Source organism: Erinaceus europaeus, chromosome 15 (genome assembly GCF_950295315.1).
Source record: "Erinaceus europaeus chromosome 15, mEriEur2.1, whole genome shotgun sequence".
Classification (NCBI taxonomy): Eukaryota; Metazoa; Chordata; class Mammalia; order Eulipotyphla; family Erinaceidae; genus Erinaceus; species Erinaceus europaeus.
The window spans coordinates 25,347,439-25,402,101 of record NC_080176.1 but is presented as its reverse complement, the minus strand read 5'-3'; the positions used below and the strand labels follow the sequence as shown (position 1 = coordinate 25,402,101).

Below are 54,663 nucleotides of genomic sequence, written 5' to 3'. Positions count from 1 at the left end.
TCATTTTCTCTCTCTCTCAAATAAGCAGATCTTTTTAAAACCACAATGACCTTGAGTCCATACTCCCAGAGGGTTAAAGAATAGGAAAGCTATCAGGGGAGGGGATGGGATACAGAGTTCTGGTGGTGGGACTTGTGCGAAGTTGTACCCCTCTTATCCTATGGTTTAGTCAATGTTTCCTTTTTATAAATAAAAAATTAAAAAATATGTAGATTTTACAAGTACAGATTACTGTCTATTGTTCCCTATAGATATAAAGCACACAGTTTAGTTTATGATGATGATCATCTTTGGTGATCAACAAAAGATTTGATAAATAGAAAAGGTATGTTTAGAATTTCATACATGTTTTATCATGCATATGTGCAAATGTACTATTTCCTTTCTGTCTGAAATCTTGCACACTGATTCAAGGAACTTGTAATGTTTTTATTCATACATTTATCATTTGAAACTTTTCTTCATTCATTCTTTAATTTCCATTCTTCTAATTTAAGCAATGCACTCAATTTTTTTTTGTTTGCCTCCAGGGTTATCCCTGGGGATCAGTGCCTGCATTACAAATCCACTGCTCCTGGAGGCCATTTTTTACTGCCCTTATTGTTGTATTTCTGTTATTGTTGTCGGATAGGACAAAGAGAAATTGAGAGAGAGGGGAAGACAGAGGGGGAGAGAAAGACAGACACCGACAGACCCACTTCACTGCTTGTGAAGTGACCCCCCTGTAGCTGAGGTGCCAGGGGCTGGAACAGGAATCCTTATGCTGGTCCTTGTGCTTTGTGCCATGTGTGCTTAACCCACTGTAGCTACTGCCTGGCCACTTTATTGTTTTTGTTTTATTAGTGATTTAATATTGATTTTCAAAAGTATAAGATAAAGGTCAGACTGATAGGGTTTAAAGTTAACAGTATTTATATACTTTCTCCATATTTGGGAGCTACTTTCTGCCCTGATCCAACTTTCTAGTCCTATTCCCAACTCTGGCACTAGCTTTCCAGACAATACTTTTAGACCACTTGCATATTAGCTGTGGGGCTCAGGAAAAAATTAGTAAAGTCACGGCCCCTTATAATGTACCTAAACCAAAGAAACTATTAAACAAACAAAGAGACCCCTCACAGAATGGGAGAAGATCTTCACATGCCATACATCAGACAAGAAACTAATCACCAAAATATATAAAGAGCTCAGCAAACTTAGCACCAAAAAAGCAAATGACCCCATCCAAAAATGGGCAGAGGATATGAACAAAACATTCACTACAGAGGAGATCCAAAAGGCTAACAAACATATGGAAAACTGCTCTAGGTCACTGATTGTCAGAGAAATGCAAATTAAGACAACACTAAGATACCACCTCACTCCTGTAAGAATGGCATACATCAAAAAGGACAGCAGCAACAAATGCTGGAGAGGTTGTGGGGACAGAGGAACCCTTTTACATTGCTGGTGGGAATGTAAATTGGTCCAGCCTCTGTGGAGAGCAGTCTGGAAAACTCTCAGAAGGCTAGACATGGACCTTCCATATGATCCAGTAATTCCTCTCCTGGGGTTATACCCCAAGGACTCCATAACACCCAACCAAAAAGAGGTGTGTACTCCTATGCTCATAGCAGCACAATTCATAATAGCTAAAACCTGGAAGCAACCCAGGTGCCCAACAACAGATGAGTGGCTGAGAAAGCTGTGGTGTATATATACACAATGGAATACTATGCAGCTATCAAGAACAATGAACCCACCTTCTCTGATCCATCTTGGACAGAGCTAGAAGGAATTATGTTAAGTGAGATAAGTCAGAAAGATAAAGATGAGTATGGGATGATCCCACTCATCAACAGAAGTTGAGTAAGAAGATCTGAAAGGGAAACTAAAAGCAGGACCTGACCAAATTGTAAGTAGGGCACCAAAGTAAAAACCCTGTGGTGAGGGGTAGACATGCGGCTTCCTGGGACAGTGGGGGGTGGGTGTGGGTGGGAGGGATGGGTCACAGTCTTTTGGTGGTGGGAATGGTGTTTATGTATACTCCTAGTGAAATGTAGTCATCTAAATCACTAGTTAATTAATACGAGAGGGGGAAAATCAATTGTATGTCTCAAAGTTTTTCAAAACACAAACTGAATATTTTTAATATATAGGCTGTGTAATTGATATGCAGACTCTCTCAAAAGCCTAGACCAAGTAGATCAGAAGCAACCAATAGCACAGCTATATACAAGATACTGGGTACTGTACAGCAAACCCTAACAAAAGGACTTTTTTTTTATTTATTGAAGAAAGGATTAATTAACAAAACCATAAGGTAGGAGGGGTACAACTCCACACAATTCCCACCACCCAATCTCCATAACCCACCCCCTCCCCTGATAGCTTTCCCATTCTCTATCCCTCTGGGAGCATGGACCAAGGGTCATTGAGCGTCACAGAAGGTAGAAGGTTTGGCTTCTGTAATTGCTTCCCCGCTGAACATGGGCGTTGACTGGTTGGTCCATACTCCCAGTCTGCCTCTCTCTTTCCCTAGTAGGGTGTGTCTCTGGGGAAGCTGAGCTCCAAGACACATTGGTGGGGTCTTCAATCCAGGGAAGCCTGGCCAGCATCCTGGTGGCATCTGGAACCTGGTGATTGAAAAGAGAGTTAACATACAAAAGGACTTTTATAGAGAATGGGAAAGCTTTCAGGGGAGGGCATGGGATATGGAGATTGGGTGGTGGGAATTGTGTGGAACTGTACCCTCCTACCCTATGGTTTTGTTAATTAATCCTTTCTTAAATAAAAAAGAAAAAAAAAAGAAAATAGTGAAACATTTTCCAGAAGGGAGAAGAAAAGTTGGATCTGAGAGTGAGATAGGAGCAAATAAGGGGACACACAGATAAGCCATGCATTTCTTTTAGTTCTGAATCTGAATTATTTTCATTGATCATATTAATGTAATCTGTAAAACTGGAATATGGCCAACAGAGTAGCAAATACTAGAGTATTTTCTTGCATCACTCCTTTACTTCTTTCTAAAATGTTAACATGGAGGAAAACCTCTAGAAGGTTCTGTGGGTGTAGAAAATCTGACTGAGCAGTTTTCTCAAAAGGGTTGGGTGGAATGGGATAAGAGTTCTGAGTTCCAAGATAAGACAGGAGCCAGGGATTCTAGGAACTGTTCCTTTCCATGGTTAATTGGTCCTTGGAGAAGAGATTTCCACATGATCTTCCGAGCAACTATGCCCCAAATACCCCATTCCTCTAACGCCTACAAACAGACCTCAAAGATGTCCCTTGGGAATGCCTTCTATGCACATGGGAAGTCTTATTGGCTAGTTGATTATTAGTTTCCAGGAGAGATTCAGGATGTGCCCTCTGGGTTGCATTCCCTGATGCCATATATGTAGTGTCTTCATTTGGCGTGTTGAACACATATCCTCTGGGTGGGGACTGTGATATCACTCAAAGTTGATGCTCCTCTTCCCTCATGATTGGCCCATACCAGGACAAGTCTGTCCTCAGTGTGAGTCCTGTGACTGCTGTGGAGGAAACTTTCTTTCAATATGGAAGGAGCTGATTCTAAAAGTACTTGCTGTTAGAGTCCAGTTCTTCTTTTACTAAGTAGAGGAGCAGGGAAAAAAATCTAAGAGAGTGCTTTGCATGATTCAATATATTAGAACATCCTAAAAGACTTTGACTTTGGTCTCATTGATGATCAAACTGATATCAAATGAAGCTTCTCACTTCTGTAGCCTCCATGATTGAGAACCTCCATCTTTTAGTCCAAGATGTCATTGTGATTTTGGGGTGGTAATTCAGAATTTGTTGAGAATAGACCGAGAATACACATACATGGTTTATAACTCAACACAATGACTTATAATGTTTATTATATAATCTTCCCTACTGTTTCCTGATGGAGTTCAAACTCTGAATACTGGTTGCAGGAGAACCAGTGTACACACACACACACACACATTGCTGCTTCTGCCAGTGCTGTCATAGGGCAGGTAAGTGTAAACAGTGACTGTGCAAGACAACATCCTCTCTGCCATCCCATCAGTGAGTGGAGGTCCAGGGTTAGAGCTGAAGTTTGGTGAGCACTACAGGAAAGGTTCCTTGGAGGATCAGTTTCACTGTGTGTGAGCCAGTGTGGACCAGCCTGCCCTCCTCTCCACTCTATGGTTGTTCTTGACTACACATCTCTGCAAGGGAGATTGCAGGTAAGGGAATGTGAGGCATGAGAGTTATAAATGAGAAAGGGAATGCGAGGCATGAGAGTTATAAATGAGAAACCTTTGTTTCAAATGAGAGTGTTAATAAACATTCAGCATATATCCTGGCCACTCAAGTGAGACAGTGATGCTTGACCTATCTAGGAGGAGTATTTAGTGAGAAGACAGAAAAAAAGTCACTGCTGGCTTGCAAAAAGTAGACCAAGGAAGAAAGAGAGGCTTGTATCAGATGGAGCAAATACTTCCACTAGAGATCTACAGAGAAGATGAACAACTGAAGATGAGAAGGGCAGAATGAGGATTTTTAGTTACACTGAAATGAGTAGATACTCAAATGGGCTGAGTGATCAGGGTGAGTCTGGAGAAAGGTGACTTCTTAGTTCACACGTTAAGTTTGAAATACAGTGTGAAGTGCTGCTAGAATGATGAAATCTTTGCTTCACAGGAAAGAATGAATAAATGTGACCTCCTGCTCACTGCTCTGAGTCTATTTGAGAAAATGAACTGTGTCTCAGTGTTTTGCTTCAAAATGTAAGTTGATAAGCCAGAATGGGTGAGATCCTGGAAGATTTCAGGAGGAAAACATAAAGAGGCATAGGGTGAATATTCTGGTCATCAATTTAAATTAATATTATTGTTATTTTAATTGAGCTTCAGGATGTAATATAAAAACTCATCTCTGAAGATCGTTCATGTGAAGAATGGGTAAAGGCATGGCTGATTAGTATAAGTGATGAAATGTTACAATCATCCTGAGCCATAATTTGAAGACTTCCATATCTACCCTGAACATGTCTGTTTGTTGTTATTCTTAGGTGAATATATGTGGAGACATTATTTTGTCTCTATTATGTACACACATACTTCCTTCAACAACTCCTTAATATTTTTTAAAGATTTATTTATTTTTATGAGGGAGAGACAGTGAAACCAGAATACTGTTCAGCTCTGCCATATAGAGATGTGGGGTTGAGCCTGAGGTCACAGCTCTGGTGTTACAGACATGTAATTCCATGTCCCTCCCCTACTTAATCTTTAAATAAGGACATTAAATCTTCCAGATAACATGATACAAACTTCTTTTGAACAATGAAAAGCATGTTACCCTCTTTCCACAAAGAGAATATAAAACATATCACCTTTTTTTTTCATAAGAAGAACCAAAATATCTATTTTTCATTTTGGGTAAAATTTATTCTACTTCAAGATGACTCATAGTCCTCCAATATACAACAGTAAAAATACTGAAAGATGAGATTAAATAACTTCATGTACCTTATGTCTGAAAGGAGGATGCTTGAGAAGGGGTGCTGTGTCCATGGTGCAGGAGCGGTATGACTGGCAGAGCTGGCTGATGACTACAGAATGGTTAGCAGTGGACAGGGCCCTCTTGTTGTGGATGTAGTGATAGGCTTTCCCCCCTTGTTTGTATGTGAACATTATATATATAAAATATATATGCAGAGAAAATTTTTAAAATTAAAAAAAATATTTATTGGATAAGGACAGCCAAAAATCAAGATGGAAGGGGGTGATAGAGAGGGAGAGAGACAGAGAGACACCTGCAGCACTGCTTCACTGCTTGCAAAGCTTTCCATCTGCAGGTGGGAACCGGGGGCTCGAACCCGCATCCTTGCACATTGTAATACATGCGCTCAAGCAGGTGCATCACCACCCGGCCCCTAAGAAAATATTTTTGTTTGAATTTACAGGCTATGAAAAGAGGATGCTGGATCAGTTGTAAGAAGAATGAGCACAACATAAAACCAGAAGAGGAATTCCTAGTCTTACCTGGGGACAGAGTCAGTGTGATTTTGTTGCATGTAGCACGGTTACACTATGTTCTATCCCATGATAGGCAAAAGAAGGACATTGCTGTGCTAAGTTTGAGAGTCAGCACAACTAGAATATTACTCTGTGTTCATGACATCAAGGGAAAGATTCTAGTCCATTAAAACATGTCAGTTTTCTAGGAAGAACTAAACTCCCAGAATGAACACCTGCTGGGTTTCTGGTTAGAGTGGACACAGGAGAGATTCTCAGAAAGATTGACAAGAGATAAAGAAAGCTGGCATGGTGTGCTTCACACCTCTGGCTGCTGATGTACTGACTCATCTCACTGATATGACACACAGTTGGGTCTGAAATTGCTTTACCTTGCTCAAAGGTAACAGACTTGACGGACTGCAAGACTGCAGTGGGGTACAGCTTGTGATTGTGGTTCTAGCTTCCTCTTGTTCTACCACACCTTCTATTGATCAGCCTTTCCTGACTGCTTCCCCCAGACTTCAATTTCTAGCATCAGACAGGAAGGTGAGAAGCTTACGCAGACTGCTTCACCAGCATTTACAATTGCATAGGCAAATTCTATGCTATTTGTTAGTGTATATGTCTATAAAAGTACTTCATGTTCATCTTCTCTGACACAAAAAGTAAAAATTATGCATGTGTGTATGTATATTTACATAGATTTATACATTTACTGTATATATAAGTAGATAATTCAGTGTATGTAGAATACACTTAGAATGTTGTACATGTGCATATATATATTTATACAAATATATCCATTTGTGTAAAAATTGCATGTGTATACATATTTTCTCATAAAATAGGAAACTCTTGCTTTGAGATGGACAACTAAGATATTAAGAAGTGATTATTACTGCAAAGATACATTTTTAAATATTTATTTATTTATTCCCTTTTGTTGCCCTTGTTTTTTATTGTTTTAGTTATTACTGTTGTTGATATTGATGTCATCATTGTTGGATAGGACAGAGAGAAATGTAGAGAGGAGGGGAAGAAAGAGAGGGGGAGAGATAGAGAGACACCTGCAGACCTGCTTCACCGCCTGTGAATCGACTTTCCTGCAGGTGGGGAGCTGGTGGCTCGAACCGGGACCCTACGCCAGTCCTTGCACTTCGCACCGCGTGTGCTTAACCCATTGCACTACCGCCTGACTCCCAAGGAAAGATACATTTTAAGCTTGCTCTTGGAATATATATTTCAATCATGCTAAATAATCAGACACATACACGTTTTCCAGTGTCTAAGCCTAACCGTAACCTTAACACTAAAACTAAAACACTAACACTGTGTCAAGCCTTACCCTAAAGTTAACACGTTGTCTACCCCAACCCTATCCCTAAGACCAACTCAGCATTATGTCTAAACCTATTTCTGACATGAACCCTAACACTATGTCTGCTCCTAACTCTAATCATAAAGAAATAGATATGTTTAAAGAGATATTTCAGAGGTCTAAGTGTTTTATTGCCAGGTATGTTGAACTCTAGATCTGAATGTGTTCTCATTTTTACTTATTTTCTCCTCCAGGAACATAGAAAGGGAAGATGTGGCAGAGGAATGAGACCTCTCTGGCTGATTTCATCCTTGAAGGGCTCTTTGATGACTCCCTCGCCCATGTCTTTCTCTTCTCCTTGACCATGGTGGTCTTCCTGGTTGGGGTGAGTGGCAACTCCCTCACCATCCTCCTCATCTGTGCTGACCCCAGACTTCCACACCCCCATGTACTTCCTGCTCAGCCAGCTCTCCCTCATGGATCTGATGTATGTCACCACCATTATTCCCAAGATGGCTGCCAACTACCTCTCTGGCAGGAAGTCCATCTCCTTTGTGGGCTGTGCAATCCAGCACTTCCTTTATTTGCTTCTGGGTAGTGCTGAGTGTGCTCTCCTTGCACTGATGTCCTATGACCGCTATGTGGCCATCTGCAACCCACTGTGCTATACTGTCCTCATGAACAGAAATGTGACACTGATGATGGTTGCCATGTCATGGTTGGGGGGATTCACAAACTCCTTCGCTCACACCATGGTCTTGATGCACTATCCTTTCTGTAGATCTCGAAAAAGCAGTCATTTCTACTGTGAGTTTCCAGCTGTTGTGAAGTTGGTGTGTGGGGATGTCAATGTCTATGAGAAAACAGTTTATGTCAGCAGCATCTTGCTAATACTTCTCCCCATCCTGCTGGTCTCTGCATCCTATGCCTTCATCCTCCACAGTGTCATTCAGATGCAATCTGCTGGGAGTAAGAGAAATGCCTTTGCCACTTGTAGCTCTCACCTCACTGTGGTTTCTCTCTTTTTTGGTGCCTGCATCTTCTCATATATGAGGCCCAGGTCCCAGCGCACCCCACTGCAGGACAAAGTTGGCTCTCTGTTCTATAGCATCATAACTCCCACATTGAATCCTCTGATCTACACTCTCCGGAATAAGGATGTAGCCAGGGCTGTGAGAATAGTGCTGGGAAGAGACAGCATCACTCAATGACTGTAACTGTGGTTGCTTTGATACTAGTATAATGGGATAAGCATCCTATTAGGGGATGAGTCACTCAGTGAGCACACACTTTGCTATGTGATAAGCACCTGGCTTAGGGTTTTTGGTCACCAGTCGAAGTACGATATAAGGGGAGATTTCATGAGCAGAGAAGCAATGCTGCTTTCTCTCTTTCTCCTTATCTCTTTCATTCTATCTCTCTTTGGGGAAAAAAAGAGTCCTCTGGGAGAAATAAAATGGTATAGGCATGAGTACCCAGCAAATCTCCAGTGGCAAATAATGATCTGGGTAAAACTCTAAGATTTTCTTCCTTTCTTACAACATTTCATTGGGGAAATAATGATTTACAAGTTATTGTTACATGAGTACATTTTCTTCACTGTAGTTATTCTTTCCTTTTTATTGTGGGGGGATTGATGGTTTACAGTGAGTACAGTTGTTGACACAGGGGTAAGATTTCTCATCTCACTATTATATGTATATGCAAAACAGGTGTCTGCTCACCCACCATCATGAAACAGGACTAGGTCCCCCTCCGCCATCATAAAACAGGGTCTGAAGGCCTCCTCACCCCCAAGTCCATTGCTTTGGTGCAAGACACCAAAACCCAGTCCAAATTCTACTTTGTGTTTCCCTTCTGTTCTCGTTTCTTAACTTCTGCCCACTAGTAAGATCATCCTATATTCATCCTTTTCTTTCTGGCGTATCTCATTTAACAAGATTCCTTCAAACTTCATCCAAGATGAGGTGAATAAGGTGACTTCATAATTCTTAATAGCTGAATAGTATTCAGTTGTGTATATATACACCACACCTTTCTTAGCTGCTTATCTGTTGTTGGACATCTAGGTTACGTCCAAGTCTGGGCTATTACAAATTGTGCTGCTATAAAGATATTATCTCTCTATGCTAGGTGTCACTCTAAGATATTCCAAGAGTCCAGGACTCAGATGCTCTTTGGTGAATGCAAAAAAGGGGGGTATCACACAATTCTTGCATTTTAACATGGTTTTACACATGTAAGCACTCACATTTAAAACCTGTTCATCATCTCCTACCTCTCTCCTGTGCAGCTACTGTTATATTGGCTACTTTGGTTCAAAACCATTTTATTCCCATTATAAATTCCTTGTAGTAGTTTAATAATGGACACACACTGTTCTATTTTATTTTATTTTATTTTATTTTATTTTATTTTATTTTATTTAATCGCCTCCAGAGTTATCACTGGGGCTCAGTGTTGGCACTACGAGTCCACTGTTTCTGGCAGACATTTTTTCCCCATTTTATTGGCTAGAACAGAGAGAAATTGAGAGACGAGGGGAAACAAAGAGAGGGACAGTGAAACATAGACACCTGCAGACCTGCCTCAATGCTTGTGAAGTGTGCCCTCTGCAGGTGGGGAACCTAGTGCTCGAACCCAGATACTTCTTCAGGCAGAGTACTATGTGCACTTAAATGGGTGCACCACCGCCTGACCCCCCACATTGCTTAATCTTTTATGCACTCTCCCTGCTTCTGTAAAGTCAAGCCTATACAGTCACACTATCCTGCAATACTACCACACTCTAATTTATGTGCTTATGGTGTCCTCCCACTGCCCAACATTCCAGAGCAGGTGGCAAGAGATGGGCAGCTGTGCTGGGCAGGTCCACCACTGGCTCCTGACCACAGCTACAGTGACTGCTCCCAGAGGGGGGCTTCCAGGCTAAACCCCTGCTGAATAGAGTTCTTCTCTGGAGTTTTTCAAATTGGATATGAAGAGGTAAGAAATGTGAAGCCTCTAGCGTAACAGCACGTTTCTAGCTCTATGTGTCTCCCTCCACATTAACATACCCAGTAGAGTGACATCAACACAGGGAGTCAAGCCAAGATGATGGAAGCAGGAGGCACTGACATTCTTCAAATGAATGAATCCAGCTGATTCTGAGAGCGGCTCTCCTCACTCATTGCTGGGATTTCACACCCTGCCTCAGACAGCCTGCGTTTGCTTTAAGAAATTTACATTTCGAGAATACTGATGAAACACATTCTTTTTTCTTTTTTTTTGAAACACATTCTTAATCCAATATGATATTTGCTTATTTATGGTTTACTAGTATATTCCCTGGGGAAGGGTCCATGCTGCGGTAAAGCAGTATACATAGTTTTAGCCATCATAGAAATGTGGAGTAGATTAATGAATTTAAATGCAGCATGGCTGTCTTCACTGGAGAATTTTTATATTTAGGTGAAATGGGGCACGACAGTTAGAGACAGACAATAGAGCCCAAAACAAGTGAACCTAAGGATCAGGAGGGGAAGGCAAAATGCAGGGTGAAGGGCAATAAGCCAAGGATCTGGGGGTCGGGGGATGGGAAGAGGGGGTTGAGAGGGCACCAGGGCTCCCAACAAATGATGGTGCAGGAGAAATAAAGTCAGAGGTGGAAGTGGTGTGCAGACTCCTATCACTGAAGGATGAGAAAGTATCCCCAGGTGATAATTGTCTAGTTGTCAAATTCCCTAATAAAACAATAAAAAATGATGAAGTGATGAGATATTGATCCAATCAGAGAATGAGTGACAAGGTAAGCCTGATTCAGTATGTCATATTAATACCCACAGTTTCCAGAGCCACAAAGAGTAGCTCCAAATCTCCTTAGAAGGGACGGAAAGCTCCGAAGGGAGGCTGGACAATATACTCTATGCTATACCTGAGGAAGATGGGTTCTGATATTGGGGCAGCTTGGAATGTTCCTACTTATGATCACAGAATGTGAACTCAGATCTACAGGGATGAAGAGGTCACATAGGCTCCTAAGATGAATATGGGCCCATAAAATCCATGGGGTTTACAATCAACAATATTTATACACCTTTCACATATTTGGGAGCTAACCTCTTCCCTGATCCAGCTTTCTGGTCCTTCTTCAAGCCATGACATCATCTTCCCAGACATTAGGCTCAGGCAAAAAGCAACCACCACTAGTGTAGCCACAAGCCCTTTGGAATATAACTAAAATATGCCTACTAGCAATCTACAAAATGGAGAACCCCTCCCCAAATCTTAATCTGCACTATACCAGCCCTTAGGTCCATGACTGGTCAACAATTTGTTTGGCTTTGTATGTTAACTTTATTTTTTAAACCACCAGGTTCCAGATGCTAGCATGATGCTGACCAGACTTCCCTGGACAGACAACCCCATCAATGTGTCCTGGAGCTCCGATTCCCCAGAGCCCTTCCCCACTAGGGAAAGAGAGAGACAGGCTGGGAGTACGGATCGACTGGTCAACGGCCATGTTCAGTGGGGAAACAATTACAGAAGCCAGACCTTCAACCTTCTGCATCCCACAATGACCTTGGGTCCATAATCCCAGAGGGTTAAATAATAGGAAAGCTATCAGGGGAGGGGATGGGATACAGAGTTCTGGTGGTGGGAATTGTGCGAAGCTGTACCCCTCTTATCCTATGGTTTAGTCAATGTTTCCTTTTTATAAATAAAAAATTAAGAAGAAAAAAAAAGAAGGGAGGGAAAGAACAGGCTGAGAGAAAAAAAATGGGAGTGAGTAGGGAGGTATGAGCACATGCCATCTCCTTCCACCTTAGTCCTGTGCCTGGAAACTTTGCATGTTTTCACATGGCTAATTAATTACACTTATGTATTGGATGAAATCGGAGTACGACCAGCAGTTAGGTGTGAATACAAGTGCGTTGCATGACTTCATGCCTTCAATTCTTTCTACATCGTGGAACCTGGGAAAATCCACTAGAGGATTCTGAGGGCACAGAGACTAGATCTGACTCAATGATTTTCCCAAAAAAGTTAGGTGGAATGGTGTAGGACTTGTGGGTTCCACAAGGAGAAACTAGTCAGGGATTCTAAAAGCTGTTTCTTTGTTTGCTTCCTTGGGTTTTTTATTTTTATATTGATTTACAAAATTGTAAGATAATAGAATAATTCCATATGGTTTCCACCACCAGAGCTCTGTGTCCCATCCCCTTCACTGGAAACTACAGTAGTTCTCCCAAGGTTACCGATATGGGCTGATTCTAGAACTATCTACCTATATTTATGTGTGTCTCTCTCTATTTTTTCCAATGGTCCTGCCTTAACTTCCATTCTAAGTTACTCCTATTTAATGCTTCCGAGTGCCCTTCCTGTTCCCCTCTTCATTCTCAGATAAGAGAAACAGTGTCTGGCTTCCTCCAATGTTTTACTGGCTTGCTTTCCTTTTATTGATGGTAAAAAAAAAAAAAAGATTTCCGGTGAAAAAACATTTTGGGTCCTGGTAGAATGGGTGATACAGAACCCTCTGGGTTACTTCCCCTGTCATTTACCCATCTGTGAATATGGATCAAAATTCTTTATGGGGTGCAGAAGGTGGAAAGTGTGGCTTCTGTAATTGCTTCTCTGATGGACATGGGCATTGCCAGGTCAACCCATACCCCCAGCCTTTTTCTATCTTTCTCTAGTGAGGTAGGAGAGCCATTTCTTTCCATGGTTAATTGGTCCTTGGAGATGACAGTTCCATGTGAGCTTCACAGCCACTTCTTCTAGCGTTTGCCCTTCTTCCGTAGCCAGTCAACAGCATCAGGTTGAGCCTGATGCAAAGCCTCGAGACCTCCTTTGAATCTGGAGAGGTGGCAGTCGTTGACTATGTGGGTCATAGTCTGTCTGTAGCCGCAGGGGCAGTTCGGGTCATCTCTGGCTCCCCAGCGATGGAACATAGCGGCGCACCGGCCATGGCCTGTTAGATAGCGATTGAGGAGGGCCCAATCATAACATGCTAGGTCAAAGCCGGGTTGATGCTTGCAGGGGTCTGTGATGAGGTGTTTGTTCTTTACCTCAGCTGACTGCCAACTCTGTTTCCAAGAGACTGGAACAGAGAAGTTCAGTGTAGGCGTAGGGGACCAGATTGGGTGACGAGACGTCAAGTGTTGGACAGGGTGGGCGAAGATATCCGCGTATATTGGCAGGTCCGGCCGAGCGTAGACGTGGGAAATGAACTTAGATGATGCCGCATCCCGACGAATATCTGGCGGGGCGATGTTGCTAAGAACTGGCAGCCATGGAACCGGGGTGGAACGGATGGTTCCAGAAATTATCCTCATGGAGGAATATAATTTGGAATCGACCAAGTGGACATGGGGGCTACGGAACCATACTGGGGCACAGTATTCTGCAGTGGAATAGCATAATGCCAGAGATGATGATCGTAGTGTGGAAGCGCTCACGCCCCATGAGGAGCTGGCCAGTCTTGCAATGATGTTATTCCTCGCGCCCACCTTTGCTGCAGTTTTTATGAGATGTTTGTGAAATGACAGAGTGTGATCGAGAGTAACGCCAAGATAGACTGGCTGGGCTTCATGCCGGATTCTCGTATCGCCAAGCTGCACATTAAGCTCACATGAGGCCGAGGCATGGTGTAGATGGAAAACAGATGATACCGTTTTAGCAGTGCTAGGAATTAGTCGCCATTTTTTACAGTAATCAGATATCACAGCCACTATCCAACAATATCTCAAGCCTCTGACCCCGGCAAACAAGGTCCAAGCAAAGCCCTTTGGGGGTGTTGACTAGATGCACACAGTGAGTCTAATTGGCATCTTGAGAACTGCTTTCCTGAAGAGACTCAACTTGTGTCCTCTGGGTTCAAATCCTGTTATCATATAAGAACTGTCCTCCATTTGCAAGTGCTGACTCCACAGGTCCTCTGGGGTAGGAGCTGTGCCATTTCTCACAGATGGTTCTTTTCCGCTCATGATGACTCCTGTCAGGACAAGGTTGTCCTGTCCTTATTCTAAGCCCTGTTTTTTGCTGAGGAAGCATGCATGCAATCAGGGCCAGGGTTATCTAAAAACATCAGTGTATGACCAAAGTTCTTATTTTATTAACTATGGCAAAACTAAGAAGATATTGCATTGAATATCTCATTTACTGAAAATCCTGAAAAACAATTTGTCTGTGGTCTTATTGACACTTAAGGTGTACTGAGTCCTTCCTGCTGGAGCTGGAAAGTATACTGTGTAAACCAAGTGCTATCTTTCTGGCGCTAAAAAGACCCACCTTCTCCCCCCCTCCTCATTCCTTTTTTTTTTCTCTTTCTCTCTCCCTCAGCTTCTTTTTCTTTCTTCCTTTCTTTTTATTTCTCTCTTTCCAAAGCACTGTTTAGCTCTGGTTTATGGTGGTGCTGGTGATTAAATCTGGACTTCAGAACCTCAGGCATGAATATCTTTTTTGCATAACTTTGATACTATCCACTTTGCCCAAACTACTTTCTCAACTTGGCAATGTTTATGGAAATTCTTTTAGTCTAATATCCCATTCCCACTTTGGGATCTATATGAGATATGTATCCTGAAGAAACATATTCTTGATTAAAAGATTAAACTAATAGAGATTAAAGAAGTTATTTAATCTTTCCTGTGCTCTGAGCACAGATGCAGAAGTTTCTCTCTCTCTCTCTCTTTCTCTCTCTCTCTCACACACACACACACACACACACACACACACACACACACACACACTGCTGCCCCAGTGTCACTCTGTGACAGGGCAGTTAGTGTAAAAAGTGATTGTGTGGAAGAATCCTCTCTTACATCCCACCCTGGAGTGAGTGGAGATTTAGGGTTGGAGCAGGATGTCTGCTGAGCACCTCAAAATGGCTCCTTGGAGGGTCAGTTTCACTGTGTGAGTCAGTGTGGATCCAACAGACAGCAGGTAAGTGATGTTGGGGTGTAAATTATCTGGGAAACTCTTTTAGAAACAAGGACATCTTCTAGCAATGTCCGACTGCTATTTGGTCTGTAAAGAAGGAAAGCTTTCTGAGGAAGCAGAGAACATGGTCATTTCAGGGTTATACATCAGCATTTAAGATTATAATTAAAGAGGCATAAGGAAGAAAGAAAAATGAATCAGATGACACAAAAACTTACACAATAACTGCAGAGAGGGTACAATGAATGAGGATGAAGTGGGGAAGTGCTTGGGTCTTTACGCAGATTTAATTTTGTTGTTATCCAAATATCTGAGTGGTCAGTGAGAGCAGGCAAAGTCAGGCTCTCAGCAACGTGGTGAGTTTGAACTAACAGTGTGAGCTGACAGTCAGAAAGATAAACGCCACAGCTGCAGAGACAGGGGGAGGGTGGTAAACACAACCTCCTGATTACTGGTCATATTCTTCTTTAATGGATCAATTGCTGTCTCAGTGTGTTGCTTCAAATAGTCAGCAGACAAATTGGAATAATTAAAACTTGAGGTGTATTTGTGGGAAAAAATTACAAATGGGCAGAGTTGATATTCTGGGGATTATTTTTTCTTTTTAAAATTTTTTATTTTAATTTATTTATAAAAAGGAAACACTGACAAAGCCATAGGGTAACAGGGGTACAACTCCACACAATTCCCACCACCAGAACTCTGTATCCCATCCCCTCCCCGGATAGCTTTCCTATTCTTTAACCCTCTGTGAGTATAGACCCAAAGTCATCGTGGGATGCAGAAGGTTGAAGGTCTGGCTTTGCTTCCCTGCTGAACATGGGTGATTATTTTTCCTGTTATCATCATCATCATCTGCCCACCAACACCTCACGAATGAATTTATGATTCTCCTACTCTCAGCAGATTTTTAACATTTTAGATAGGCAGATAGAAAGAAGAGAGATAGGGAGAGGGGAAGAGACACTGCAGGGCTGCAGTGTCTGATAACAAGGAGAGAGAGAGAGAGAGAGAGAGAGAGAGAGAGAGATCCTTGCTCTGTGATCCTGTGTCCATTGTATGTGAGCAGGTATGAGCCACAGAGAGCTGACTGGCATCCATGGACTTGTTAGCAATGGACAAGATGCTCATTCTGGCAATGTAGTGATGGGTCTTTCTTCCTTATTTTTATATGAGCCATTTGCATACACGTGTGGAGCAAATATTTTTGTTTGAGGTTACATATTATGAAAAGGGTAGTCTTGATCGATTTAGAGAAGATTGAACATCATCTAAAGACCAGAAAAGGAAATGGGCTAGAGTGGCATAGTTCTGTCACATTAGGGAGAGGCATGACTGTGCTGTGCTTAATTGAGACTAAGGCTAAGGCTAGGAATCTTTGTGTTCGATTGACATGGGGTGGACTTGGGTGCCTTGTCATGTGTCAATTGATGGGATAAGCTACACTCCCAGTGTTGCCATTCTACAAGGTTTCTGGTTTGTACAGATCACAGAAGAGAGTCTCAGGAAGATTTAGAAGAGAGAAGGGAGACAACCATTGTGTAGTTTGCACTCGTGGTTGCTGATATGCTGACTCACCTCACTGGTGCAAGTACAACGGAGTCTGCAATGAGTCTAACTCCCCTGGGCCCTTTTTATTTTACTTTATTTTTTCAGTCAGGACAGGTATCTGCACATTTACATGGCTCCCGGTGGACATTTTTGTTCTTTTAATTTCATGCAGAACAAGATAGAGAGGAGAGGCGTTGAGACACCTGTGAAGCTCATGCTTTGCATGGTGTCTTGTATAGTTGCTGGGACTTGGGTCCTTGTGGATAGCTAAGGGTGTGTTCTACCCGGTGAGTTATTTCCCAGAAACTCCCCCTCCATACCCCCTATACACTCTGGGAATCCTGGACCACGTTTATGTTGTTAGTCTCCCTACGAATGACCCCAGATTCTACCAGAGACCATATCCCAAATTCCAGAGACTAGAACACATACTACCTGCACTCTGTCCTGGTGGGGAACACTAGCTCATGAGTGTGGTTGTAGACATCTTTCATTCATCATCCATTACTATTGCCTCCCCATGAGCCCCATAATCTAGCAACAGACATGAGGTTATGGGCTTACATAGACTGTTTCAATTACACAAGGCATATTTCTGTATAATCCATTAGTGCACATGTCTGTAAAATCACTTAGTAGGTCATATTTCTGATTGTAACCATAAGTTAAAATGTATACCTAATTACATGTAAAATTAAAAAAATATGTTTTAATACTTATATGATTTAGTTTATATAGAAATTATTCACATATTTAATACTATATATTAATAATAATATAAATATATGTACCTATATACTTTTTAAAATTTGAGGATACAAATATTTTGAAATTGATAGTCAAATATTTCAAAAATCATGTATGTGAAAAGAAGTTTTTGGTTTTCTTTTCAAATGTATCATTTCAGTCATATTGCATAATAAACAGAAATATTAAAAATATCTTTATTAGATAGAAACATTTTTATTTCTTGTTCAGCAGAACCCCAGATCTGACAAATTTTCATCTTCATTTTCTGTTTTTCCAGGGACTAAGCAAGGGGAGATGTGGCAGACGAATGAGACCTCAGTGACTGACTTCTTCCTAGAAGGGTTCTTTGATGACTCCCTTGCCCATGACTTTCTCTTCTCCTTGACCATGGTGGTCTTCCTGGTTGGGGTGAGTGGCAACACTCTCACTATCCTCCTCATCTGACCCCAGGCTTCACACCCCCATGTACTTCCTGCTCAGCCAGCTCTCCCTCATGGATCTGATGTATGTCATCACAACCACTCCCAAGATGGCTGCCAACTACCTCTCTGGCAAGAAAACCATCTCCTTTTTGGGATGTGAAGTCCAGCTCTTCTTCTATATGTTGCTGGCTGGTGCTGAGTGTGTTCTCCTAACTCTAATGTCCTATGATCGATACGTAGCCATCTGCAACCCATACTGTTCTCATGAACAGAAGGGTGACAGTGATGACGGTTGACTTGTGGTTGGGAGCATTCATAAACTCCCTCATTCACACCATGATCTTGATGAACTTTCCTTTCTGTGTATCTCTTAAAATCCACCATTTCTACTGTGAGTTTCCAGCTGTAGTGAAGTTTGTATGTGGAGATGTCACTATTTATGAGAAGACACTTTATATTAGCTGCATCATATTTATCCTCCTCCCCATTCTCCTGATCTCTACCTCCTATGCCTTTATCCTCCGCAGTGTCATTCAGATGCAATCTGCTGGGAGTAAGAGAAATGCCTTCACCACTTGTAACTCTCACCTCACTGTGGTTTCTCTTTTTTTGTCTCTTATATGAGACCCAAGTCCAGGTGCACTCCACAGCAAGACAAAGTTGGTTCTGCTTTCTATACTATCATTACTCCTACACTGAATCCTCTGATCTACACTCTCCAGAATAAGGACGTAGCCACGGTTGTGAGAAGAGTGCTGGGGAGAGACAGCATCACTCACTAACTGTATCTGTGACTGCTCTGAATATAGGAATAAAATAGGATAAGCTCTTAAGCTCATCTGGGTAATGGTTAAGAGACTTCAGGGGTTCATATCTTTTATGCTTCTTGACTAACAAAAGAATAAAGTGGTTAGCACATAATTCCTATTATATAACTTGATATTTTGTGTCTATGCATTGTAGAATATTTCCATAGTTCATTAAGGTTACTGCAACAAAAGCTGCATGTACATGGTGGTTTCAAAAATGGACCTTCGTGTCTAGGAGGCTGAGATCTTCCTTATCAAAAAAATGTCAGACAGTATCTACTGAAGACCCCTTCCTGGTGCAGAGATGGCCCTCTGCTAACACGTGGAAGGAAAAACTGAGCTCTATGGAAGTTATTTATTTATTTGTTTGTTTGTTTATTTATTTAGCCTCCAGGCTTATTGCTGGTGCTTGGTGCCTACACTGGGAATCCACTGCTTCTGGAGGCTATTTTCCCCATTTTGCTGCTCCTGTTACCATTGCTTTTGTTGTTGGATAGGACAGAGAGAAATCAAAGGAGTAGGGGAAGACAGAGAGGGGGAGAGAAGGATGGACACCTGCAGGCCCCCCTACAGGTGGGGAGCTGGGGCTTGAACCGGGATCCTTATGCTGGTCCTTGTGCTTGGCACCATGTGTGCTTAACCCGCTGCACAACTGCCCGACCCGTGCCCTCTGGAGGTTTTATAGTCACTTATCTAGTCCACATCCTCAATGCCTCTCAAAGGGCCCTGTCTCCAAATAAATGCATTCGGGGAAATCCAAACATTGAGTCTATGGAAAGTATGATTTTATAAGTAGCTAAACAGTCTCTTAAAGAAGGTGGAGGGGGTTGGGCGGTGGCGCAGTGGGTTAAGCGCATGTGGCGCAAAGCGCAGGAACCGGCTTAAGGATCCCGGTTCGAGCCCCCGGCTCCCCACCTGCAGGGGAGTCGCTTCATGAGCAGTGAAGCAGGTCTGCAGGTGTCTGTCTTTCTCTCCCCCTCTCTGTCTTCCCCTCCTCTCTCCATTTCTCTCTGTCCTATCCAACAACGAATTGCGTCAACAAGGGCAATAATAATAACCACAACGAAGCTACAACAAGGGCAACAAAAGGGGGAAAAAAATGGCCTCCAGGAGCGGTGGATTCATGGTGCAGGCACCGAGCCCAGCAATAACCTTGGAGGGAAAAAAAAAAAAGAAGGTGGATAAAGGCAGTGCCAGTGAGGAAAAATAGAGGAATATAAAGATATATGAACACTCACTATTATCATTTTCATTAGCAAAAGCTGTATCTAACTTCCCCCCAGAGGTTATTTATGGTGCATTAGACTGGAAAATGTTACTCCATATAAGAAGCAAGGTGGATAAAGAATGCATTGAGTAGATGGTTGCATGAATATAAAAGTACTATAAATTCCTTGGATACAGTACATAAGAATTTAGACAGAGAAGTAATCCACATAGGTACAGACATAATAAGAAAACATGTATCAAATTTCAATCATAGGTATTTGATTTACCAAATATTCATTGAGGCCTACTCTGATCAGATGCTAAACCTTCTGCCTTGGATAGTTCAGCATACAAAAAATAGTGATCTCTGCCCTTGTGCAATTTACATTTAAAACAACCTATTTATTATGAGAGAAAAGAAAGAGATAGGATCAGAGAATTGTTCAGCTCTGGAATAAACTGGTGCTGGGCATTAAACTTGTGGGGTCTGGGGCCTCAAACATATAGGCTGATACTCTAGCAGTTTGAACTGGATTCTTGTCCTCAAATTTCATATATTTTACCATGTACTTGTGTGCTCATTATCTCCTGGGCCCAGCCAGCTGAATTTTATCATTATAGCTCTACTGGAATCATGAGTATGGGAGTGATTGATGACACTTGTGTTGCTGAAAGAAGAGGTAACACACTTGTTCTTTTTTCTCTGCTTCTCAGTCCAATAGCTGGTACCAAAATTCACAAGTTTTCTAGATCTAAAAACTTGGAGCCATTGACCACTTGACATTTCACATCCTACTGGCCTCATCTTCAGAACATACCCCAAATTGACCATGTATCACCATTCCATTATTACAGCTATATTCAGATACAGCAAAAGACTAACTCATTTTCCTCTTGCACTCAAAATCTGCATAGCAGACAGAAACGGACATTTCATTTCACAGAAAAAAGTTCAGTTCATTAAGTGGGGAAAGCAAAGTCTCTTCAACAAATGGCGCTGGAAAAAATGGGTTGAAACATGCAGAAGAATGAAACTGAACCACTATATTTCACCAAATACAAAAGTAAATTTCAAGTGGACCAAGGACTTGGTTGTTAGATCGGAAACTTTCAGATACTTAGAGGAAAATACTGGCAAAACTTTTTTTCCGCAAAAAATTTAAAGACATCTTCAATGAAACAAACCCAATTACAAAGAAGACTAAGGCAAGCATAAACCTCTGAGACTACATCAAATTAAAAAGCTTATGCACAGCAAAAGAAACCACTACCCAAACCAAGAGACCCCTCACAGAATGGGAGAAGATCTTTACATGCCATACATCAGACAAGAGTTTAATAACCAACATATATAAAGAGCTCGCCAAACTCAGCAAAAGACAACAAATAACCCCATCCAAAAATGGGGGGAGGACATGGACAGAATATTCACCACAGAAGAGATCCAAAAAGCTGAGAAATACATGAAAAAATGCTCTAAGTCTCTGATTATCAGAGAAATGCAAATAAAGACAACAGCAAGACATCTTTGATGAAACAAACCCAATTGCAAGGAAGACTAAAGCAGAAACAAACCAATGGTACTACATCAAGTTGAAAAGCTTCTGCACATCCAAAGAAACTATCATACAAACAAAGAGACCCTTCACAGAATGGGAGAAGATCTTTACATGCCATACATCAGACAAGAGACTAATCACCAAAATATACAAAGAGCTCAGCAAACTTAGCACCAAAAAAGCAAATGACCCCATCCATAAATGGGCAGAGGATATGAACAGAACATTCACTACAGAGGAGATCCAAAAGGCTAACAAACATGAAAAACTGCTCCAGGTCGCTGATTGTCAGAGAAATGCAAATTAAGACAACACTGAGATACCACCTCACCCCTGTGAGAATGGCATACATCAAAAAGGACAGCAGCAACAAATGCTGGAGAGGCTGTGGGGACAGAGGAACCCTTTTGCATTGCTGGTGGGAATGTAAATTGGTCCAGCCTCTGTGGAGAGCTGTCTGGAAAACTCTCCCAAGGCTAGACATGGACCTTCCATATGACCCAGTAATTCCTCTCCTGGGGATATACCCCAAGGACTCCATAACACCCAACCAAAAAGATGTGTGTATTCCTATGCTCATAGCAGCACAATTCATAATAGCTAAAATCTGGAAGCAACCCAGGTGCCCAACAACAGATGAATGGCTGAGAAAGCTGTGGTATATATATACACAATGGAATACTATGCAGCTACTATGAACAATGAACTCAACTTCTCTGACCCATTTTGGTCAGAGCTAGAAGGAATTATGTTAAGTGAGCTAAGTCAGAAAGATAAAGATGAGTATGGGATGATCCCACTCATCAACAGAAGTTGAAAAAGAAGATCAGAAATGGAAACTAAAGGCAGGATCTGACTAAATTGAAAGTAGGGCACCAAAGTAAAAACCTGTGGTGAGTGGGAGGGTGGACATGCAGCTTCCTGGGCTGGCGGGGGTGGGTGGGTGGGATGGGACACAATCTTTTGGTGATGGGAATGGTATCTATTAAATTGTAGTAATATAAATCACTATTTAATTAATATGAGAGGGGGAAAATTGATTGTATGTCTAACAAAGGGACTTTTCAAAGTTAACCCAATTACCAAATAATGTGATGATAACAGTAACTATCCATTGTCTTCTCGAACCCTAAGACAGTAGGAACCTCACATTTCCACTATAGAGCCTAAACTTCCTCCAGTTCTTGAACCCTAGGGTAGGGCCCACTTTCCCGTATGCTTCTCCCAATTCTTAGCAAATAATATTGCATCCACTGGTTGCAAACTAGTCAACGCAACGAGTGCCACCCCAGCATGCTTCACTTCAGACTGTGTCCAGAGACTTCAGGTGTTGAACGACAACCCTTCAGCTTCAGCACTCGGGTGAGACCTTTCCTTTCATAGTATTCTCTAATTCCATCCCAGGTGGTTCACTTCCTAACAAAGTCCCAAAACCTAGATATAGACCAGGTTCCAGGAGATAGAGCATATGTTCACAGGTATCCACAAACTAGGGCAAATATATACCTGAAAGCATAGTACACTAGAGTTTGCAGTGAGTACCCCCTAACACTTCATCTCCACTATTCCAACCTTTAGGTCCATTCTTCAACATTTTTTTTGGCTTTTTATGTTAACTCTCTTTTTAGCCACCAGGTTCCAGATGCCATCAGGATGCCGGCCAGGCTTCCCTGGACTGAAGACCCCACCAATGCGTCCTGGAGCTCCGCTTCCCCAGAGACCCACCCTACTAGGAAAAGAGAGAGGCAGACTGGGAGTATGGATCCACCAGTCAGCACCCATGTTCAGTGAGGAAGCAATTACAGAAGCCAGACCTTCCACCTTCTGCAACCCACAATGACCCTGGGTCCATGCTCCCAGAGGGATAGAGAATGGGAATGCTAATGGGGAGGGGATGGGATATGGAGATTGGGTAGCAGGAATTGTGTGGAGTTGTACCACCCCACACTATGGTTTTGTTAATCTCTCCTTTCTTAAATAAATAAATAAATAAATTTAAATAAAATAAAATAAAAAAGAGAAAAAAAAGAATCTTAAAAAAAAAAAAAGAACTGTACTGTTGAGCTTCCACATTTTGGGACTATTACTAATCCTTTGTTGATTGTTAAGTGTTAGTTTAATTCCACTGTGGTCTTAGAAGATGCTTGGGATGATTTCAATGTTCTTGAATTTGCTGATGCTATCTTTGTGGCCTAACATATGGTCTGTCGTTGAGAATGACCCATGTGGACTTGAGTAAAATATGTATTCCAGTTTCTTGGGATGAATGACTCTGAAAATGTCCAATAGTTCTAGTTTATCTATCTCTTCATTTAGCTCCCTTATGTCTTTATTGATTTTCTACCTGGATGGCCTGTCCAGTTGAGAGAGTGGGGTGTTGAAGTCCCCTACTGTGACTGTGTTGCTGTTAATATATTGCTGTAGCTCTTTCAGTAAATGTTTGATGTATTTAGATGGCTTCTCATTAGGTGCATAGATGTTAATAATTGTTAAGTCCTCTTGATTGACTGATCCTCTGAGCATTAAGTAGTGTCTATTCCTATCTTTTTAAATCTTATCTATTTTAAAGTCTATCATGTCAGATATGAGAATAGCTGTTCCTGCCCTTTTTGTGGGCCACTGGTTTGTATGATAGTTTTCCATCCTTTCATTTTGAGTCTGTGTTGTCTGTGTTTGTCTTGTTGAGTTGGGTGGGTTTCCCATAGACAGCATATTGTTGGGTTGTTTTTTTCTGATCTATCTTCCTACTCTGTGTCTTTTAATAGGTGAATTCAGGCCATTGAGATTTATTGATATCAAATATTGAAGATATTTGAACGCCATTCTTATCGACTTTTAGAGTGTTCTGATATATAGCCTCTTTATGGTGGTATGACTGTTTATAGGAGACCTTTCAGAACTTCTTTTAGGGCAGGATTGGTGATAGTTGATTTCTCTAACTGTTGCTTGTCTGAGAAGGTTTTTATGCCTCCATCTAGTCTGAATGACAGTCTAGCAGGATACAGTATTCTTGGTTGAAAGCCTTTCTCATAGAGTACTCGATAGATATCTTGCCATTCTCTTCCGGCCTGTAGTGTTTGTGTGGAGAAGTCTGCTGCTAATCTTATGGGTTTTCCTCTGTAGGCAACTCTGTTTTTCTCCTGCAGCCTTCAGAATCCTTTCTTTATTCTTATTCCTTTTCATTCTAAATATGATGTGTCTTGGTGTCTTTAAGTCTGGGTTAATTCTGTTTGGGACCCTCTGGGCTTCTTGAATCTTTATGTCTATGATGTTGTCTAGACTAGAGAAGTTTTCAGCTATTATGGCCTGAAGAATGCTTTCTTCCTCTCCCTCTCTTTCTTCCTATGGTAAGCCAATAATACGTATATTATTTCTTTTGAAGTCATCCCATAGTACTCTGTTGTTGTTTTCAGTATCTCTTAATCTCTGAGATCTCCTACTTCTTTTTTAGTTGTCTCTAATTCGTCCTCGATCTTGCTAATTCTGTCTTCAGCCTCACTGATTCTATTCTCTTTCCCCTATACTGTTTACTGGAGTTCATCTATTTTGTTACCCTGTTCTGATAGTGTTTTAGCTTGTTCAGCTAGTTGTGTTCTTAGCTCAGTTATTTCAGCTTTCAAGCTCTCTAATAACCTTGAGATAATTAGTGTTTTCTTCCATAGTCTCATTTGTTGTTCCTGTATTTCTGAATACAATTCTTTCAAACTCTTTACTCACTCCTGTGATTATTTCCTTAACTAGTGTTTGGATGTTGACCTCATTATTTTGTGCTTCACCCTTTGGGGGGCTTTTAGCTGGACTCTTGTCCTGGTTAATTTCTCCAATATTTTTTCTTGTTGGTTTAACCATTTTATATATTATGTTATGATGTCCCTCTCTCAATACTTTTCAAATTACTGATCACTCTTGCCTGGATTGGCTTGTGTCTAAGTAAGGTAATTAAAGGTTTCACAGTGGTGGAAGTTAACAGTTGTTTCAATAGTATTTTAATCCCTGATTTGGAGCTCAGTGGCTTAAAAGCCTCTTTTGTGCTTTTTCTTCCCTGTAGGCTATGGGAGCCTGAGGGCTTTTAAACTATAAGAAGGCTTCTTACTTTAATCACTGACTACTGACCAAGAGATAAAGCAGGGTGTGGCAGAGATAATCCAGTGGTTACGCAAATAGAATCTCACAGCCCCACCACTAGCCACCAAGTTATAGATCTTCTCCTGAGTTTCCTGGTTAGTTCTCTGTCCTGTGGTGTCAACACAGGGCCTCCCCACCCCGCTGCTCCAGATTCTGAGGGAAGTAGCAATGGAGCCTCACAGTTGCATTTGGTGAGACTTAGGGGAGTCCTCTCCTTCCTTTAGCCATCTTTTTGTTGGTGAAACAGACTGGAGGTGGTGTCTCAACTGGTAAACTTCTGGACTGTTAGCAGCCACTTAATCTCTCCCTAGGCTCCTGTCTGTCCATGAGCCACACGTGTTTGCACTCACTGGTGATTTGGTGGGTTCCTGAAGTCGTTCTAGTACTGTCTTGTTTCGGTTCCAGGTGGTCTCCTTTGGTATTCCTAGTTGACCCGGGAAAGGAGCGAGAAACACAGCTGCTGCTGCTCTGTAGCCCCACCTCCAGAAGTCCTATTTCAGTTCCCTTTTTAAATGTTCCCTTTTTAAAAGGTGGGGACAAGGGGCTTGAACCTTGATCCTTGTACACTGTAATATGTGAACTTAATCAGATGCACCATCACCTGGACCCTCATTTTATTTTGATGTGACAGAGAGAAAATGAAAGGGGAGTTGGTGAGAGGGAGAATTAAAAAAAGTAAAAGAATCAGTGTAAGTACAATGTCATTAAATGTCTCTCATTTTCTCTTCTGAATTGATAGCTTTAGCACTTAAGCACAGGCCTTTTATTTATTTTCAGTCATATATGCTGTAAGGTAAAGGTTCAATTTCATTCTATTTTGTAGCAATAAAAACTAAGTGCTTTCATATTAACATAATGAAATAAGTGGGAAATTTCTAGCATGAAAACTATAAACACACTATGGAAAAACATTAAAAGAATTACAAATAAAAGGATAAGGTATTCTGGCTGGAGTGATAATATAATTGTAAGCACAGAACTTAGATGTGGGAGGTCAAGGGTACCTTGCCTCCTAAGAGCCAGAGATGAGCTGTGCCCTGGTCAACAATAATTATAAAATATATACCCTGTGTTTATTATAGGAAGGTATATATTAAAAACACATCAAAGAGCTGGGGAAACAATACAATGGTTATACAAATGGCTTTCATGCCTGAGGCTCTGAGTTCCCAAGTTCAATCCCCTGCAGCACCATAAGCCAGAGCTGAGCAGGAAAAGAAGAAAAAGGAATGAACAAGTAAATTATGAACTAGTTATACTATTCACACTGGTCTAAACATTTAATACAATACTATCAAAATCTGATATGACTAACTTTTTTTTCAGAAGGAGTAAAAACTATCTAAAATTCATATACATTTAAAGGATACATAATAACCAAAACAGGGGTGGCTGGGTGATGGCGCACCTGGTTAAGTCAGAAAACTCAGCCTCTCATAGAAGGTCTTGAAATAAGTGCAGCCTACAATGCTCCTAGATATGACCAACTCTGACACCATCTTCCCAGATAATACTTTTAGACCACTGGCACATTAGCTGTGGGGCTCAGACAAAAATTAGTAAACTCATGGGCCCCCTGGAATATAACTAAAATAGACTTCCTAGCTTCTTCCCACATGAAGACCCCAAATCTCATCTGTTCTATTCTTACCTTTAGGTTGCTGATTATTAAACAATTTGTTATGATTTATATCTTAATGCTTTTCAACCATGTAGCAGATGCTACCAAGACATCAACCTGACTTACCAGGGCATAGTGTATCCTGGAGCCCCACCTCCCCAGAGCCCTACCCCACTAGGAAAAGATAGAAACGGGCTGGGGATGTGGACTGACCTTCCAACATCCATGTCTAGTGGAGGAGTAATCACAGAAGCCAGACCTTCCACCTCCTGCACCCTGTAAAAATCTTTTTGGTCCATACTCCTAGACTGATAAAGAATAAGAAAGCTTCCATTGGAGGGGATGGGATGTGGCACTCTGGTGGTGGGGATTGTATGAACTGTAACCCTCTTATCCCATAATCTTGTCTATCATTACGAAATTACTAACTAAAAAAAAGTGAGAGGAAGAGCAGACTACGACAAGGAGTAGGAGTAAATAAGGGAGTATGTGAGAATGCCGTTTTCTTTAAGATCTGCATCTGATATCTTTTCCTGTTTTCACATTTTCATTAATTATTTTAATGCAGTCTGAAGTATGATCAGCAGTAAAAGAGGTAAGTACTGTTGTACTGCCTAACTATATTCTTTGACTTCTTTCTGACTCAAGGTACTTGGGGGAATCCTCTAGAGGGCTCTGTGGCCACAGGCTAGATCTGATTCTATAGTTTTTCTCAAAAGTTGAATAGAATGGAACAAAGAGTTCTGGATTCTAGGTGAGAGATAAGCCAATGATATTAGGAACTGTTTCTTTCTTTAATAAGTGGGCCTTGGAGATTTCCATGGGATCTTCAGAGTCACACTCCTCCCAAGACCTCAAGCCCCTGTCTCCTACAGAGTCCAAGTTAGCCCTTTGGGAATGTTTATTCAAGCAAACAGAATGTCTAATTGGCATTTTACTGGTGGCAAAGAGACTCAGAATGTGTCCTCTGGGCTGGACTCTTCAATTCCACAGTGCCCATAATTTGTCACAGAGATACTACAGGTCCTCTTGGTTAGAGGATTATTTCACCTCACACATCTCTTCCCTAATGAGTGGCTCATGTCAGGACAAATCTCTCCTCCTGAATCCTACAGAGCAGACATTAATGTAGCCAGAAAGGGGGCTATTCTGAAAGTGTCACAGCTAGAGTTATATTCTTTAACTAGCAGGGAAGAATAGGTAGGTTAAGAAGAGAGTACATGGGGATGATCCAAATTGTTAAAAAAAATCCTGGAGAAATCTGAACTCGGAATTCTTTCATGAGTAACCTGGTATTAAATGCAGCTTCTTAATCATAGAATCTCCATGGAAATTAAAATCCAAGTTCTCACTACCACTTTGGGAAGGAGAGGTGACTCATATATGTTAGACAGAGGAAGAATAGGCATGATTTCAAGATCAAATTAATAGAGATTAAAGAAGCCATTACTTAATCTGTGCTGTTTTGTGCTAATACAGTTCAAACTCTGAACATGGATGAATTGCAGGGAATCATAGAATCACATGGACTGCTGCTCCCAGTATGACTCTATAACTGGCTGTTTCAGGTAAACAGTGACTATGGGGCCCAATGTCCTCTATGCCATTCCACTGGTGAAGGCGGGACCCTGGGCTAGGGGAGGAAGTCTGACGATGAGCACTTCAGGAAAGGGCCTTTGGAGGATTAGTTTCACTGTGTGAGTTAATGTGGACCCAGCCTGTCCGCCTTTTTAGTCAGTGCTTATTCTGCCCACACATCTCTACAGAAGAGATTCCAGGTAAGGTACATTTGGGGTGTGAGTGAGTGATTCAGGAAACTGTTATTAGAAAGAAGGACACACATGTGCATTGTCAAATCAAAATTATTTTATTTATTTATTTATTTATTTATTGAATAGAGACAGCCAGAAATCAAGAGTGAAGGGGGTGACAGAGTGGGAGATAAACAGAAAAACACCTGCAACATTGCTTCACCATTCACAAAGCTTTCCCTCTGCAGGTGGGGACTGGGAACTCGAACCCAGATCTTTGTGCATTGTAACATATGCGCTCAGCCAGGTGCATCATCACCTGGCCCCTGCATTGTCAGATTATTTCCTTGTGCCCTTATTTAAGTGTGAATGTGATATTCAGTCTGCACAGAAGGAATGCTTCCAGAGAGGGCCGAGAAAAAGTCACTGAGAGTCACACATGAGAGTGTGAGAGTGGCCTGAAGGAAGAGGAGAGAAGATGGAGACCCTTAGAATGAGTGATGGAAGTATATGGAAAGTATATTAAAAAGGAAATTTTATTTCTGGATCCTCTTTAGCTTTTGTGACTATTGGGACAGTTAAGTGTGGTTAGTCTCTCTAAGAAGGGACCCAACTCCTGTGAGAGAAGGACACCCCAAGTTCCAGAGGCAACTAGGAATGACCGGTTCATCTGTCTTTATGGGCTTAAAGCTCATTTCTGTGGGTCTAGCCTTCACTTGCTCTACCACACTTTATATTCATCATCACCTCCTGACTCCCTGCCTGATAGATTTTAAATCCTTAGACATGCTTGTGTATATGTTTGTGTTAAATGCAAATAAACATCGCTTCCTTTAATGAGAAGAAACTCTTATTGAAGTACTATGACTTAATAGTGATTATATACACTGGAAGTTTTTTTTACTATCACATTAGTTAGAAAAATATTAATTATATTTCTTTTAAAAATATATTTCAATACAGGAGTTGGGCAGTAGCGCAGCGGGTTAAGTGCATGTGGCACAAAGTGCAGGGACCAGTGTAAGGATCCCGGTTCAAGCCCCTGGCTCCCCACCTGTAGGGGAGTTGCTTCACAAGCGGTGAAGCAGGTCTGCAGGTGTCTCTCTCTCCCCCTCTCTGTCTTCCCCTCCTCTATCCATTTCTCTTTGTCCTATCCAACAGGATGACATCAAGAACAACAATAATGACTACAACAATAAAACAACAAGGGCAACAAAAGGGAAAATAAGTAAATATATATATATATAATATATTTCAATACTTGGTAAAATAATAAAAAATAGAAAGATATCTTTACAAATTATTTCCTAGAACAAAAGCTACTTATTACTAAGATACTGATTTCCCATATCCACTTATTTCCCCAGGAGATGAGACAGGGGAGATGTGGCAGAGGAATGAGACCTCTCTGGCTGACTTCATCCTTGAAGGGCTCTTTGATGACTCCCTCGCCCATGTCTTTCTCTTCTCCTTGACCATGGTGGTCTTCCTGGTTGGGGTGAGTGGCAACTCCCTCACCATCCTCCTCATCTGTGCTGACCCCAGACTTCACACCCCCATGTACTTCCTGCTCAGCCAGCTCTCCTTCATGGATCTGATGTTTGTCTCCACCACAGTCCCCAAGATGGCTGCCAACTACCTCTCTGGCAGGAAGTCCATCTCCTTTGTGGGCTGTGCAATCCAGCACTTCCTTTATTTGCTTCTGGGTAGTGCTGAGTGTGCTCTCCTTGCACTGATGTCCTATGACCGCTATGTGGCCATTTGCAACCCACTGCGCTACACTGTCCTCATGAACAGAAATGTGACACTGATGATGGCTGCCATAGCATGGTTGGGAGGATTCACGAACTCTATAATTCACACCATGATCTTGATGCACTATCCTTTCTGTGGATCTCGAAAAATCAGTCACTTCTACTGTGAATTTCCAGCTGTTGTGAAGCTGGTGTGTGGAGACATCACTGTTTATGAGAAGACAGTTTATATCAGCAGCATCCTACTTCTGCTCCTCCCCATCCTGCTGGTCTCTGCATCTTATGCCTTCATCCTCCACAGTGTCATTCATATGAGATCTGCTGGGAGTAAGAGAAATGCCTTTGCCACCTGTAGCTCTCACCTCACTGTGGTCTTTCTCTGGTTTGGTGCCTGCATCTTCTCTTATATGAGACCCAGGTCCCAGCACACCCCACTGAAGGACAAAGTTGGTTCTCTGTTCTATAGCATCATAACTCCCACTCTGAATCCTCTGATCTACACTCTGCGGAATAAGGATGTAGCTAGGGCTATAAAGAAAGCTCTGGTATAGATACTGCTATTCAGTGACTGCACAATGAAGATTGAGTGTCAACATTTTTATTTGAGGAGATCACAAATGCTCAGTCTATGGCAAGCATGTTTCAGTAAAGAGAGCATTAAACAATATTTTAAAGTTCGTTCTCTCTCTCTCTCTCTCTCTCTTTCTCTGCCTCCAGAGTTATTGCTGGGGCTCAGTGCTCGCATTACGAATCCACACTCCTGGTGGTCATTTCCCCCTTTTTCTTCCTTTCTACTTTTTTATTTGGCAGGACAAAGAGAAACTGAAAGGGAAGGGTATATAGAGGGAGAGAGAAAGATAGACACCTGCAAACCTGCTTCACCTCTCATGAAGCGTCCTCCCTCCAGGTAGAGAGCAGGGCCCTGACCCAGATCCTATGTATGGTGCTATGTGTGCTTAACCAGGCATATCACCTCTGGGGCCTTAAAGAATCTCTTTAAAGAAGATATATAAAAGTAGTGATACTGGGGCCGGGTGGTGGCACACCTGGTTGAGCGCATGTATTACAATGCACAAGGACCTGGGTTCGAGCCCCCGGTCCCCACCTGCAGGGGGAAAGCTTTATGAGTGGTTGAAGCAGGGCTGCAGGTGTCTCTCTGTCTCTCTCCCTATCACCCCCCTCCCTCTAGATTTCTGGCTGTCTCTATCCAATAAATAAAGATAATAATAAATAAAAAAATAAAAAAGTAGTGATACTAAGAGAAATTAGCAAGATAAAGACACACATTAGTCCCCCATTATTAGTTTCTTCAATAAAACTTACAAGAAATATTCTAGCAGGGTTTATGGGAAACACATTAAAATGTGCATAAAATCAGAATCAAAGAAACTTAAGTGTGACTGAAGACTGTTTTAATAAGAAAGATGGATGGATATAAGATATATTCATAGACCCACAGAACTCCTTGAATCACAATGTGTAAGAATTCAGGTAGGAAGGAAATAATACATGTGAAAGGTAGATAATAACCAGGCCTATAATTAATGCTTCTTTTTTTTTTTTCCTAATAGATCAATAAGATCAAGGAGTAAGAATCAGGGTGACTGGAACAATATTCTGAAATATGCTGTCGTATTTCAGGAGAGTAGGGGCTGCTGGTTCTCTATCCTGGAATTTTGCTCCTGTCTTTTTTTAAATATTTATTTATTCTCTTTTGTTGCCCTTGTCATTTTATTGCTGTTGTTATTGTTGTTGTTGATGTTGTCATTGTTGGATAGGACAGAGAGAAATGGAAAGAGGGGAAGACAGAGAGGAGAGAAAAAGAGACACCTGAAGACCTACTTCACCACTTGTGAAGCGACTCCCCTGCAGGTGGGGAGCCAGGGGCTCAAGCCAGGATCCTTATGGCAGTCCTTGCATTTTGTGCCACCTGTGCTTAACCCACTGTGCTACTGCCTGACTCCATGCTCCTGTCTTTTTTTTTTTTTTTTTTTTATTTATTTTCCCACCACCCAATCTCCATATCCCACCCCCTCCCCCGACAGCTTTCCCATTCTCTATCCCTCTGGGAGCATGGACCCAGGGTCATTGAGGGTTGCAGAAGGTAGAAGGTCTGGCTTCTGTAATTGCTTCCTCGCTGAACATGGGCGTTGACTGGTCGGTCCATACTCCCAGTCTGCTTCTCTCTTTCCCTAGTAGGATGGGTCTCTGGGGAAGCTGAGCTCCAGGACACATTGGTGGTGTCTTCAATCCAGGGAAGTCTGGCCGGCATCCTGATGACACCTGGAACCTGGTGACTGAAAAGAGAGTTAACATACAAAGCCAAACAAATTGTTGAGCAATCATGGACCCAAAGCTTGGAAAAGTGGAAAGGTAGTATTAGGGAGGTACTCACTGCAAACTCTAGTATACTTCTGCTTTCTTACTTTGGTGCCATACTCCAAACTCAGTCAATTTCTGCTTTGCGTTTCTACTTCTTTTTTTTTTTTTTTTTTTACATGCATAACATTTCCCAGATTCCCATTTAGCAATACAACCCCCACTATTTCATTCATCATTTTTCATGGACCTGTATTCTCCCCACCCACCCACCCACCCACCCCAGAGTCTTTTACTTTGGTGTAATACTCCAATTCCATTTCAGGTTCGACTTGTGTTTTCTTTTCTAATCTTGTTTTTCAACTTCGGCCTGAGAGTGAGATCATCCCATATTCAACCTTCTGTTTCTGACTTATTTCACTCAACATGATTTTTTCAAGGTCCATCCAAGATCGGCTGAAAACGGTGAAGTCACCATTTTTTACAGCTGAGTAGTATTCCATTGTGTATATATACCACAACTTGCTCAGCCACTCATCTGTTGTTGGACACCTGGGTTGATTCCAGGTTTTGGCTATTACAAATTGTGCTGCCAAGAACATATGTGTACACAGATCTTTTTGGATGGATGTGTTGGGTTCCTTAGGATATATCCCCAGGAGGGGAATTGCAGGGTCATAGGGTAGGTCCATTTCTAGCCTTCTGAGAGTTCTCCAGACTGTTCTCCACAGAGGTTGGACCAATTGACATTCCCACCAGCAGTGCAGGAGGGTTCCTTTGACCCCACATCCTCTCCAGCATTTGCTGCTGTTATCTTTTCTGATGTGTGACATTCTCACAGGAGTGAAGTGATATCTCATTGTTGTCTTGATTTGCATTTCTCTGACAATCAGAGACTTGGAGCATTTTTTCATGTGTTTCTCGGCCTTTTGGATCTATTCTGTGGTGAATATTCTGTCCAATTCCTCCCCCCATTTTTGGATGGGGTTATTTGTTGTCTTGTTGTTGAGTCTGGTAAGCTCCTTATATATGTTGGTCATTAAACTCTTATCTGATGTATGGCATGTAAAGATCTTCTCCCATTCTGTGAGGGGTCTCTTGATTTGGGTAGTGGTTTCTTTTGCTGTGAAGAAGCTTTTTAATTTGATGTAGTCCCATAGGTTTATACTTGCCTTAGTCTTCCTTGTAATTGGATTCGTTTCATTGAAAATGTCTTTAAAATTTATGCGGAAAAAAGTTCTTCCAATATTTTCCTCTAAGTATCTGATAGTTTCTGGTCTAACATCCAAGTCCTTGATCCACTTGGAATTTACTTTTGTATTTGGTGAAATACAGTGATTCAGCTTCATTCTTCTGCATGTTTCAACCCATTGTTTCCAACACCATTTGTTGAAGAGACTCTGCTTTCCCCATGTAATAGTCTGGGCCCCTTTGTCAAAGATTAGATGTCCATAGGTGTGGGGCCTCATTTCTGGGCTCTCAATTCTATTCCACTGGTCAGTGTGTCTGTTCATGTTCCAGTACCAAGCAGTTTTGATGACAATGGCCCTATAATACAGTTTGAGATCTGGCAGTGTGATGCCTCCGGTTCTGTTCTTTTTTCTCAAGATTGTTTTGGCAATTCTAGGTCTTTTCTGGTTCCAGATAAACATTTGTAGCATTTATTCTATTCTCCTAAAAAATGTGCTTGGGATTAATGCTTCTTTCCTGTCATAAGTACTAAACATTTATTGAGTACCTATTATGCTAAACTGGGAAGTTTGGATCTGCTACAAAATAAAATATCCTGACCTCTGTCCTTGTAAAACTTTGCTTTCACTTACACTTCTGTTTGCTCCTGCTCTCTCCTAAGCTCATCTTGTATTTCTCCTCCTCACTCTATTGAAGTCTCTAGTATGAATGGCACAGAAGGTTTTCATATTCTACCAGATGGTCAACTGTTCAATTTACTTTCCAGTCTTTGACAGAGTTGATTATGCTTTACTTGGAAGTACTTTCTTCTGCCTTTCCTGGATACAATATTCACTAATTTCCAATTCTTTTTTTTTCTTTTTGTGCCTCCAGGGTTATTTCTGGGGCTTGGTGCTTGCACTACAAATCCACTGCTCCTGGAGGCTATTTTTTCCCTTTTGTTGCCCTTGTTTATTGTTATTGTTGTTGTTGGACAGGAAAGAGAGAAGTCAAGAGAGGAGGAGAAAATAGAGAGGGGAGAGATAGATAGATACCTGCAGACCTGCTTCACCATGATCCTTGCTTCAATCCTTATGCTTCGCGCCATGTGCGCTACCACCCAGCCCCCTAAATTTCCAATTCTTTTTTTTAAAAAAGATTTTATTTATTTGTTGATGAGAAACATAGGAGAGAGAAAGAACCAGGCATCACCCTGGTACATGTGCTGCTGGAGACTGTACTCAGGACCTGATGCTTGAGAGTCCGATGCATTATCCACTGCGCCACCTCCCGGACCACACTAAATTTCCAGTTCTTTACCTTTCCTTTCTGATTGCCTTTGTTTGAATCTTCTCATCATCTTATTTAAAATAAAAGAATTATTTTATATGAAACAGATATTCACACTAGGGAGTGAGAGAAGAAAGTCAGAATAGCACTCTGGTATATGGAACACTGGGGTTAAACTGGGAGCTCCAGGCACGCAGATGACTGAGTACTCAGCCGCCATTTTGTTTTTTCAAGTTGGACTTGTACAAGGAGAGCCAGAGTCCTCTCCACTTTTCATTCATCCCCACATAAATTTATGTTTTCATTATTTTTATGTATTATATTTCCATTCTAGCTTTTCTTCTAAATTCAAAGTCCACATATCAGATTTTTTTATTTTCCATTTCTACTTGACTGATTATCAAATCAAACTTAGGATGTTCTAAACTAAGCAACACCTCCTCAAACTCACTTGACCCTTTCAGTGGTCCTATAACTGGTAACAAAAGTAACCTGATTTGGTCCACAATCTGGGAATGATTAAGTTATTTTTCCACTGCAAATCCTATCTGCCTTGTTTTCAAGATATCCTCCAAACGTGACTGCACAGCACCACGACCATCACATCTGTAGTCAGCCACTGTAGTAGACTCCTAATTGGCTTCCCTCCTGAACTTCTTTTCTACAGTATGGTCAGAATAAAAATTCCGAAGCACTGATAATTTTTTCCCCTTTACCAAAACTGGTTATTCACTGTATACCTGTATCATACTAATTAAAATCCTATGTTCTTATCCAAGTTTGACTTGTCCTTGGCCAGTCCACACTTAAGTTACTGTGCTGCTGTCCTAGTTGCCTCTCTAATGCTTCTTGAACAGGTAAGTTTCCACTTGACTTTTGCACATGTTAGCTCCACTCTTAGAAAGTGCTAGATTCTCATTTCTATTTTTTAATTATTTAAAAAATGTAACTTGCCCAAACATGCTTCCCTGATCACTCTTTGGCAACTCTGTACTGATTCTGCTTATTACAAGTCACACTGTGACTTGCTGCATTATATTTATTGCCTGTTTATTAGCATGTAAGCCTCATGAGGGTAAGGACTTTCATTGCTTTTGTAAAACAATAAAAAACAAGAAGATAATCACATGAAATTAGTGATAAATAACTTAAAGAGGGTTAGGGAATATGAAGGTGACTAGTACATTAGGTGGCTTGGCCATACTCATTTGTCTCAGATCACCAGCTATCAAGCCCATGAAGATGGAGAGACAGATATCTCAGTGAATTTTGTTGGAATTTAGTACTCTGACATGTAAATGGGAGACATGCTTCTTTGTCCTAAAAATGAAATCACTGTAGCGCAACAGGTTACGTGCACATGGTGCAAAACACAAGGACCAGCCTAAGGATCCCGATTCCAGCCCCGGGCTCCCCACCTGCAGGGGAGTCGCTTCACTGGCAGTGAAGCAGGTCTGCAGGTGTCTATCTTTCTCTCCTCCTCTCTGTCTTGCCCTCCTCTCTCAATTTCTGTCTGTCCTATCCAACAACAGTGGCATTAATATCAACAATATAGTAACAAACAATAATAAACAACAAGGGAAAAATAGCCCCCAGGAGCAGTGGGTTTGTAGTGCAAGCACCGAGCCTCAGCAATAACCCTGGAGGCAAAAAAAGAAAAAAAAAATGAAATCACTGTCAAATCCATGGTCATGAAACTTTCTCCCTGTGTTTTTTCCTAGAAGATTCATAGTTCTAGCTCTAGTCTTAAGTTTTGATTAATTTCAGTTAAATTTCACATGCCATAAGGTGTGGGTTCAGTTTTACTCTCTTTTTTCTTTTTAGTAGCAATAAAAATGCTAACAAACTTAACCAGGAAGTAAACTATTTGTGCACTGAAAACTATAAACACTACTGAAATATTCTAATTAAAGGGATATAAGTAAATGAAAAGGTATCCCATGTTTATGGATTGGAAAACTTAATATTATTAAGATCATATTATCCAAGGTGCTCTGCAGAGTCAATGTAAAATCTATCACATCATAGTGTCATTTTTTTTTGCAGACATAGAAGAAACTATCCTAAAATTCATATGGAATCAGAAAAAGAATGCAAAGCTTACTGTTTTTCAAAAGCTATTCACAGCTAGCTACTATTAGCCAAATCAGTGTGATACTGACATACCAATTTTTGTGTACCATATTTGTGATACAAATACCAATGAAATTGTTTTTGTACTCATACCCAGGATATCACCTCTGATTTCTTTCCTAAAATAAATATGACTATATTAATTTCTTTTGATAACTCAAACACATCATCTTCCTGTTTTATAGAAAATGAGAATAGTAAATCAGTAGAAGAGAATAGTGAATTCTTAACATTCTTTTCTTTTTTAAAATTATCTTTATTTACTTATTGGATAGATACAGTCAGAAATCGAGAGAGTGGGGGGAAATAGAAAGGGAAAGAGAGACAGAGAGACACCTACAACCCTGCTTCACCATTCATGAAGCTTTCCCCCTGCAGGTGGGGACTGGGGGCTCGAACCTGGGTCCTTGAGTATTTTAACATGTGCACTCAACCAGGTGCGCCACCACCCAGTCCCTATGAATTCTTTACAATTTAGTAGTGGGCATTTTTTTTTTTAATGAACTCTATGTCTGGTAAAGGCAGTCTCACAGAGTCACACCTGCTTACAATACTACCCCATTCCAGATCATGTGTTCATGGTTGTCTGTTCATTGCCCAACACCCTGGTGGAGGTCACAAGAGATGAGTAAGAATCCCAGGCAAGTCCACCATTTACTCCCTCATAATGACTGCTGCCAGAGGAGCCAGTAGGCCAAAACTGCTGAACAGAGTTCTCTGGATTTTTCCAGAGTGAATGGGAAACAGCAGACACTTCTCAAGCCAGAGATGCATTATGTTTCTAACTCCATGAGTCCTCTCCATATCAGAGTGCTTGAGAGAGGGACACCAACATGGATACTTAAACCAACAGGAGGCAGTGACATTATTCAAACAAACTGAATCCAGTTAGATTTCCTCTTCCTCCTCTTTCTCTTCTTCCTCCTCCTCCTTTTACCAGAACACAGGTCTGGCTTATAGTGGTACTAAGGATTGAACCTGGGTTCTTTGAGTCTTTGGCATGAAAGTCACTTGCATAACTATTATACTGTCTCCCCAGGCCATGGACCCAGCTAATTCTGAGATCAGCTCTGCTTCAGTTAATGCTGTGATTCCACGCCTTCCTTTCAGATAGTATAGGACTTAATGGAAATGATATTGAAGGGTTGATTAATACAAATTCTTTTCCCAACAGACATTAGTTTTTATGGACATATCAGAAAGTTCAATTGGGAAAAGGACCATGATTGCTGTATATGATTCCATACATGATATTCAATACAGAGTTTGGAACATGAAGATATAAGTAAAACAATTGATAGTAAATGTGTCATTAACTGTCTTAACAGAAGAAATATTATATTTTGGAAAGAAGGTGCACAGTAAGTAGAATCAGACAGTGGGTTTAGATAAAAATGATGACATACTAAATATATTTAAAGCATAAGCAATAATGAGATAAATATAACAAATAAGATATTTTTTGTATCTGAGTTGATACAGTCATAGGGAATAATTTTCCTAATAATTCCCTTCCCTTTATTGATCAGAAGATAAGATTATGAGGAAAAGATAGGACTGGAGAGATAGTATAATAGTTATGCAAAATGACTTTTAAAATGACTTTTCTGCCTGAGGCACCAAAGGCCCCAGGCTCAATCCCTGGCACCACTATAAACCAGAGCTGAGCAGTGCTCTGGTTTCAAAAATCAGGGGAAAAAAATAAAACAAGACATGGCAAGGTGAGGGGGGGGGGATCCAGGTGGTAGTGCCTCTGGTTAATTTCACACATTACCATGCACAAGAATCTGGGTTTGAATCTTCATTCCCCACCAGCAGAGGGGAAACTTCTACAGATGTCTAACCCTCTCCCCCACCCCTGCCTGGTCTTCATTCCTCTATCAATCTTTCTGTCCTCTCAAATAAAATAGAAAGAAAAAAATAAAGGAAAAAATGGCCACCGGGAGTGCTGGATTCTTCTTGCTGGCACTCAGCCCCAGCAATAACCCTAGTGGTAATTAAAGAAAAGAAAAATAACAAGATAGGATTAAACAATGGGATATATTGGTATTTCTACTTGAAGTCTGTATTTGAAATCTATCATGTTTTCCCATTTTCATTAATTATGTTCTTGAGTATAACAGCAAACTTAGTCTTGAGTATAAAACAGTTAGAATGGTCGCAGGTGGCGCAAAGCACAAGGACCGGCATAAGGATCCCGGTTCGAACCCCGGCTCCCCACCTGCAGGGGAGTCGCTTCACAGGCGGTGAAGCAGGTCTGCAGGTGTCTATCTTTCTCTCCTCCTCTCTGTCTTCCCCTCCTCTCTCCATTTCTCTCTGTCCTATCCAACAACGACAACAACAATAATAACTACAACAATAAAACAACAAGGGCAACAAAAGGGAATAAATAAATTTTAAAAAAACAGTTAGAATGGGAAATACTAGTATTCTCTGACATTCTCTCTCTCTCTCTGACATTATTTCTTACTTCTTTTAAAGACCTGGAACAATTGGAAATCCTCTAGAGGGTTCTGTGGGCACACCAACTAGATTTTACTCAGGAATGTTCTCCAAAGGGTTGGGTGCAATGGGTTAAGAAATCTGGGTTCCAAGATGAAAAAGGAGCCAGAAATACTAAAAGTTATCCCCAAAATAATTAGCCTTTGGAGAAGAGATTTCCTGTGATCTTTAGAGCCACACTCCTCCAAACACCTCAAAGCTCTCGCCCTTACAGAGTCCAAGCAACCACCCCTGGGGATGCTTACTCAATGCACACAGCGAGTCTAATTGGCATCTGTACTACAGCCCTCCAGAAGAGATTCAGACTGTGTCCTCTGGGTTGGAATAGCTGGTGTCATATATTTAGCATACACATTTGCTACAGCTGACTCCTGCGGGTTAGGGGCTATGTCTGATCTCTCAGATGGCGCCCTCTTTCCTCATGATTGCTTTATATCAGAGCAAGTATCCTCATTCTAATCTCTGATTTTTATCAAGTGAACATTCACACAGTCGGGAAGTGGAAGAGTCTAAATATAACAGTGCCAGATTCAGGTTATTCTTTTATTAAACAGGAAATGATGGGTGGGCTAAGTCGAAAGGGCATTAAGTGACCCAAAGTACCTGAAAGTCCCGAGCAGATGTGGACTCTGGGCTCACTGATGGTTAAATCATCACTAAAAGTAGTTTCTTAACCAGGTCATATGCATGGACATTCTTCCTGTCCAATATCTCATTACCTTTTTGGAATGGAGTGGTGACTCTAATAGTGTTTAGACCAAGGAAGCATGTGCATGATTTAAAGGGCTTATTAATAGAAATTGAAGAGGTTTTATTTAATCAGTCCTGCTGTACACAGATGGACGTCTATCTCTGAGCAGAGATTAGAGAGGCTTCACATTGTCACACCCACTATAGCTCCTGATGGTACTCTGTCACAGGATAATTATAGTGATCACTGACTGTGAGACACTATCTCCTCTGCTATCCCACCATTAGGGGAACTTTGGGGTTAGAACAAGAAATCTGATCAGCACCTTAGGAAGGGCGTCTTTGGAGAATGGTTTCACTCTGAGTCAGTGTGGAGCCAGCCCACCCTCCTCTTCATTCTATACTTGTTCTGCTGACTCATCTCTTCAAAGGCGATCCCAGGTAGGTAATATTATTGTGTGAGTTATCCAAGAAGCCTTTATTAGAAACTGGTGGTCTGATTAACAATGTCAATCATACACACTTTTTACATGAGGAGTTGATATTTGATGAGTCCAGCAGGAAGAGCTCATGAGGAAGGAGAGAAAAAAAAAGTCAGATTGGAATATGAAGAAAGGAATCTGAATTAGTTTAAGGAAGAATGAACATAACCCAAAGATGAGAAATAGAATAGACTTGCTGTTCTCATATGGGGAAGGCTTAGCATGGTTTTGGGGTACCCAGGATAGTCATATATCTTATGAAGAAAGATAGTGCCATGTTTATTTGGGTTTAAATCTGGTTAAAAGTTTGTCTAATGGACTGGGAAGGACTGTGCACATTGACCATGACTAACTCCCCTGCAATATTGCCATTCTGCTGGGCTTCTGGTTTGGGTGGACACAGAAGAGAGGAAGATTTCCAGGAGGGAAGGGAAACTGCCATTGTATAGTGTACATATTTGTTGACCCACCTCATTGGTTTGAAGTGCAGCTGGATCTGCATTTGATTCACCTTCCCCTGGACTCTCTAGAGCTGCTCAGACTCTGGGCCAGGTGTGCGTGTACCTAGTCTTACCAAGGAGAGCCTCAGCTCCTACAAGAGAACCATACCCCCAATTCCAGAGGCAGCCAAGACCGATGGGCTTCAATCTGCTCTTGCAGAACAAGAGCTCATGGTTTGGGTTTCTGTTGCTCTTTGACACTTGGCATTCCTCATCCCTGTTGCCCTTGGACCTTAAGTTCTAGCATCAGATACAAGGTGATGTCTCATATAGACTGATGTACGAACTTGTACTATTTTACAAAGTAAATTTCCAGACAATCCATTAGTGTTCATGTGTCTAAGACCACTTAGTAGTTCAAGATTTCTGACTGATATAATAAGTGAAATGTGTCCATGTTTTCAGATCCACTTCAAAGGCACGATACATATATTTGCCATGTAAAATATGTATTTTAATATATGTCTGAGGCATGTAAAGAGAGCAGTATATATCTGAATAAGTATACACAAATGTATGCCTGCATGCATTGTCTTCCATAATTTGAAGAAGCGCTTATTTTTTAAAGTTTGGCACTTAATATGGGTAAACTGATTTTCCTCTTTATTATCATTTTAAATCACTTTATTGGGGGGCATTATGATTTACAAGACAGTTACTACATGAGTATCTCCCCTGAGAAGTGGTGGATGCAGCACCTTCCTGCATCATAGTGCACTGAGTCCTAGGCACCCTCTAGTCCCCCAGCTGCCTCCTTCCCTCTTCTTAGAGTCTTGGTATCTGTGGTATCACAGCTAGTCTAGATTTTTCCTTATATTTTTCCTATATTTAAGTTCCACTTGAGTGAAGTCATCCAGCATTTGCTTTTTTAAAATATTTATTTACTTATTTATTTTCCCTTTGTTGCCCTTGTTTTACATTGTTGTTGTTGTAGTTATTATTGTTGTTGATATTGATGTTGCTGTTGTTGGATAGGACAGAGAGAAATGGAAAGAGGAGGGGAAAACAGGGGGAGAGAAAGATAGACACATGCAGACCTGCTTCACCGCCTGTGAAGTGACTCCCCTGCAGGTGAGGAGCCGGGGGCTCGAACTGGGATCCTTAAGTCGGTCCTTGTGCTTTGCACCACCTGTGCTTAACCCACTGCGCTACTGCCTGACCCCCCCATCATCCAGCATTTATCCTCTTCCTCCTTGTGGCTTATCTCACTTAATGTGATTACTTCGAGTTCCATCCAAGATGGATAAAAATAGAGGATTTCGTCATTTACTTACAATTGAATACACTTGGTAGAGTACACATGTTACAATCTTCAAGGACCTGAGTTCAAGCCCTTCCAGTCTCCTCTTGCAAGACAGGAATCTTCACATGAAACAGTGCTGCAGGCCTCTCTCTCTCTCTTTCTTTCTCTCTCTCCCTGCCTCCCCTACCAACTTCTGTGTCTATCCAACAAAGAAAAAGTTACTTACAATTGAGTACTATTTAAATATGTATATGTAACACAACTTTCTTAACTACTCCTCTGTTGTTGAACATTTGGGATGTTTCCACATTTGGGTCAATTCAAATAGTGCTGCTATGAATAGTGTGCAGAGAACTCAATCAAATATGTGTCTTTGGATAGCTTTCTAGGAGAAGGATTGCTAGCTTGTTTGTATGGTAGATATATTTATAATATTATGAGATAAATTTCCTAATTTTATTTTGCAATTTAAGATAGAGAGGGAGAGAGAGATAGAGAGACAGAGAGCCCACAGTGCCTATCATGCATGGTGCTCCCATATGGCTGTGGGGACTTAAACATGGGACCTCACCATGGTAAAACATGTGCTCTGTGGCTGAGTTTTCTCCTGGCACTCTAGTAATTCAGATATCACATCTCATCTCTATCTCTTGTTTCTCTAGAGACTGAGAAAGGAGTGATGGGGCAGTGGAATGAAACTTCTCTGGCTGACTTCATCCTTGAAGGGCTCTTTAATTATTCTCTTACCCACACCTTTTTCTTCTCCTTGACCCTGGTGGTCTTCCTGGTAGCAGTGAGTGGCAACTCCCTCACCATTCTCCTCATCTGTGCTGACCCCCGGCTTCACACCCCCATGTACTTCCTGCTCAGCCAGCTCTCCCTCATGGATCTGATGTATGTTATCACCACCATCCCCAAGATGGCGGCCAACTACCTCTCTGGCAGAAAGTCCATCTCCTTTGTGGGTTGCTTTACCCAGCACTTCCTTTATTTGTCTGTGGGTACTGCTGAGTGTATTCTCCTCACTCTCATGTCCTATGATCGCTATGTGGCCATCTGTCACCCATTGCGTTATACTGTCCTTATGAGTAGAAGGGTGACACTGATGATGGCTGCCATGTCCTGGCTGGGAGCATCCATGAACTCCCTTGTTCACACCATGATCTTGATGCGCTTCCCCTTCTGTGGACCTCGAAAAATCAGTCACTTCTACTGTGAGTTTCCAGCTATGCTTAAGTTGATATGTGCAGACATCACTGTTTATGAGAAGACAGTTTATATCAGCACTGTCCTTGTTCTCCTCATCCCCATCCTGCTGGTCTCTGCATCCTATGCCTTCATCCTCCGCAGTGTCATTCAGATGCAATCTGCTGGGAGTAAGAGAAATGCCTTTGCCACTTGTAGCTCTCACCTCACTGTGGTTTCTCTCTTTTTTGGTGCCTGCATCTTTTCCTACATGAGACCTAGATCCCAGCGCACTCCACTGCAAGACAAAGTTGGCTCTGTGTTCTACAGTGTCATAACTCCCACCCTGAATCCTTTGATCTACACTCTGCGGAACAAGGATGTAGCCAAGGCTCTGAAGAATGTCCTGGGAAGAGACATTATCACCCAATGACTGCAACTGTATTTGCTCTGAGTATTAGTGTAGAATGGGATAATATCTTTGTTATGATTTGGCAAAACTTTAGAATTATTCCGGATCCAGATCACTGATGCATTTTGTTCAATCCAAAATAGACAGATTAGGCTGGTAAAATACTTCACTTGGGTAGTGTGGCTGCTTTGCCGTATGTGCAATCTAGGTTTGAGCCCAGCCCCGTATCAGTGAAGGAAGCTTCAATGTTGTGGTATCCCCCCCCCCATCATTCCCTCCCTCTCCTTTTTCCTTTTTCCTCTCAATTTCCCTCTGTATGTAAGTAAATACATTTAATTAAAAAAGAGATCACCCCACCTGCAGCGGGGCAGCAGGGATGCTTTGCAAGTGGTGCAACAGGTCTGCAGGTGTCTCTCTTTCGCTCTTACCTCTATCTCTCCTCCCCTCCCAATTTCACTTTGTCCTATCGAATAAAATAGAAAAAACTAAAAAGGAAAATATGGCCACCAGGAGCAGTGAATTCATAGTGCCAGCACCAAGCCCCAGTGATAACCCTGGAGGAAAAAAACTGACTTAAAAACAGGAGTTAGAGGACACGAAAACAGTAAGTTAATAGCTGATGTTGTGAGTGTCATTTGCTTCAGACAGCCAGACAGCAGTGCCTAGCTAATGCAGAGGCTGACATTTCAGTGAGCCTTCCTAGGGCCAGTGGTGTGAATGCTACATCTTGCTTCCCCTAATAGCTAACAAAAGTAGTTGAGACCTGGGGACATCTTTTTTTTTTTTTAATTTATAAAATGGAAATGTTGACAAAATCATAGGATAAGAGGGGTACATTTCCACACAGTTCCCACCACCAGAACTTCGTATCCCCTCCCCTCCTCCGATAGCTTTCCTATTCTTTATCCCTCTGGGAGTATGGACCCAGGATCATTATGGGGTGCTTCTGTAATTGCTTCTGGGAACACTTTAAGCAAAAAAATATATATACATTTTTAATTAGAGTTATGCCCCTTTGACAATTATTTCACTTTTTAAAAAATGTTTTTAAAGATTTTATTTATTTATTCATGAAGAGAGATGGAGAGAGAGAGAGAGAACCAGACTTCACTCTGGTATATGTGCTGCCGGGGATTGAACTCTGGATTTCATGGTTGAGAATCCAATGCTTTATCCACTGTGCCACCTCCTGGACCACAATTATTTCACTCTTAAGAAAAACAGTTATCTACTGGGGATAGGTGGTGGTATACCTGGTAAAGCACATATATCACAGTACTCAAGAACCCAGGGTCAAGCCTCTATTCCCCACCTGTAGGCAGGCAGCTTCATGAGTGGTGAAACAGTGCTGCAGCTGTCTCTCCCTGTCTCTCTCTTCCTTTCTATCCCCACACCCCCAGTCAATTTCTGTCTGTCCTATCAAATAAAATAGAAAGGAAGAAAGAAGGAAAAAACCTATTGGGTCTGGGTGGTGGCTCACTCAGTAGAGCACATATGTTGCCATGATTAAGGACCTGGGCCCTAATCCCTAGTCACCACCTGCAGGGGAGAAGCTTCGTGACTGGTGGAGGAGTGCTGCAGGTGTCTCTTGTCTCTGTCTCCCTCTCTCTTTCCCTCCTTCTCTCTCACTCTATCAAAGAAAGAAAGAGGTTAATAGAGAGAGAAAAAGGAAAGAAGAGGAAAAAAATGGCCAAATACTGGGGCCATGTAGGCACCAAGCAAGCCCTTGCAATAATCCCCATGGCAAAAAAAAAAAAAAATCAATCAATCCATTATCTATCAGTTATCTCTATTGATTTTAGAAGGGTGTGAGACAAAAAGAGAAGACCATGTCACTGCTTAGTTCTGACATGAGGTGGTGCTGGGGCCTAACTTCTGGCTTCTGAAGCCTCCAGCTTACACATTGGTGCTCTAGCAGGCGGATCTATCTCCCAACCCAGTATTTTCCCATTGAGATCAACACTTTTTTGAACATTTTATAAAATGAACCACTCGCCCATCATAAGTTGTATGTATAGCACGTGCTTTCCATTCAAAATGACATTTTTTTTACTTCTTTCTTTCTCATCTGAATGTCTTATTTTCTATTTCCCACCTAGCTAAGATAGGACACTTAGTACTATAGTTTGTTGTCTTTTGTGTCATGTCAAGTTCAATGTCATGAAGCTTCCTCTGTTTTCCTCTCTGAGATGTCTAGTGAAGGCCCATTTCTGGCATTTGATGGCTATCTTTCCAAATGGTGGAAGGAAATAATCATACAGTTTTCTGGAGTCTCCTAAAATCACCCATTCTGTTCATGTCCTTAGCACCTCTTAAATACTCCCACCTCCAAATATCATCATACTGAGAACTGGGTTCTAACACATGAAGATACAAGCATTCAGTCTATGACAAATATGCTTAGGAAACCTCAGATGATTAGACAAGATTTTTATAAAAAAGCCTTTAAGAAGACCTATTACCAAGTCCAACAGAGAAGTGTGGGACCTCAGCAGATCACTTCCCTCGTGAGGGTGGCCCTTCAGAACCGACATGCTCTAGATCTTCTGACAGCAGAAAGTGAGGGTATATGCCTGACCCTCCAAGAAGAGTACTGTTTTTTTCATAAATGAATCAGGACTGGTAGAACAAAATGTTAAGACTTTACAGAAACTCAGCCTTGACCTAAAGAATCTATATTGTTCTCACTGCCCAGACTCTTGGTTTGACTCCTCCCTAGTTTCTTGGCTCCTATACCTCCTTGGTCCCCTCCTCACTATTGCTACCCTCCTGCTCATTGCCCCTTGCATTATCCAGCTCCTTAGGAGGTGCTTATAAGATATCATCAAGGTTACAGTCCAGAGAGTCTTGGTTCACCCCTATGCCGCCCTCCCGCTAGAAGAGACTGAGTCCTACACTGACATTAATCCTTAAACAAATGGCCTTTAATAAAAGGAAAAGGGGGAGATGTGGGACCTTGCATAAGCCAAGGCCGATCATGGCTCGGACCATGGGGGGGGGGGCCCTGGATGCCTGGAAGGCACAGGCCTTCCGTCAGTCTCCTCAGGGGGCTTTTTGCCTCTATGAGTTGAGCAAGAAGGAACCTGCCTAACAGGTTTCAGTCCCCCTGTCAGTCTCTCTTGCCTACACAAAGACCCACCTCCCCTCTCTGTGCTAGCTGGCGGTTTCACTTCCTTATCCCCTGAACCAGTTAAACCACCTACCCAACAGTTACTGGAAAGACCCTCACCATTTCTCTATCCCCTGCTGTGTTGACCATATAAGTATATGTGGAGAGCCATGTGCCGCGCCCCAAGATGGCGCCAGCCTCCTCTACCCTCCAGACCACAGGGAGAAGTAAACAACTCCATAAACGGTCTGAGACTGAGAGCACGCTTGCTTCTCGTGTGCCTATGAGCAGCTGCCACGTGTGCCCTTGGGATTGGCTGACCCATGAGTATAGAAGTTGGAGGTTAGGTTATAGCGGGGCTTTTTGCTGTTCAAGGTTCCCGAATAAACTGCTTGAAGAAGAACTCGGCATTGCGTGATCCTTGCAGGCAAGGGTGGACGCGACAAGTGGTGGCCCGTACGGGGACATCATCTGAAACGGGGTTCAGAACTTCGGCAGTCGGGGCAGTGCACTGGTAAGTTCCCAGGGTAAAGTGGGACAATAAGGCCCGCGGTGAGGTGGCTAGCAGGGCTCGTCTCTGTAGATAAAGGACGAGCGGGAGAATGTTCGTGGGTTTAGCGAAAGGAAAGTAAAAGTCCCCCCGGGTAGCGAACGGGGAGTACAAAGTGGGCTAGCAGCCACATAATTTTGGGGAGGAAGTTATCATGGGGACTTCCCAGTCCCATCCAATTTTTTTTGGCTCTGCAGGAGCTACTTCTATCCAAGAAATTAAAAATCAAGAAGTCCACACTTGAAAGATTTTTGAGTGAGTGTGACATAGTCGCCCCCTGGTTCGCAGCCTCAGGGAGCTTGACTGTCTCTTGCTGGGAGAAGTTAGGAAAGGACCTAGACTTTGTTTGGGAGCAGGATGACCTGAAAGCAGGAGTAAGGCCCGTATGGAAATTAGTGCGCAGTTGCCTTGAGGATCAGAAGTGCTGCGAGGCCGTTGAAAAGGGGCAGAACGCCTTGGAAATGCTACAGGAGGAACGCTCTGAGAAAGCGGAAAGTAAGAAAGGAGGAGAGAAAGGGAAATCCTTATACCCTGATCTAGAGGAGCTGGAAACACTCCCCTCCTCCTCGGAATCAGAGGAGGAGGAGGGGGAGGACGTGCAGGCCTTAGTGGAGAGACTGGAAGAGGCTACTTTAAGAGAAAGAAGGAAAAGGAAAGAGAGGGATAAGGCACCAAAAAAACTGGAGGACGGAGAACTGGGAGGGGGCTATGCCTCAGCCTTGCCCTCGGCTCCGCCCCCTTATCCGGAGGGTGTGACAACCGTCCAACCCTTGGGGACTGGAGGGCCAAGCCGTTCCTTTTGCCCGGGGCTATGGGCCCGGGTTAGGACGGAGATGCAACTTGTCTATCCGGTGTTTCAAGATCTCCAAGGGAACTGGTATGAGGAGCCCTTGGATTTCAAAGTATTTAAGTCCCTGGCAGAATCTGTGAAGGCTTATGGGGTTAGTGCATCCTTCACTCTTGCTCAAGTGGAATCTCTCAATAGGCTTTGCATGACACCGGCTGATTGGCAAGGCTTAGTTCGTGCTTGTCTCAGCCCAGGACAATATCTAGATTGGAGAGCATTCTGGATTGATTTTGCAACCGAGCAAGCGGCGGTTAATGCACGCGCAGGTCAACCTGCCTGGGACCGAGACATGCTCCTAGGACTAGGCAGGTTTGTAGGCCAGCAGACTGGGTACCCTCCACAAGTATATGAGCAGGTGAATCTCTGCGCCATAAGAGCATGGAAGGCCCTTCCAAATAGGGGACAAGTTAGCGGCAACTTAACAAAAATTCTGCAGGGACCCACGGAGCCTTTTTCAGATTTTGTGGCCCGCATAGTTGAGGCGGTGGGCAGAATCTTTGGGGACCCAGACACAGCTATGCCTCTTATTAAACAGCTGGTATATGAGCAATGTACCAAAGAATGCAGAGCGGCTATCACACCACATAAGGGCAAAGGAATTGAGTGGTGGTTGAAAGTTTGCAGAGAGATTGGAGGCCCTTTGACTAATGCAGGACTTGCCGCTGCGGTTGTCCAACTTGCAGGAAGGAAAAGCAGTAACACTGGGGCTTGTTTCAAATGTGGCAAGATGGGACATATTAAGAAGCAGTGCCCTGAGAAAGGCAGAACAGGAGGAAGTGCTAGAATGAGACAGCCCGGCCTCTGCCCTAGATGTAAAAAGGGGAACCATTGGGCTAATGAATGCCGCTCTGTTAAGGACATTAACGGACAACCCCTGAGTCAGGGATATGGAGGAGCCTGTCCAAAAAACGGCCAGAGGGGCCCCCGTCCCCAGGGCCCACAAATATATGGGGCAGTAGAGAGTCGGGACAGGGAGATCAGTCAGGAAAGGTGGCCCAGCTTTCGCCCTCCGGGGAACCACGGAGAGCCACTGCGGGCTCAGCAGGATTGGACCTCTGTTCCACCTCCCAACTCGTCTTAACTCCTCAGATGGGGGTCCAGCTTGTAACAACCAACTTTACAGGACCCCTCGAGCCAGGCACTGTAGGCTTACTTTTGGGCAGATCCTCTTCAGCATTGCGAGGACTTCTTATTCACCCTGGGGTTATAGACTCCGACTTCACCGGGGTTGTTAAGATTATGGTGTCCTCCACCCGGGGAATTGTAGCCATTTCCCTGGGAGACAAGATCGCCCAATTGCTTATCTTACCCAGCCTACATGATCGCTTCGCGGCTAAGACAGTTAAACGGGGGGGTCGAGGTTTTGGCTCCTCCGGCACAGACTTGACATTCCTATCTCTGGATTTAGAACAAAGACCATTGATGGTATTAGAAGTTGAAGGAAAAAACATTCAGGGGCTTCTTGATACTGGGGCTGCCAAAGACTGGCCAACAGGATGGCCTGTGCAAACTTCCTCTCAAACCCTGCAAGGCCTGGGTTATGCAAGGACTCCAGACATGAGTGCTAGACAGCTAAAATGGAAAGATAAGGAAGGCCGTGTGGCTTGATGCAGCCGTATGTTTTGGAGCTACCCATCTCGTTATGGGGGAGGGACTTGCTTAAAGAGATGGATTTTAAATTAAGTAATGAATACTCCATGGCAGCTCAAACTCAGATGAAAAGAATGGGTTGTGTCCCTGGCTTTGGCCTGAGGAAGCATCTACAGGGACGCAAGTCCCCTGTTGCGGCTCGACCGCACTCAGGAAGATCAGGTCTGGGTTTTTCCTAGGGGCCACTGCGGACACAGGTATTCCCATCTCTTGGAAAACAGAGGATCCAGTGTGGGTTCCTCAGTGGCCTCTTTCCTCTGAAAAATTAGCCGTGACCAGAGAGCTGGTTGCGGGGCAACTTGCCTTGAAACATATCAGACCTTCTGTGTCCCCCTGGAATACTCCTATATTTGTGATTAAGAAAAAGTCAGGAAAATGGAGACTGTTACATGATCTGCGGGCAATCAACCGCCAAATGCAGATCATGGGGCCAGTACAGCGGGGGCTTCCATTGCTAACGGCCCTGCCTGAGAGATGGCCCATAATAGTCATAGATATCAAGGATTGTTTTTTCTCTATCCCATTAAGTGAGAGGGACACGGAAAGATTCGCCTTTACCGTACCATCCTGCAATCATGAAGAACCCGACTAGAGATTCGAATGGGTTGTGCTGCCCCAGGGTATGGCGAATAGTCCAACCATGTGCCAGCTGTTTGTTAGTGAGACGACTGCTCCCCTCAGGAAGAAATATCCTACCTTAAAATGTATTCATTATATGGATGATATTCTACTTGCTGAAAAAACTGAAACCTTACTTGATCAAGCGTGTGAGGAATTAGTTCAGATTTTAAGAGGAAAAGGGCTGTATATTGCCCCTGAAAAGGTGCAGAGAGGTGAGGTGGTAAACTACTTAGGAGCATGCATTAAACCTATGGAGGTAGTGCCCCAGAAGCTGGAATTGAGGAAGGATGGCTTACTTACTCTGAATGACTTTCAAAAATTGTTAGGGAATATTAATTGGGTGAGGAGTTACTTGAAGCTTCCAAGTCATGAGCTGAAACCCCTGTATGATGTCTTGATAGGAGATTCCGCCCTGAACTCCCCAAGAGTATTGACGCCAGAGGCTAGGCTGGTCCTAGAGAAGGTAGAAAGATCCCTTCAGGGAGCCTTCTTGAAACGTTGGGATGCCAACAAGCCCCTGACTTTATGCATTTTAGCTACCTTGTCACAGCCCACGGGGCTGCTGTGGCAAGAGGGTCCATTGCTTTGGATTCATTCAAGAATTTCTCCGGCTAAATCCATACAATATTATCCTTCAGCAGTGGCAGATCTGGCCCTGACCGGGATTCAGCAATGTATACAGTTTTTTGGCATCTTACCAACCACATTAGTGGTCCCTTATTCTAGCTACCAGGTACAGACCCTGTGTGGAGCTTTGGATGAGTGGGCCGTCTTGAGATGCGGCTATCCTGGAGAAATTGATAATCACTATCCCAAACATCCTCTCGTGAGCTTCTTTAAGGAGCACCCCGTGATTTTCCCTAAGATTATTGCAGTGAGGCCTCTGTCTTCAGCGCCTAACATTTTCACAGACGGCTCTAAGACAGGATGTGGAGTTTACGTAATAGAACACCAAGAACCAGTTAGGTGTCATTTCCAACCAGGCTCTCCTCAAATAGTGGAGTTGCAAATTGTGATTGAAGTTTTTAAGAGATGCCATTTTCCCTTTAATTTGATATCTGACTCTGCTTATGTGGTTAATGCAGTCAAGGTTCTAGAGGCCGCTGGACCTATAAAAAGATCCAGCATGGTGTGTCCGCTGTTAAAAGAACTACAAGATCTGATTTGGCACCACACACAGCGCTTTTATATTCAACACATTCGAGCACACACTGGATTGCCCAGCCCCCTGAGCGAGGGTAATAACATTGTAGATAAATTGGCAAGACAGGATGTCCTCTTGATGGCTCCAGCAATGGAACGGGCCAGACATTTTCATGAACTTTTTCATGTAAATGCTAAAACCCTACAGAAAAAATTTAATTTGCCCCGTGCGGACGCTCGTCAGGTGGTTCTGGGTTGCCCTCAGTGTGTGACTTTCCAGCATCCACCAAGCGTTGGAATTAACCCTCGGGGCTTACGCCCTGGCGTCCTATGGCAAATGGATGTCACACACTTTTCTGAATTTGGCACGCTTAAGTATCTACATGTCTCTGTAGACACCTACTCTGGTGTTATTATGGCCACCCCATTGAGTGGCGAAAAGGCTCGCAATGTGATCACCCATTGCCTAGAGGCATGGGCTGCATGGGGTATGCCTCAAACTTTGAAAACAGACAATGGCCCTGCCTACACTGCTTGGTCTTTTGTCTCCTTCTGCCAGCAAATGGGAGTCCGCTTAACCCATGGCCTGCCCTATAATCCTCAGGGTCAAGGCATTGTGGAACGTGCTCATCGCACCCTCAAGGAATGTCTGTTAAAACAAAAAGGGGGAATAGGCCACGGCCGCACCCCTAAGGAAAGACTATCCCTAGCCTTATTTACACTTAATTTTTTAAATTTGGATATTAATGGCCACTCTGCGGCGGAAAGACATCATATGTCCCATGGCCCACAGAGAGGCATGGTAAAATGGAAGGACATATTAACAGGCACATGGCATGGGCCTGATCCCGTGCTGACATGGGCACGAGGCTCTGTTTGTGTTTTTCCACAGGACAAACCAGATCCGGTGTGGGTACCCGAACGACTGGTGAGAAAGGTCCAAGATGCCCCACCACCAAAGAATACACCAGATGCTCCTGATGACTGCAGTGGTGATGCCAGTGATGACGGAGCCTCGCTGGGGAATCCTGTCCGTGTTTCCAAGGCCGATGCCGATACGGCATGATGCCGGGCTCTTAGGAAACTGGTCTGGGAGTTTCGATACCCTGATGCGACAACTGCGAAGCGCCATCGTGGCAGTCAACTCAACGCGTGTGGATGCTTCCATGGCGGCGGGGTTGACCTCCTGGATCAATCAAGCAATGGACAGTTTGAAAGAGTGGGCGGGCTTGGGATGCTTAACTGCGCTCTTGGTTCTCGCCTCCCTGATGGGCCTGTGGTGTATTTGCAAAATTAGGATCACACAGAGGCGTGAAGTCGCGCTGATTGCACAGGCCTTCACAGCAATCGAGGATGGCCACTCCCCCCAGGCTTGGCTGGTGGCCTTAAGAGCCTGATATGAAACGCTCAGGGTGCGAGGCAAAGCACTGCACTTGAGGGCGTAATGCCGTCTCAAGGAGTGCACGTCCAATGCATGCAGGTTGTGCCGCTCCCTAACCCCATAATTTCCTTATCTCCTGCCCCAGAACAAAACGGCATGGGATGGGTCTAGCACTGGTGAAGCTTGATTGCTCAGGCGAGGACTATGACAATATCCCCTCCTTTCTGGGATTGGACCTCTACACTCACCTGCTGCGTTGTTAAAGCAAAAAGGGGGAACTGTGGAGAGCCATGTGCCGCGCCCCAAGATGGCGCCAGCCTCCTCTACCCTCCAGACCACAGGGAGAAGTAAACAACCCCATAAATGGTCTGAGACTGAGAGCACGCTTGCTTCTCGTGTGCCTATGAGCAGCTGCCACGTGTGCCCTTGGGATTGGCTGACCCATGAGTATAGAAGTTGGAGGTTAGGTTATAGCGGGGCTTTTTGCTGTTCAAGGTTCCCAAATAAATTGCTTGAAGAAGAACTCGGTGTTGCGTGATCCTTGCAGGCAAGGGTGGACGCGACAAGTATAAACAAGCTGCTTCCCCCTAGCACCCTTTAAAAACTCTGTTCTGCCACATAATAAATGCACAGTCTGCCGCCATAGTGTCCTGAGTGATCACTGGTCTTATC

General features: G+C 42.6%; 2 protein-coding genes and 2 pseudogenes across 2 annotated transcripts; all 4 read left to right on the top strand.

The window, feature by feature from the left end:
* Positions 1-7,564: 7,564 nt before the first annotated feature.
* LOC103128018 (olfactory receptor 2AE1-like) lies at positions 7,565-8,504 on the top strand (annotated as a pseudogene).
* Positions 8,505-17,808: 9,304 nt separating this feature from the next.
* On the top strand, positions 17,809-18,718 carry LOC103128020 (olfactory receptor 2AE1-like; annotated as a pseudogene).
* Positions 18,719-30,394: 11,676 nt separating this feature from the next.
* LOC103128019 (olfactory receptor 2AE1-like) lies at positions 30,395-42,048 on the top strand. Its single transcript, XM_007538902.1, has 5 exons — positions 30,395-31,309; positions 36,323-36,400; positions 38,851-38,940; positions 41,157-41,309; positions 41,881-42,048. Exons 1-5 carry the CDS (start codon positions 30,395-30,397, stop codon positions 42,046-42,048), a joined length of 1,404 nt encoding a protein of 467 aa, XP_007538964.1.
* A 1,724-nt stretch (positions 42,049-43,772) lies between these two features.
* Positions 43,773-44,711, top strand: LOC103128017 (olfactory receptor 2AE1-like). Its single transcript, XM_060173370.1, has one exon. The coding sequence runs from the start codon at positions 43,773-43,775 to the stop codon at positions 44,709-44,711; it is 939 nt and encodes a 312-aa protein (XP_060029353.1).
* The last annotated feature ends 9,952 nt before the right edge of the window (positions 44,712-54,663 follow it).

Excerpts from the sequence above, each read along its gene's own strand:
- LOC103128017 (XM_060173370.1), top strand. The coding sequence starts at position 43,773 with ATGGGGCAGTGGAATGAAACTTCTCTGGCTGACTTCATCCTTGAAGGG.
- LOC103128019 (XM_007538902.1), top strand. The coding sequence starts at position 30,395 with ATGTGGCAGAGGAATGAGACCTCTCTGGCTGACTTCATCCTTGAAGGG. Across the intron at positions 38,941-41,156 it reads TACATGATATTCAATACAGA|GGGAACTTTGGGGTTAGAAC; the intron begins GTTTGGAACATG and ends TCCCACCATTAG. Across the intron at positions 41,310-41,880 it reads CTCTTCAAAGGCGATCCCAG|AGCTGCTCAGACTCTGGGCC; the intron begins GTAGGTAATATT and ends TGGACTCTCTAG.